At 32.4% G+C, this 70,831-nt stretch overlaps 8 protein-coding genes and 2 pseudogenes across 13 annotated transcripts in view; 6 read left to right on the forward strand and 4 right to left on the reverse strand.

Annotated features, from left to right (window-relative positions):
• Nucleotides 1-3,271: 3,271 nt before the first annotated feature.
• On the reverse strand, nucleotides 3,272-6,182 carry LOC7470907 (disease resistance RPP13-like protein 4). The gene is given in 5 exon segments (XM_052445208.1): nucleotides 3,272-4,036; nucleotides 4,683-5,012; nucleotides 5,014-5,038; nucleotides 5,167-5,434; nucleotides 5,437-6,182. Coding segments are annotated over 5 exon segments (1,785 nt in total). The 5' UTR covers nucleotides 6,014-6,182; the 3' UTR covers nucleotides 3,272-3,451.
• A 6,427-nt stretch (nucleotides 6,183-12,609) lies between these two features.
• On the forward strand, nucleotides 12,610-13,810 carry LOC7454393 (uncharacterized). 4 transcript variants are annotated; one of them, XM_052445153.1, is made up of 2 exons: nucleotides 12,610-13,129; nucleotides 13,267-13,499. In XM_052445153.1, exons 1-2 carry the CDS (start codon nucleotides 12,700-12,702, stop codon nucleotides 13,287-13,289), a joined length of 453 nt encoding a protein of 150 aa, XP_052301113.1. In that variant the 5' UTR covers nucleotides 12,610-12,699; the 3' UTR covers nucleotides 13,290-13,499. The 4 variants fall into 4 exon arrangements, with proteins under 4 accessions (XP_052301113.1, XP_024436727.2, XP_052301112.1 ...); XM_024580959.2 differs by lacking the exon at nucleotides 13,267-13,499 and adding an exon at nucleotides 13,577-13,810 and having other exon boundaries at nucleotides 12,611-13,129; XM_052445152.1 differs by having other exon boundaries at nucleotides 12,613-13,141.
• A 7,797-nt stretch (nucleotides 13,811-21,607) lies between these two features.
• On the forward strand, nucleotides 21,608-25,028 carry LOC7470908 (uncharacterized). The gene is made up of 4 exons (XM_002316920.4): nucleotides 21,608-22,140; nucleotides 23,567-23,756; nucleotides 24,267-24,360; nucleotides 24,472-25,028. Exons 1-4 carry the CDS (start codon nucleotides 21,788-21,790, stop codon nucleotides 24,813-24,815), a joined length of 981 nt encoding a protein of 326 aa, XP_002316956.1. The 5' UTR covers nucleotides 21,608-21,787; the 3' UTR covers nucleotides 24,816-25,028.
• Nucleotides 25,029-25,687: 659 nt separating this feature from the next.
• Nucleotides 25,688-30,304, reverse strand: LOC7470909 (mRNA cap guanine-N7 methyltransferase 1). 3 transcript variants are annotated; one of them, XM_024581121.2, is made up of 13 exons: nucleotides 30,075-30,303; nucleotides 29,332-29,456; nucleotides 29,185-29,253; nucleotides 28,990-29,061; nucleotides 28,584-28,685; nucleotides 28,310-28,366; nucleotides 27,672-27,810; nucleotides 27,248-27,282; nucleotides 27,091-27,141; nucleotides 26,720-26,782; nucleotides 26,435-26,558; nucleotides 26,267-26,328; nucleotides 25,688-26,168 (listed from the first exon to the last, which is right to left on the reverse strand). In XM_024581121.2, the coding sequence occupies exons 1-13, from the start codon at nucleotides 30,154-30,156 to the stop codon at nucleotides 26,070-26,072; spliced, it is 1,080 nt and encodes a 359-aa protein (XP_024436889.1). In that variant the 5' UTR covers nucleotides 30,157-30,303; the 3' UTR covers nucleotides 25,688-26,069. The 3 variants fall into 3 exon arrangements, with proteins under 3 accessions (XP_024436889.1, XP_024436888.1, XP_024436890.1); XM_024581120.2 differs by having other exon boundaries at nucleotides 27,218-27,282; nucleotides 30,075-30,302; XM_024581122.2 differs by having other exon boundaries at nucleotides 26,104-26,168; nucleotides 26,267-26,351; nucleotides 27,218-27,282; nucleotides 30,075-30,304.
• An 817-nt stretch (nucleotides 30,305-31,121) lies between these two features.
• Nucleotides 31,122-33,443, reverse strand: LOC18103415 (putative beta-glucosidase 41; annotated as a pseudogene).
• A 3,829-nt stretch (nucleotides 33,444-37,272) lies between these two features.
• Nucleotides 37,273-40,800, forward strand: LOC7454395 (organelle RRM domain-containing protein 2, mitochondrial). Its single transcript, XM_002316921.4, has 4 exons — nucleotides 37,273-37,518; nucleotides 38,955-39,023; nucleotides 39,104-39,210; nucleotides 40,383-40,800. The coding sequence occupies exons 1-4, from the start codon at nucleotides 37,338-37,340 to the stop codon at nucleotides 40,485-40,487; spliced, it is 462 nt and encodes a 153-aa protein (XP_002316957.1). The 5' UTR covers nucleotides 37,273-37,337; the 3' UTR covers nucleotides 40,488-40,800.
• Nucleotides 40,801-49,731: 8,931 nt separating this feature from the next.
• On the forward strand, nucleotides 49,732-51,748 carry LOC7470910 (uncharacterized). The gene is made up of 2 exons (XM_052445157.1): nucleotides 49,732-50,324; nucleotides 51,337-51,748. Exons 1-2 carry the CDS (start codon nucleotides 49,963-49,965, stop codon nucleotides 51,395-51,397), a joined length of 423 nt encoding a protein of 140 aa, XP_052301117.1. The 5' UTR covers nucleotides 49,732-49,962; the 3' UTR covers nucleotides 51,398-51,748.
• Nucleotides 51,749-55,824: 4,076 nt separating this feature from the next.
• LOC112325921 (organic cation/carnitine transporter 4) lies at nucleotides 55,825-60,363 on the reverse strand. The gene is made up of 2 exons (XM_024593077.2): nucleotides 59,748-60,363; nucleotides 55,825-57,340 (listed from the first exon to the last, which is right to left on the reverse strand). Exons 1-2 carry the CDS (start codon nucleotides 60,169-60,171, stop codon nucleotides 56,163-56,165), a joined length of 1,602 nt encoding a protein of 533 aa, XP_024448845.1. The 5' UTR covers nucleotides 60,172-60,363; the 3' UTR covers nucleotides 55,825-56,162.
• Nucleotides 60,364-62,075: 1,712 nt separating this feature from the next.
• LOC18103417 (probable terpene synthase 3) lies at nucleotides 62,076-63,997 on the forward strand (annotated as a pseudogene).
• A 5,887-nt stretch (nucleotides 63,998-69,884) lies between these two features.
• The window catches only part of LOC18103418 (cytochrome P450 726A27), a 1,856-nt gene continuing 909 nt past the window's right edge, over nucleotides 69,885-70,831 (forward strand). The window contains exon 1 of the mRNA XM_006377757.3: nucleotides 69,885-70,819. Within this exon, the coding sequence (XP_006377819.1) occupies nucleotides 69,926-70,819 (894 nt within the window). The 5' untranslated portion in view covers nucleotides 69,885-69,925. The remainder of the gene's footprint in view (nucleotides 70,820-70,831) is intronic.

A 70,831-nucleotide genomic window follows, 5' to 3' on the forward strand; every position in this document is an offset into this window, starting at 1 on the left:
AAAGTGGGTCCAAGATGATAATAATAATAATAATAATAATAATAAGGCAAACCAGCCCCCCAAGAACAAAAAAAAGAAAAAAAAAAGGGAAATAATTTGCCAAAATTAGCATCATTTAGAGCCACACCACCCAAAATAAAGCCTCTCTCTGTCGGGCCAAGTCCACGTGAATCGTTGCATTTCACCAAACCCTAAAGCCGAAGGTGACGGCCCAACTACAGTTTACGACACGTACATCGGCAGACACGAGCACGTGTGATCATGAATGCTCACCTTGACCGGCCCTTAGAGAAAACCCCACCCACACGTGGGGGAGAACTTCCATTGTTTTCTTGTCGGGCCTTTTCTACAAGGCCTCTCAGCCCGTTCTGGGCCCAATATGTAGACATTAACAGCAGTGTTGTAACTGTCGGTCGTGGGGTGATGTAGATGTTTTTCTAGAAGAATAATTTGTTATATTTATGCGATCCCATGTAATGGCTACCTAGAGACTTGTATTGTTCTATGAATCTCAATAATCAATGAGATTATTAGGAGATTGAGCCTTAAAATAAATGATTTTTTTTGTTATATATTTAATTTAATTATTTTTTAATATATATTGATGCCGGGATATTTTTTGGACATAAAAATCTTAAAGATTTAATGAAAATAAATTATTAGGTTCAATTTTTAGTCAATACAAGAAAAAAATTTAAGGATTAAAATAGAAAATACTTCAAAGATTAATAATAATAATAATAATATGACCTTAGGACCAATCATATATCACATTTATTATTTTGTCCTAAAGAATTCTCTTAGGATATTTTTTAGCAACCAAATTAAAGAATTTCAAATATTGTAAGGATGAATAAATCTGTTTATATAAAGAAGACGCTATAAATATCTCAAAAAAAGCTATCTTGACTGAAAAAGTTAAATTTGTTATAAATTCTTTTCAATCTACAGACTTATTTTGATTTTGATATAAAAGATTTAAAAATAGAATTAATAGTTTGGATAATATATTCAAATTCATTTTTTCTTGATTGAATTGAATGAAAGGCATTCCTATAATAATACCAAAACAAGCATCGTAGATAATAATAATAACCAATTAAAATTAACAATATGTGTCATTATATATATTTTAGTAACATAATCTATATATCTGATTAGGGTTATTATAATATGTTCTTCTTTTCTTTTCTTGTTATTTCCTGCTTTTTATGATATGTAGTACTGTGTTGACTGTTGAGGATGTTGAGAAGTTTTGCCTTTCGTCTTAAATAATGAATTATGATATGATAAAGCTCAAGGGATTTTCAAATATTCTGCCTGAGGATAGATGACACAGGCAGGGCTATAAAAAAATGGGCATGCTTAAAATTAAGGAGACAGAAGTGGATAAGTGTAAAGATAAAGCCACCTGAACCACTGCTCATAAACCCTAATTTACTCCTTTTGTCTCTTATAAAAACCTCCTGTTCTTGATCAACCCTACACTTACATCAGTGATTGCTGCTCAAACATTCTTAATACAAATGCAAGAAACATGCCTTACAATATTTTTAATAATTAAGCGACAACACTCTCACCTTGCTGATGTTAGTCTTGCGCTCGAACAGTGGGAAAAGATATCTATAGACTCAATTTCTCTTACATGTTCTTGATGGTTTGTGGAGGTTGCCTTGATCTTTTTCGACATATATATATATTGAGGATTGGTGCCTAATGAAATATCCATGTTTCTAACAATATCTGTCACTGTCAACTTCGTGTAATAAATCTTCTCTAAGACACCAAAATAATTGATAGAGAAAGTAGCTACCGAACCCACTCTTGATTACTAATACCTAATTAGGTGTTGCTTATCGTATTATATATGATATTCCAATCTATTGTGACCACTTGGCTTGAAAATTTATGAGGATAACAACTTGTCGCTGTGAATATTACTGCAGTTTCCATCACTGAAAACTACTTGGAACAAAGTTGCAGGCACCAAGATATTCCCTATCGTTTTCCATGTTATTGTTTAGTGCTTTCGGAAGCAATTGTCTCTGTCATTTGGTTATATTATGGCTACCAGCTCCGAAAAGGATAACATGTGGACGTACGTACGTGGAAGCTTGCCCTAATTTCGTATGATAATAACCCTGTTTCGTTCATAATGGAGGAAGGAAAATGAAATATCAAATGCTTTTTCAACAAATAAACAATTATTCGAGGTCTATTCTAGTTGTTCTGACGAATGGAACATCATTCAAGTCCACTCTAGTGAGAAGTTTTGTGCATTAATTTCCTATATCATGTACAATTCGAATTTAAAAAACTTGTAAGGAAAATTATTTTTTACTAATACACCAGTATACAGCTTGATTAAGAAAAAATAATCATTTTTAATAGATGAAAAGTGGCTTAATGATAACTTTATTATTAATATCTAAAATCTGGCAAGGTTGGGTCGATCTAAATTCTAGTTTGAGTTGAGTTTTTTTTTCCAAACAATTTAAATATTAATTTAATTAAACTTTGCTAACCTAGCAGGTCAACCCACATGCCGGTTGAGTCGACCAAACTTGAATGAAATCCAGTTGGGTCAATTTTAAGGATTTTTTTTTTTAAATCCAAAACAACATTTTAGTTTTTTTCAAGAAAATTTTTATTCTGATGACAATATTATCTTATCAGACATAACTCTTATATACTTTAATTTAGAAATATATTAAGCTTAAAACAGTATGAATCTGACATGTTGTTAAGAACTAATACACTTGGTTCAACCTTATACATCGGAATAAAATCTTGTTGGTATGACTTTCACTTGAGGCATGTAATTGTTCAAGGATGGATAATTAGAATTTGTATACATCCTCTATTATTGACTGCAATTTTCTTTGGTGGGCTATCTTTGTTTTAATGTAAAGGGAAGGCCCTCTTCTCTAGATGGGTTTTATTGACATGAAACTAGACTGGTAGTTATGGCCTGCCGCAGTCCTTGACGGCAAGAAGGCCTATGAAGCTCTCCGGCCTAATATGTAGTAGATCTATTTTATGACATTCCTCTACAGGTTCATTAGTTTCACTATTTCTCTCCAAGTGCAAGGCAGGTGAGATTGGCAAGTGATGATTTTGTCAACCTTATGATTTTTCGTTGGTGAACTATGCTGAATGATTTTGATGCCCGATTGTTTTTTCTTTGAATTATCCAATAGCAAAGCTTCCTTAAGGGGTGGAAACTTTATATTGTATGCATGGAATTGCAACTAAAATATACTTGCCAAAGAGAGAAACTAGAAATATTTGACAGACAGTTTAGGACTGTGATATATGCAGTGGACATCTTATCTTAGATACAAGAATGTCAAGAAAAACATTATCTTGGAGTCTTGGCTTCTGCTGATTATTTGATGCTGAAGCTCTGCTCCTTCTAGCTTCAATCTTACAATCACCAAGTTTTTCTTCCTCATTTTCTCCACACCCCTAGTTTGTCTATGTTACAAGGGAATGATTTCAACATGTAACAGTGGCTAACCTCCACATACCTTATCCGTGGCATCACTCGCTGCACCATTTCCCACTCCATGTGCAACCTTGGAAGGAACTTCAAACATAAACCCACAACCTTCCAAGTGGTGCCATTAGTGCCCTCAAAGACAGGACTTGTGGACTTGATGTCTCCATTTTCCATGCAAAGATATTGCAAATGACAGAGTGATGTGGGGTTTATCCATTGTGGGGTAAGTACTCCTCGGTAATGCCTGAGGTACAACTCTTCCAGATGTGGAGGAGGGGAAAGTCTCTCCAGATTCTGAAAGATCTCTTCTTTATCACATCCTTCGGAATTGATAGATAAAACCTTAAGTTGCTTAAGATGTGTTAGGACTGTTAGTTCCTCCTCTGCAATTTCACTCTCTTCACTTATATTTACTCTTAGTACCCTAAGTTGTAACAGATTTTGGAGCTCGGCTAGTCGACAACCATCCTTGTTATCGGCACCCACTAGCTTGAATCCAGATAGCTCTTGAAGATTCGAGAGCCTTCCTATTCCCTGTGGAAGGTATTGAATAGGACAATGCCCTATATCCAACAGAATGAGCTTCTGCAGGGCTGTGATGGATAAGGGCAATTTTTGTAGGTTGTTGCATCCTGACAGAACAAGAAGCTGGAGGTTGCGGAGCTTTCCGATTGAAAATGGCAGCTCTTTTAGTGCAGAACCCCTCTTAGGTTCAGACTTGCTAGGCGTTCGATGGAACTGATCCAATTCAATAGGTCTTCAATGCAATGTTCTCTAGTTTATTTTTTGAGAAATCAAGCACCCTTAGGGATTTTATCGTAAACATTACGATGTTCCTATTAAATTGGACTGGGGAACTTGTCATCATCAGCAATGCACGGATCCTTGACTTTTTGTTCATTGATCTTACATCTGCTTCATTTGTAAAACTCAGACGCCGAGATCTTGCTGTGGTTCTTTGCCTGCCTTGATCATCTAAGCTGCAAAAACCCTCCTCTCTAGCAATTTTGATGGTTAAATCCCTCACCAAATCATGCATCCGGCAACTGTAGACTCTTCCATCATAACCTCTATGCTGCACAACTTCAACTAGGCATCTGCTAATTAGTTCTGATAGATAGTCAAAGGCCAGTTCCATCGTGGTTGATGTGTTTCTGCCCTCGATGAAACCCTCTCCAACCCACCAATGAACTAGTTGCTCAGCGCCTATCTCAGAGTCCTCCGGATATAGGGAAAAGCACAACAGACATTGCTTCATACGAATGGGAAGCTCATCATAGCTCAACTGCAAAGAAGCCATGACCGAATTTTCGCTTTCTTTTGCGGTTAATGCATCATGGAAATTGTGACAAATCCTTCTCCAAACTTCAGTAGATTGAGCTTTCGATTTCAGTAAGCCTCCGATGGTCTTAACAGCCAGAGGAAGTCCATGGCATTTCTTCACAATAACTTTCCCAACTTCTTCCAACTCAGGATGCTGTTTTGCTTCCTCTTTTGATGAAAATGCAATTTTGCAGAACAACGCGTAGCTTTCTTCTTCGTTGAGAATTCTCCGCTGATGAATCCGTGCTTTCTCAACGCCCATTTCTATCGCTACACTTTCTATTCGTGTTCTGATTATTATGCAACTACTCCATCCCTCCCTCTTGGGTAGCCCAGCACACATTCTGTCCCACCAGCCTTCGGCACTTCAAACATCATCCATTACAATCAGGTAGTTTTTATTCTCAAGCAGTTGCTTAATCTTTGGCAGCATTTGAGCCATATCCAGCCCATTTACATCCTCTCCCAATTGTTTCAACAAAGTTTTCATGATCTCTTCTTCATTGATAGTTTGAGATATAGATACCCAAATCCTCTTCTCAAAGCGATCAACTACTTGTTTACTGTAAAAAATCTTCTGTGATACGGTGGTTTTTCCTAAACCCCCATTCCAACAATCCCAACTTGGTGCAACATCCTGTTTTCAGGAAGAATCCAGCCTATTATCTTTTCTGTATCTTCTATCAAACCAACTATGGCAGATTCATCATAAACTGGTGATGTCCACCTCTTTCCTATGCTGCCGCGGTCATCATGAATGCTTTGCTGTCCAATTGTCTTGAAATAGGCTTTCAAGATCTTCTGCATCTTCTTAATTCTTTCATTGATATCTTTCAACTTCTTTCCTGTCCGATACTGGAAGATCAGTTCACGTGGGGTGAAGTTGCTGCAGCACTGAAAACCCTCTTTCCGATATTCAGCTCTGAGCAGGCAATCTGTCAATATTTCCTCCGCATCATAAACCAGTTCTCGCAGCATGCTTAAGGTTGTCTTGACAGTTTCCTCCTTTCTTTTGAGCTTGTAAGCATCAGCAAGAAAGGATTTCATCAGATCAAGCTGCGTCTTCATATCATTGAACTCACTTTGAAATTCAAGCACATATTCTCCTGGCTTCTTGAGAACTTGAACCAACTGCTCTGCAAGAGCCTCAATCATAGCCTCTGCCATGTTTTCAACCTGCAATGCCATTGTTAGCTTGTGGCATGCTGGATTTTTTCATGACACTAACGTTATATAAATGTTTGGTGCTGGACCAATACAGTTGTAACATATGATACGTTGCTCATACTGCTGACGCCAATTTTCTTTCAGTTTTCGCAGAGTGAATCAGACCTAATTTGTTCATGTTTTATGCCTAATCTTACTTCAAGAACAACGAGACAAAAAAAAAAGAGTTAATTTCCCCGACTCTGATTAAAGATTAAATACCAAGGACTAGAAATGATCTCAGGTAAGGTACTTTTTGAATCTCAATATCATGCTTATCGTCACCAAACTACTACTCCTGCTCGAAGTCTCAAACAGGAGAGAAAAAAAGACTAATAACAAAAATAATAAAGAAAGGAAAGAACATACTCAAAAGCTGCTCTTGGTTCTTGTTGTGATTCCAAGCCTTATGACCTTTAATCCTGTAAAGTTAAACGATATAAATCAATTTTCTGAAAGCAAACTTGATCATTAACAACGTTACTGAAAATCCAACACAATCTTCGACATGATCATTGACATAGAAAGATTATCGTAGTGAATATCAAACCTCTGGAATATGCCTAGGTTCTTGCAACCGTTGGTCCCAAACATTCGAAGAGTGTTATGCCTATGTATCTTCTTCCTTGAATATCTTTTTTTTCCAAACTATGTGGATCATGACGTGCAATGCTAATGATCATATTTAAGACTTCCAATAGTTTGACAATGGTGTCTATCCTAAGAATGACCTTCATGGTGCTTGCCTGCTCTAGTGGAAACAAAAACAAATGATGACATCCCACCCGCAAAAACAAGTGGATTTTCTTTTCCATCCTCTCATTTGCTCTGGTTTATTCCAAAGATCAAAGGCAAATGCTTAGGGTCCAACCGCTAGTGGACTCCTGGGTTGTTGTTTGAGATATATGATGTTTTTTATTTGAATATATATTAAAATTATATTTTATAATTATATTTTAGAATAATTTAAAAACACATAAAAAAAATATTAAAATTTAACGAAACGGTGGTGACACCGCTGCGTGAAACAGACTTAAAGTGTGTTTGGCAGTGTGGTAGCGGTTGCTTTTTAAATAACTTTTCGTGCCGAAATACATGTCAATGATGTTTTTTTATTTTTTAAAAATCATTTTTGACATCAGTACATCAAAACGATCCAAAAAATACAAACCGCACTTAATTTTAATAAAAAAAAATTCAAAATTTGATGAAAAACAATTACAAACGTAATGCCAAACGGTATTTTATTATTGTGTTGTGGAATCTCTTCTGTCGGGAGCCATCTTACAAAAAAGAAAATATCTTCCATGCATCCCCTTACAGAATATGGCTTCCGGTATGCTCACCATTTCTTCAACGGAGCACAACATTCATTCAGACTGAGAATATTGCAAAATCTACTGAATGAGAAACTCACATGCCCAGAATTTATTTCTACTGATATCTACTATATATTATAAGGGCCAATCTTGTTTTTCTTTTTTTGGGAATTTTTCAGTTAATAGTTTTGGAAATATAATTTAGGTCCTTTGACAGCATATTGTACAGAAAGAACAAGATAGTACGTATAAATGGTTTATCAGCCACTAAGATCCGCCTTTTAGATTACTGGAATATGTACAGCTAATATTTTTGACTTTTCAGACACTAAAATAATCTAATAAAAAAATATATCTAAATAAATTATCATGCATAATCTTCAGGCTACATGATATTTCTCAATAATAATGTCACACCTGATATGTTTTGTTTGGTTCAGTTTTATAAAAAAAATAACTAAATAAAAAAAAATTAAAAAAAAACCAAACCGAAACCGGTTCAAACCGACCGGTTTCGGTTCGGTTCGGTTCAGTTTTTAGGACAAAAACCGGTTCAAACCGGTTTGGCTCTGTTTTTCCGGTTTGGCTCGGTTTTTTTGGTTTGACTCTGTTTTGGCTCGGTTTTTTGCTGGTTTAGCTCGGTTTTTTTCAGTTTCGGTTCGGTTCGGTTTTTTTGGTTTTAGGCTTATAAAACGGAACCGAACCGGCCGGTTTTTTTAAAATTTTAATCGGTTTTTTTTATGGTTCGATTTTTTTAATTATTTTTTTTAAAATTTTCTTGATTTTTCAGTTTTTTTCCTCGCAATTATCTATTAGCTTTCTTTTAATTTAATGTGAGGCAAACAAATTTAAGATGGGGGGACTTTGATAGAAACAAAATCATATTAGTAGATGGGTTTTATTTTTTTCTGTTTTTGATAGGCACGTCATCATTACAGAAGAGGTACAGCCAAAAAAATTAATCATAAAAAAGGTCCCGTGGACAATGTAAAAAAAAAGGGCTCAATTTTTATCTCATTATAAATGTTCATCCCTTCATTTTTATTTTTTTCAAGCAATAAACTGAATTTTTTATATATATAATCAAGCATTAAATCAATATCTTTGACTTTTCAGACGCTAAAATAATCTAATAAAAAATATATCTAAATAAATTATCATGCATAATTTTCAGTCTACACAATATTTCTCAATAAGAATGCCACCCCAATTAGCTTTCTTTTAATTTAATGTGATGTGGGGACTTTGATAGAAACAAAATCATATTAGTAGATGGGTTTTATTTTTTTCTGTTTTTTATAGGCACGTCATCATTACAGAAGAGGTACAGCCAAAAAAATTAATCATAAAAGAGGTCGCACAGAAATCACGATTGTGGACCACACACGTGGGCCAACTCTAGCAGGCTACCTGCTTTAAAAGGTCTGGTCCTCTAAAATATCCAGCGAACAACACCCCGTAAAGCGACACGTACACCAAGTCACCGGTTCAGTCTTTGATCCACGTGTGTCAAATCATATAGCTGGGTCACCTACTAAGGTACCCCATGCGTAACCTAGTCATTATCTCTAGAAAACTATGTCCCAGAACCAGTGTCACAATGGACAGAAGAAACTGCAAAGGATCGCCCTCCAGTCCTCACTCCTCGGTCTTAAGTGGCAAAATGGAAAATAATACTAACTTTCATATCTTCTGTCATAAAAATTATATAAACTATAACTTAGGTTCTGCTTCTTCGTGTAAATTAAAAGTATATATTTTTTAGATTTTTTTGTGATTAATATTTTTTATAAAAAAAATTTACATCTTTATTTTTAGTAAAATATTTTACGTGAAAACTGGTTAATAAAAAATATTTTATAATCAATCTCCAAATTTAGTTTATTTACTGAAAAATAGTTTTAACTCATGGAATTTCTTAAAATATTTTATGAATAGTAATTCATTTGTAATATCATCTAATGTAGTTGCCGCCCTATCTTTTTGGGCGGTTTGTTTCGTGTCTTCTAGAGCCAAAAAAGATCAACAGTCATGTCTTTTTTAGGATCAAGTGGTGGCGCAGCTGATGAGGCAGCATGTATAGTGTAATTCTAGGCAGTTTTAAGGTGATTAGATTTTTTTCTCCTCCCCATCTTTTTTGTCTTCTCCTCTTGAAATTCAAGTTAAACCCATTAAAATTCAGAGTTGTTTTTTTATTTATTTTTTCTTTTAATTGTGGTTCTCTATTTTTTAAGTGGTCTTTAATTTTTTTAGATTTTTTTTTTAATTTCATCCATTTTCATTTGGTTTTATTTAACTTTTGTATCAAGTATAGTACTTATTCTTTTGATTGTTATTTCTTTAATTATTTTTTTATTTTTTTTTTAATTTTATCCCTTAATATTTTATTTTCTTTTTTATCTAAGTTTAATCATCATCCTTTTAATTGCTATTTTTTTTTATCATTTTCTTATTTTGTGAGGTTATCCTAGGTCACATATTAGCCAAGTTAACTAGGATTGTTTCAAAAACAATTTTGATTTTTTTTTAATTTCATCATTTGACATTAAATTATTGGGTCTTGAGCTTTTTGATTTTTTATGTTCTTCCTTTCTATAAGGTTATCCTAGTTTGCATGTTAGTCAGGTTATCTCCGGTTGCGGGTTAGTAAGGTTATCCCAGGTTGCGGGTTAGTCAATTCGGAGTGACTCAAGTTTTTTTTCAATATTTTTTTATTTATTTAAATCCAATCATTTTTTCTATGTCATTTTTAGAAATTTTAATTTTCTAATCTTGATCTTATATCATGGGTGGCGGACGGATTAGTATAGTGAACCCTGGTTGAATTAGGTTTTGTTTTAGATATTATTTTTTAAATTGATTTTTTTTTAATTTTATCATTTGAGACCCGATCTCATGTTATTGGGCCTTGAATTTTGTGATACTTTTTGTTTTTTATTTTACGGAATATCTCGATCTCATGTCTTATGTGTTTATCAAGTTAATACAGGTAAATTCAGTTATCATTGCCTTGATATTTTTTTAATGTTAGAAAAGATTTGGCCTCCGGCAAAAAAAAACATCTAGTAGTAGGCAAAACGTACAAGAAAAAAAGTGTAAAGAATCATACCTGAGGACTGAAGTGAAAATTTAACCTTTTTTACCCTTCATTGAGCTGAAGAACGGGCATGAAGGGGTCCTTCAAGGTCCAGTCTTTTTTACTGCAAGTGTATCCGTTTCATTCTTCCTGTACCATACCACATTGTCATTGTAATCGACCAAAATGGTCTTTTACTAGTTAACTGTGGTTAATTTTCATTCTAGAAATTTATTTAGTTATTAATTTTAGAGTTTTAAAAAATTAATCAAAATACATGTAAATTGACCGAATATTCATAATTACTAAAAAGAAATAAAATTCTTTTATATATTTAGAAGTCACAGATGGAAGACTCGAACTCCAAAATTCCTAGATTTGGTATAATTGTGATACGGAAGAAAACAAAATTCTCCTCGGTGATTAGTATAATTGTGATGTAATGATTCTTCAGCAAAGAGAAATGAAAACAAAGAAAAAAATGTACTTCGACAAGTCTGCTCTGTTTGCCCGAATTGTTTTTCAGGGGACCCAAGATTTTAGCTAAATTATTGAAAGTTTGCTTGCGATGAGGGGAAAGCAAATTTGCTTCTGGCATTTTCATCATTGAACCACTTTTTATTTTTTGGACAGGCAACAACTTTTTAATCTCATAATTATACTACCATGGCAGCCAGGCATGCATGGTATTTACTATTTTATATATATATATAAAAAAACAACCTTTTTAAAACGGTAGATCTCCAATAAGATCCGAGTTTCACATAGAAGGTTGGTTAAATTGATTTAATTATTATTTTTTAAAATGAAAGTATTTTAATAAAAAAAATTTAGTGAATTTTGATCGGGTTTTATTCAATTTACAGGTAAACTCAGGTTTTCTACGAGTCAAGTTGGATCAATTCATTTCCTTTCTGTTTTCAACTTAAATTAATTTAAATTATATATCAACTAGGTTCAAATTAACCTATCATGTTTAAATTAACCTGTCGGGTTAGTCCGGTGTGATAGATATAGAAGATAAGTTTATTGTTTTGATTTTTTCAATGCAAAAACTATACTTGGACCCCATGTTTTTTTATGGTGCACGACATATGGGAGGTAGTTACCTCACTTGACTGTAATCCAAGTCACAATGAAACACCAGTTCTCGGAGGCCATTGATTTTATGGTCATTCTGCAAGGTCAGTGATTTCATTCAAAGCTTATTATGAAAAATAGGTTGCAACATAGACCAATATTTATTCCTAGATCGAGACTTATATATATATATATATAAACTCTAGAAATCGAGCCATTAATAGATAGAATTCTAGTTAATTGTTTCTTATTTTTTAATGACTTGTTAAATCATGAATTAAATGTAGAGTATTTGAAGACAAGGAATTGAAGTACATGTTAAAACTTTGTTTACAATACTACCTATCATGATTATTCCTTCGCGTGATGGAAGAAAACAAGGGTGCATCTTAAAATTGCTATATATATATATATATGTCTTAATTTTACCTCAAACAAATCTTTGAATCAATTTCATCCTCCAAGTTTCAAAATTCTTAATTAAATCTTTTCCATCGTATTTGATCATGAATTCCATCTAAAATATGCTCTTTATCATAAAAAAAAAAGTTGTTTTTTTATAGAAAACATAGCAATTTATGTTAGAAAAATTCTAATAAAAAGCCGAAATAAGAAATACAAATTCTTCAAGGGACTAAATAGATATATCTCAAGAAATTGATTTTGACGAATTGATTACTAATATAATAAATACTTACCAACAAGTTGCTCTCGCAATTATGCAAATTATTTATAGGTGCGTTACCTAACGAGACAATATTGTTTAAAAGTGTTATAGCGGTTATTTTTTAAAGTGTATTTTGCTTAGAAATATATCAAAATAATATATTTTTTATTTTTTAAAAATTATTTTAATATCAACACATCAAAATAATATTAAAATATTAAAAATATTAATTTGAAGTAATAAACCAATGCAATGAAAACATCAAGCAAGGCACCAAATGGCATTCATAAACTATAACATCAAACCCAACATCTATGATTAAGGCTCATGAGGTGATACATTACAGAACAATACAAGATCCAAATCAAACACACTTTGGTCCCATTTCACCAACAACCAAGGCCAATTCAGTCATTCCACCTCTCTAACCCTCCCTTTTTTTAAAACAGTCTACTGACTCTCTAGCCCAAAACCATCCCCCTCGATCCTCTCCCTCCCTCTCTTCACTCTCTCTAAACAAACTACCATGGCCATCATTAACACCAAGACCATAATAGTCTCTCTTTGCACACTGAGCTTGGTGTTCATCTTCTCTCCACAACTCTCTTTCTCCTCCTCAATCCACGACCTGCTTATCTCAAAAGGGTTACCAGCTGGTCTACTCCCAAAGGAAGTGAAGTCCTACACTGTGTCTGAAGATGGCTACTTGGAGGTGTTTCTTGATGGTCCATGCTTGACCAGATATGAGAACAGGGTCTTGTTTGAAAGTGTAGTGAGGGCTAATCTCACTTATCTTAGTCTTTCTGGAGTTGTTGGCTTGTCTCAAGAAGAACTCTTTCTTTGGCTACCAGTGAAAGACATCACAGTTGATGACCCAAGATCAGGACTTATTTTGTTTGACATTGGGGTTGCTCATAAGCAACTGTCCTTATCACTCTTTGAAGATCCACCTAACTGTAAGCCTCAAGGTATCGCATTTGTTTAATCTTTACTTCTTTTTTCCATCAAGTCTTGAATCTTTATTAATTAATCTCCTACTGCAAGGATTTGATTTAATCGTTCTTGGTATTAGTATGCATATTTCCTTCGTAAGTTATGGAATGGCTAAGGAAATAGCAGTTTTGCTGTGGACATGGTTAGGAAGATGAAGCTGCCTTGAATTTTATTATCTGCCATGCCTGTTGCTTTCACTGGCTTGTGTTTCAGTCCCAGAAACTGATCACAGAGTACTGCGTTTCACCTTTTCCCTTGTTCTGTTACCTTTCACAAATAATCAGAAGAAATTTCCTAAAAGAACAGGCACAGCATTTTAACCGCAAGGCATAACTGTACAACATTGTTTGATTTATTACATTTATATTTTTCATGATTGGGGGTACTGTTAATCATGTGAATGCGTGCAGGTGAGTCGAAGAATCATGCGAGGGAGGAGAGAGGGTTTGAGGCTGTGAGATAGAAGATGCATGCCATGCTGTTCCAACTTTGTCATTTTCCATGGAATGTTTTGTTTAATGATTCCATAATATAATCTTAGATTAGATTAGAGGTTTTGTTAGTTATATGAAGTATAAAAATGGCAATCTGGAATCTGGTGTCCTTGTCAAATTACAGGCTCTAATCTTCTAACTTTTTGTTAATTAATTGCCTTTTGTTGCCACCCTAACCAATTGATCTAATGTTTACAGTAAAAAAATAAAATCAAATAAAATCAAAGCAAGGAATCTAATACAATACAATTATTCTAATAAATCACCATCTCTCCATTTACCCACTTCTACGAATCTTAATAGCCGGCTACATATAGAGCACTTTTTAATAAAAAAAAAAATCTTCACGGGTAAGAAATTTTGTGGTGTTCATGTATTATTATATTAATTATTTTCTGAATTATATATTTTTTTTAGAAATACTAAATAAAAATATTCTTATAACTTTTGATTTTGATGTACTATAATTTTTTTTATGTTTGTTTTTTTTTATTTAAAGTTGAGTTTATAAAATAATTAGCAGGATACAATTAATCACTCATGAAGTAGAGTAAAATTCTCCAAAGTTTGGTGCTTCTTTGCAAGAAAAAAAAAACTTTTTTTTTATGAATTATTATTGGATGATGAAAAATATTTAGTTATATTTGTTTTTGCGTTTCAAAAATATATATATTTTTTTTTTGTTTTAAATTAATATTTTTTAGTATTTTCGGATCATTTCGATGGGTTTATATTAAAAATAATTTTTTAAAAATAAATATTTTTTATCTTAATATATTTTTAAATAAAAAATATTTTAAAAACCACTGTAATCTCGAATACTCATTTAATTTCTCTTTATTTTCTAGACACGTCATTGTAATCTTTTTTAAGTGAAAGTCCCTATTGTTTAGGGAACTAAAATATACGCCGAAATTGGAGGGATCTTAGGTTGGGTCATATATCTTTGTTTTGGTGGACCCACAAGCACCTAAACGTAGGGTTCCCCCCATCAATAATTGCACTTTATTTTTTGTGATTGTGCCCTTGGCACTTTCGTGGACCTTCACCTCCTTATTCGATGGTTGGGTCATATATCTTTTATTTTATATGTTCATATTTTAATAATGGTTTTTATAAAATTTTATTTCTTCAAATATCGATATTAAATAAATTATGACACCGGGTAGTTTCTTTAATTTCTCCCCTTTATAAATAAATGGATTCTATCACCATTCTAAAGCTATTTGAAATACCTTGGCGCAATTTAATTTACAAAATAAATTAATTAAAAACTAAGATTTATTTACATAAATTAGTTTATGTACTAATTTCTCTTTAAAATGAGCATTTGAAATTGCCAAGGTACCGCCATGTTTTTGTCTTATGAGATATTTATAATGTGTTAGATAATATAGTTTTGATTATTTTTTAAAGTGTTTTTTATTTATAAAAGTATTAACAAATAATTTTTTTTTAATTTTTGATATTAATAAAAAAAAATAATTTTTTTAAAAAACACGATTTTACTGTAAAAACAAGCATTCTTCATCTTGACGCTAAATACGTGAGATATTCCAGGGAGGAGACCTGCTAAAAATCTTGAAATGTCTCATCTTGACTGTAACTCTTTTGTTTTCATCAAACTTCTCCTCCTCCTTTTCAAATTGGAATCTGATTGTGGCTCGTTACTTTGTCCTCTCATATTTCTTTCCGTTCCGTGATGAAAGGTCATCTTCTCAGCTTTCTTCGAAAATATTTTTAGTGTTTTTAGATCATTTTTATATATTAATATCAAAAAAAAATTAAAAAAATAAAATAATATATTTTAATATATTTATGAATAAAAAACACTTTAAAAAACAATCACAACCACACTCTCGAACAACTTTTTTATTGCCTTTTGCATTTGGCGTTACATTAGAACCATCCAAGATTTAACCTGCATCATTATAGTATATTCAATAATAAAAATAATAATTATAGTATTAAAAGGGTGAGTTGACATTTAATCAACTTGGAAAATCATGCGAGTAAAACTATATATTGCAATGGGATGCTGATGGCTCTCATGCTCGAGATACATGTAATGTAAGTTTTCCACCTATGAGATTGTATGCATTAATGTTCTTACTAATAAAATTATACATGGATCAGTTTAATATCTGCTTTTGAATATGTTGATCAAAATATAAATAAAAAATAACATTGTTTTGAAATAAAATAAATCCAATCAAGTTTTGATTGAATTACGAGTTATTTTACTTGATTAAATTAGATTAACTCTGTGTTATTTTATTTGATTTGTTCGTAAAAAAATATAATTTCTATACGAGAACAGTATCGAACTGTATGGTACTACTTGTCATTCCTTAGTTTTTCTTATGCCCCCCAAAAAAAACTTGTTTGTTGTTTGTTTTAAGAAACATAAAATTGGATTGCTTGTCCAAATCTGTGGAAGCTAAACAAGAATAATTTTTAAAAAAAATTGAGAAAAAATTGAAATTAAATTCTGCAAATGATCAGTCAATCAATAATGTTATGTCACCCTCACCCCCCTTTAAAATACATCAACCTGCTTGAGCTTTTGAATGCAAGAAAAGGATCCGCGGGCTGATGATCAGCCAATACTCACATATTGTGGTTATCATAGAAATCATGCATAAAAGACTTGGAAAATAAAACTGATCATGACTCTGGTTGGGGACGCGGTGCCTCAGGTGACCAAGCCACTTCTTTTGTGCCCTTGGCAGCTAGCCGCGACAAGCTTGCTGGGGAGCTCACCCTTGACAAGACCTCTCCGTAGGCCTGCACCTCGGATGGTGAATGATGACTGTCCCTCGGATGCCCTCCTCCATGCATTGGTTCTGCCATCACTTCTTGCGGAGATCTGTATTGGAAAGTCAATTGGGCCCTTATCTACAAGGTCAGACATCACTTTAACACGAAAACCTACATTATTGGTTTTATATTATTTTATGAGACTTTCCTCTGTTTTCTGTATTTTTCCATTACCGTTGTAATTTATATATGGAAGTATAGTTGTATTTATTTTTTATTTGAAAAAGTATTAAAAATTATATTATTTTATTTTTAAAAAATTATTTTTGACATCGGAACATTAAAATGATTAAAAAACACTAAAAAAAATATTAATTTAAAATAAAAAAAATAAAATAAATTTAAAATTTTTCAAAAATATTTTTAAAACATAAAAATAATCAGGAAAGTCCTTTTACCGTGAATTGTACGTGACAATGCACAGTAAAAGGTTGATATGCTTTTAGTTATAGGTGTTTTTTATTTTGCTCTTTTACTTTTTTTCTTTGTTTTTTTATATTAAATTAGTCTTATCAAGATTCTTATGATGATGATATTGATATTAATATTATTATAATTAAAATTTCAGTGTGCTTTTCTTTATTTGTTTGTTTTTTTTCTCTTTTTCATCTCTCATCTCCCTTTATATGCACCCTATTTCACCATCTTTTAAAATGCCATGATTTTAAATAACGACAAGATTTAGGGAACGTTTGGGAACGCGGCTGCGCCTGCGTTCCCAAAAAATTTTAATTTTTTTTTTATTAAAATTTAATATGGTTTGTACGTTTTGGATCGTTTTGATGTGCTGATGTCAAAAATAATTTTTAAAAAATGAAAAAATATCATTGACATGCATTTTGGCACGAAAAGTTATTTGAAAAGCACCCGCAACCACACTGCCAAACACGCTCTTAGTGATGGTGTTTCTCAACCAATAAACTATGCTATTTTAGGAATTATTATTTTTTTACTAATTTACTAATTTCTTCTTAAACTGAGTTGTTTTGCCACTATTTTTAAAATAACATGCTAATAAGAAAAAATAATCATCAAATAAAGTACTCCGAATTGTAAGAAGGTGATCTCCATGACCGATCAGAGCTTTCGGGGTTATATGTTTCGTTACTCCGACGTCGTATTCTGTGGAATCCATGTGCAAATCTCATGCCCAGCGACTGCGAGTAAGTTCTCCAATTACTAGGTGTCCAAATTCTAGCAGGCATATCTAGATTCTATCCTCCGCTCTCGGTCTTGTCATTCCTGCGAACCTCACCACGTAGGTGCTCTGTATCTTGCCGGACTGCAGCAGCTACACTCGGGTTGTGGTATGGAATATAGATAATTTAAAAAAATCTTATGTTTCCAATCAAGTATAATATATGACTAGAAACGTGGCCCGTGCTATGCTGTGGGTTAATTTTTTTTGTATAAAAAATATCAAAAAAAATTAAAATTTAAGAGTGTTGGGTCTTTCTACAAAGTTATACCTAAGAGCATTGGGTCTGTTTGCTAGTCCTGACCCACAAGTTATATTTATAATATTAATAATAATATTAAACTTGCATGATCCAAGTGTAAGCGAGTTTGGTTGCAACTTCAAACTCGGGAGCCTTGGATATGAGTCTGGTTGCAAGATCTTGTTATAAAAGTGTGATAATTAAAAAGAAAAAAATTTTAATATTACAGAATGAAATTAAAAAAAAAAGATTAATTGAAAAGAAAAAAACAATAAAGCAAAGCATTATTTCGATGAATAGTGCTTTGCAAGGAGGGGTACAATAAAATCCCCTTATGAGATCACAATAATCTAATGAACAGTAAACAAAACAAATCATAAAGTTTAATTCTTAATCAAATCGATATTAAAAGATGAAATTGAAAGAAAAAAACTACTTAAGAAAAAGAAATTTTTTTTGAATCAACTGGTTTAACCCGTCAAACCTGGAATTCGTGTCATGAAATTGGAAGAAAAAAGATTGATGTCTTTTAGTTATAGTTAATTACAATATTTAAAGAAGAAATTGGAAGAAAAAAACTAATAAAAAAACAAAAAAAAATCTGAATCAACTGGGTTAGCCCACCAAATCAGGTTAACCCGTCAAACCTGGGATTCGTATCATGAGAGTGTGATAACTAAACAGGAAAAAATTAACATTAATAAACTAAAGTGAACAAAAAAAAGATTAATTAAAAAGAAAAAAAAGGGAAAAAAACCTACAGCAAGAAAAAAACTAATGAAGAAAAAGAAAAAAAATCTGAATTAACTATGTTAACCCGTCAAACTAGGTTAATCCGTCAAATCTGGGATCCGTGTCATGAAAGTTTAATAACTAAATAGAAAAAAACTTAATATTATAAATTTTTAAAAAATAATAATTAAAAAGCAAAAAAAACAAAAAGCAAAAAAAACAAAGAAAAAAAAACCTACATGAAGAAAAAAACTAATGAAGAAAAAGAAAAAAAAATCTGAATTAACTGGGTTAACCCGTCAAATCTGGGATTCATGTCATGAAAATTTGATAACTGAATAGGAAAAAAAATTTACGGGTTAACCTAGAATTAGCTGGGTTAACCCGTCAAACCCGAAATCCGTGTCATGAAAGTTTGATAACTAAATAGAAAAAATTTAACATTAACAAACTAAATTAAACGAAAAAATTAATTAAAAAGAAAAACCAGAAAAAAAATCTGGGTTAACCTGTCAAATCCGGAACCCGTGTCATGAAAGTTTAATAACTAAATAAAAAAAAATTTAACATTAACAAAAAAAATTAAACAAAAAAAAATATTCATTAAAAAAACAAAGAAAAAAAAACAGCTTAAAAAAACAAAGAAAAAAGAAAAAAAAACTGTTTAAAAAAACAAAGCAAAACGCAAAAAAAAAAAAAAAAAAAACAGCTCAGCGTTTCACTGTGGACTGCACTCGAAAAAATTAATTAAAAAAGAAACCAAAAACAAATCCGGGTTAACCCGTCAAACTCGGAACCTGTGTCATGAAAGTTTGATAACTAAATAGAAAAAAAATTAACATTAAACAAAAATTAAACAAAAAAATATTCATTAAAAAAAATCTTAAAAAAAAACAAAGAAAAAGGCAAAAAAGAAAAAAAAAAGAAAGAGAAAACTGCTCAGCGTTTTACTAAAAAAACAAAGAAAGAAAAAGCCTACATGAAGAAAAAAACTAAGGAAGAAAAACAAAAAAAAATCTGAATTAACTGGGTTAACCAGTCAAATCTGGGATTCGTGTCATGAAAGTTTGATAACTGAATAGGAAAAAAAAAATTTACAGGTTAACCCAGAATTAGCTGGGTTAACCCGTCAAACCCGAAATCTGTGTCATGAAAGTTTGATAATTAAATAGAAAACATTTAACATTAACAAACTAAATTAAACGAAAAAATTAATTAAAAAGAAAAACCAGAAAAAAAATCTGGGTTAACCCGTCAAACCCGGAACCGGTGTCATGAAAGTTTGATAACTAAATAGAAAAAAATTTAACATTAACAAAAAAAAATTAAACAAAAAAAATGTTCATTAAAAAAAACAAAGAAAAAAAACAGTTTAAAAAAACAAAGAAAAAAGCAAAAAAAAGAAAAACAAAATATGCTTAAAAACAAACAAAGCAAAAAAGAAAAAAACAGCTCAGCGTTTTACTGCGGACTGCACTCGAAAAAATTAATTAAAAAGAAAAACCAGAAAAAAAATCCGGTTTAACCCGTCAAACCCGGAACCTGTGTCATGAAAGTTTGATAACTAAATAGAAAAAAATTTAACATCAACAAAAAAAAATTAAACAAAAAAATATTCATTAAAAAAAACAGCTTAAAAAAAAGCAAAAAAAAAAGTGCTCAGCATTTTATTGTTGACTGTACTGTGCAGTTTACGATAAAACACTGAGCAGTTTTAACTATTGTTATAATATAATTATAATAATAATAATTATAATGTTCTCTATGCATTTTTACCCTCTTCTCTTATCAACTGCGCGACAAAAACCACCAATTATTTTCTTCTTTAAAAGAATGAAATTGTTTATCAAGTTCCGAAAAGTCAGTCAATATCTTGTCAAATCTATTTTACGTAATATTTTATATTTGTGCCAGAAAAAAGAAAGAGATGGAAAGCTATAACCTGTTAAAAAAACATAAAAATATATGGCAGGGTTGCTGCCATGTACCCAACAAATGAAAGAAAACTGGCCAAAATTATAAGAACGAATTTTAAACGTAAACAGTGCAATCCACAGTGATTTTAGACACAATCTACGGTGATTCACTGATCTCTTTTAGTTTTTTTTAATTCCTAAAGTAAATTACCACATTTATCCTTTTTTAACTTTCCAACCAAAAAAAAATTCGTAAATAACAAATGAAGAAGCTAAAGTAATATTATTATTTTAATTGATATGAAAAGATAATTATAAGATAATTTAGTTTTTTACTTCATTTTTTCCCCGAGATTCTTCACTGATGGCTAAAAATTTGTGCTCAATACTCTATTATAATTAAATTTAATTATAATATTAAATTTAAATTCAATAAATAAATAAATAAATTAAATTTAAAAGTAAATTGAATTCACTTATTTAAAAAAAATTGAATTGAGTTCATTTATTAATCTCGTCATTTTCATTACATTTCTTTAAATATCTATTAAAAAATAGATAAATAAATATTTTTAAAAATTAGTTTTAACATAAAATTTCTATTTTTTAAAAGTATAAATTAGTACTAATTTTAAAGACTAAATTATATTTTAAATTTAATTCTTACCTATAAAGTAATCTTAATTATGAGATTTCATTAAATTACACCTATGCTGTAACTGGAATTCAAAGAATTACAATAAAATTAAATAAAAAACATTTAATGATAATTTGAAAGCAACAATTAATAAATGCAAATTCTTTCGATGTTAATCATCTAGGTGGTGGTACAGTGGTAAAAGTTTGGAATCAAGAGGTTTGCTCCCTTTGTGGTCTTAGGTTCGAGCCCTGTGATTGCACGTATGATGGTCACTGGAAACTTATATAATTGTTAATTTTATGGCCCATAAAATTAATTAAGATATGTGAAAGCTGACCCGAACACTTACATTAAACTAAAAAAAAATCGTTTTATGTTCCTTTAAAAAAGATAAACTCCTTAATAAAGTCATAAATCGAAAAGCTTCCACTCCAAGGCACCACCACAAGAAAGAACCCGATAGATCCCTCACTCCTCTCTCTCATATCTCCTCTTCTAATAATAAATAAAGAAATCGTTTCGCTAAATAAAAACCCAGGAACGTCGCAGCGTTTTCAATTTTCATAATCAAACACCAACTATGGGAGGAGGAGGAGTCATGAGAGCAGCGGTCAAGGTGGTCGGAACTGGAGTGGCCAACGCAGGAATCCGCCGGGGAATCTCTGGCGGAACACCGCCGGTGGAGCAGTCGATGCGCAACGCATCCAGTCCAGTTTCGGCGATCATGTCGTCGAAGGCGAGTGGAGGTGAGGTCGCGGCGGGGATGCAGAGGCCTGCATGGGAGGTGGATGAGTGGGAGTTAGCTGGTGGCGTTGAGGAGGAGATGGTTGTGGATTCGGCTGAGCCGGTGGCTAGAGTTGTTTTCTGGGGTTCCCCGCCGAGTTTGCAGGAGGCTAAGGCGGCTACTTGTGAATTGAAAGATGCTTTGCAAAAGTAAAGTTTTGATCTTTATTCAAAATTTCTCTTTTTATTTACTTGTTTCTAATTTTACGTGATATTATTGGGTTTTTCTTTTCTGTGTATAAATTTTATTTGAAATTATTTACAATTATTGGGATTATTGAAATTCTTGTTTGAAAAATTGAAAGTTTGAGACTTTGATTTGTCTCCCATCTGGTTTTAGTTTGTAGAAACTGTGATTGATATAATAGAAGAAATGAAAAGAATGGAACTTTAAATCATACTTTGTTTGTTGAATGTATAGAGGAAATGAAGCTTTACCTTTGTAATTATAGTGTCTATTGAAGAAATTGGTAGAAGTTCTTAGAGATTTTTCAACACTTTCTTGTTTCTTATTGAAAAAAACAGAACAAAAATTTGCATGATATTTCAGAGTTTTGGATAATTTATTGTTTCTTGCATCTTCGAAATTCAGGAATTGACGAAATAATTTATTTTTTGCATTAAATTCTGGTTTTTATGTTTCTACTTAGGTTTATTTGGTGTCTTCATTTAGTTTAGGTTTAAATGGTTGATTGAACTTTGCATTCTATGTATGATTGGTTTGGGCGGAGATTTTTAGATGGACCTCGTACTGATTGTGCTGTATATCTTTCATAGTTTTTGAGTAATGCGGTGTGATCAGTTCCCATATCAATTCTTTTTATTTTTATTGAATATTCTCTCATCTACTTTTGAGATGTGCGAGTCAAGGTAGACAGCGTAAGAGGAGGTTAATATATAGCAACTTGAGTTTGATGTAACTTCTTAGGGCATGTGGCCAAAATGCATGGTAATCAGAAAGTTCCAGTACACATGCTGACAAAAAGCTGTGGCTTTTCTCTTCCTTTTGGGAAGCTTCCAGGCATATAAATACTCTCAAGAGTGTGTGTGTGTTTGTGTCTGTGTATCTTTAATCTCATTCTCCACTATCATTGCACTTTCATGGCAAGTGTAGCTGCTGAAGGAGTAAATATTATGAACTGGGGATGCATTTCTTAGAGGGTTGCTGGGATTATATCAAATACCATCCTTGAGGAATGTATGTTCCTTGATGTTTTCTCATTTCTTTTGTGTTTGAATAGTTTTGCCTCTGTAAGATTTCAGAGATCTTATTCTTATTTTTCTGAAAATTGAGGCTTATTTGTCTCTGCGGATCATTTCATTTATTACTTTTCTAGATGAGCTTAGTTGTTAAACTTGGCACTTGCAGTCTTATACAAAATTGGCTTAAAAATGAATGTGTGATGTTTTGTTTAAGTTATGGAACATCAGTGTTGCCAATTTTTTTTTTTTTATTAGCCATGCCATTAATTTACTTTTTTGCCTTTTGTTCCTTATATTGATTCTCGTGGCCTGAAATTGTATTTTACCTTTTCTTGACTTTATCATCTTTCTATGCTGAACTTTTTATGCACAGAGTATATCTGTCGTCTCCTAACTTGGGAACTGGCAGTTCACTTGGAGGTAGTCAGCTGTCTGGCCACCCGCTTACAAACTCTGACTTTTTAGAGACTAATGGTTGTATTAGCTGTGATCCAAATCGAGCTCCTGTGCCAAAATATGCTATGCAGGCATTTTCATTGCTTAATGAAAGTCCTAAAATTCAGGTTCTGATATATCTCTCTCCCCCTTCAAGTTGTTCTTTCCTTTTCTTTCCTCCTATTGCTTAGACTATTTTGTATTCATGGTGAATTAATTTGACAATAGAGTTGTAGTTGCACAAATATGTGTAAATGTTTTTTGCTCATACAGAATTAAAATTAAGCTTCAATTATGTTTTTGTTGTGGTTGATGATGCTTGGTATTGTTAGTTGCAATTATTTTCCTAGCTTAACTTTAAGAACACTAAGCTGTCAATGCATTTCAAAAACCCCTGTGATTTCTCAGGGCCTGGACCATGCCGAGAATATATAACTGATGTACCGCTTTGTTTTATAAATTATAAGCCCCCAAATATAATACCTGAGGGCTTCTAATTTGATTGGATCTTCAAGGCCTCTTGAACATTTTGAAGTGTATTTTCACATGTTCTATCATTGCATCCAACATACCCTGTCTTTTGATTGATGAAATCAGCCTATGGGACTGTAGTTCACTGATTTTAGCATTATGCCCAGACCGTGGTTGCTGCCCTTGCCTCTGATCCAAATGTCTGGAATGCAGTTTGGGAAAACGAAGCCCTTCAGGAATTGCTCCAGTCACAGAATACAAGTAAGTGTACCCTTTTGTCTTTCAATCCACTGTCTTTCTTCTTATTATTTTTTATATTCCTGTTTTCTATGTCCTTCTGTTTTGCCTCTGAAGCCTAGGAATCTGTTGCAGATAAGGAATATGTTGCAGATAATGAGTCTGTTGGAGATACTGACTCTCAGGATGCAGCAGTATCTTCTAAGAAGCTCACAGAATTATCTGATGATGAAAGTGAAACTGGAAACTCTCAAACTAGGCTCATGGATGTCATCAATAACATTAAGCTTACTGTGGTTGACATGGTGACAAATGTATCTGCTTACTTCCAGAAGATTTTTAGCTTTTCATCCGCAGAGCACACACCCGATGCCGCTGATGAAAATGCTGGATTATCTACCACTGAGAAGACCCTGGGAGCCTCTCTCATGGCTTTGGCAGTGATGGTCATAATGGTGGTTGTGCTGAGGCGCCCTTAAAACTCTATTCACTGGCAAGCCAACCTGTAAATTTGCCGAGTCTACATGCAACTTTATGTGTTTTTGGATGGTTGAATGGATGATGGGATTGATGCCGAGAAAAGTTTAAAGCTGTAACATTTTAACTTGACTCCTTACCTAAGTAATGATCTATGTGCAGTTTTTAATTTGTTTTAATTATCCATCTATGAGAGTAACTCCATTATTTTTCCAGGTCTCATCTAATTCTGATTGAGCCCTAATGTCCTGGCAAGCCATCTATGAGATTCGATTTCTTATTTTCGAGTGTTCTACAGTTTTTCTCTGTATATTCAAATAATTGAATTGTTGAAAAATATAAATATTAGAGGAGGTTTGATAGAGCACTGAGAGCCACACCACTTAATTATGATGAAATTGCGCAAGGAATTCAAGGGTTTGAGAACAGAATAAATTCTACTTTTAGATTATTTTTTCCCTTAGTCTTAGATCTCTGTTCAGGGACACAATTTTTTGACAATTAATATGTTTATTTCCTTTTCTTTTCTTGAATTTGGTGAATCTAAATTTATTATTTTATATTTTTAGTACTCGTCATTAAAGACATTTTGTAGATCCAAGTGCTTTTATTGCACGCATCAAGTAAAACGAGATGCATGGCTAGCCAGCAACATTCCAATGATATATACAAACAATTGTTTTCAATTAAAATTGCTTAGGACACGACGACGATGCTTCTACCATCCATTACATATGATGATGCTTGGTATACAAGAGGAATCGCATATTGCCACCAATCCCAAGCGTAAATCTGAAAAACCAGCTTTATTCTTCTAGGGCAACCACTTCTTGTGCAATCTCTCTCCTGGATGAACAGATAAAAGAGAAGAACATTGACAAGAATATATCCTACTCTTATTTATATTTCTTGAACAATTGAGTTGCTGTATCTCAATATAATTCCACTTCAATTCATGGAGTTATAGTCAAGGTGTTTATGCTATCAATGCACCACTTCGGTGCTATCAATGCACCACTTCGGTGCCATCAGTATATTTTACTTTGCTCGACTATTTATATTCCTCGTCCTGAGAATGCAGAGATCAAGAACCATAAAATTGGCACTTGAAATGTCTTATTTCAATCTACAAAATTGTGCAGGTTACATGAATACACTGGAAGCTCGTGAAACAAGCACAGGCAGATGGCCATCTTCATTTTCAGGGCAGGGGGGAAACACCCATTGAAGCGCAACCATCCTGCATGGTTCTCTGATTATACCTCGCTACTAATGTACAAAATGTCCTCCTTTTCCAGATGCATCTTTCCTTTGTCTCTTTTACTTTTGACTGGCGTCCGATCTGGTTGACCTCGCTGGAAGAACAAATTTTACTTTAGCCTTTTGTAATTGAGGAAACAAGTGTATCGTGACTACTCAATCAAGGAATAAACATGTATACTGATATGCTTGCCTTTTTCAAGACAAAGGCCAAGTATAGATAAGCTACTTCCCATTCATCTGGTGATAGCGTGCCTGGATGCCAAAGGGCACAGAGACTCAAAAATCAGCATGAAAAATAGCTATTTCATCATGCACCAAATTCAAAGAAAAAGCAAAAAGATACATAACAAAGACTTACTAAGGTCTTGGTTCCCATCACCCAAAGCACCGAGTCTTCGCATTAACTCAACATTTTCTGGTTTCTTCATATTCTCATGCACGAACTCATGATTATTCTTAGCAAAAATCAGCTCAAAGTCATACTGCCAAAGTTGAAAGCAAGCGTGCAAAATAAGTGTATCTAGGTAAATGCTTAAAAAACTTCAAGTGCAACCAGCTTTTAACACCAGCAAAACACATTGACAGGCTTCATTTCCTGCACCGAGATTTTTTTTTTAAAATAAAAATACTTCAATATTTTTACCTCTTCTGCCAAAGCTTTGAAGACATGGAAGGGCACAATCCATTCAGGACAATCAACAGCATCCTGCAACAGAAACGTGGGTATTAACATCATCAGGAGTTTAGAATGAAAGTCGTCACCTAAAGCATATAAATTGAACTAAATGACAAAGTAAACAAAGAATTGGAGTTGGTATTTTCTGATGGATAGAAGGGAAGAGAATAATCAGGTTACATTCTTGGCATGTGGTAACTATCGGGTGTCACATAAAAGCACAACTTCAATTGATGCAAATACACGATGAAATATCAAGTACAAGCTATTCTACAGAACATCTACTTCTAGAAAAACTAGACTTAAGTAAAGGAGAAGAGAAGATAATGCATAAATACCTCTAAATGGAAGTAGTACTTGATACCAAATGGGCTAGAAGATCTGAATTTCTGAACCAGAGAATAATGAACTTATCAGATTATAGGGGAAACAAACAAAATGCCTGCAATATTGAAAAGAACTAACCTTCTGAGAAAACTCTTCATCAAATCTTACCCAGTACACACTATTACCAAAGGCCAGTCCTTCAGCTGCATATTCACATGAAAAAGAATCCTCTGTCATGAATGGCAAAAATAGTCTTCCATGCACATTAATCTTAATTCTTATATTGGAGAAGTGTGAAAAAGAACATTTTACGAGAATACTTCAAATAGATTGACTCTGAAAGATCTTAATCAATCATCATCATCCCATGAATTCTTTATAAGACTCCTCATTGTTTCATACAGCGTAAACAGACATGCAAGGTATCACATTAATAGCAAATTTCATGTTCCAATGAAGGTGCCTCCAGACTGGGCTTTTATATTTGTAGAGTCAGAAAAAAACACTGTTTTTTTGGTTAAGATTCATAAATCTGATCATTTGAAGTTTTTTCCCATATAAAGAAAATATTTGAAAGGAACAAAACAAAAACCTTCTCTAAGTTTTTTTATGATAACATTGGCATCCGGCATTGTTCCAATGAAGGTTCCTCCTGGCCGAAGTAAGGCTGATATATTGGCCAATGCTCTCCGTGCACGTGCCTCTGTTGACCATGAATAGTGCAAGGCAAACTGCAAAGCATGTTGATGCTTCAGAATTAAGTAAAACCACACTCACACACAAAGTTGAAGAATCCTATGGATCCATATCATGATTTGCATAACTACAGCACAGACAAATGGAAAGGGCAAGAACTTGGGATCTTAAGATTGAAGCATAGGCTAGTTCCTAGGTCTCTGCGGCCATGTTGTGCCCTTTTAGAGAGAAAGATATGCCAAAAAGAGCATGAAACTTGGTGATTTTAGCATTCTCAAGATTCTAGAAAAAAAAATGTTGAGAGGACGTTGTGTCCATATATTGCAATAATATCCATTATCAAGCAAAGTAGTTAAGAATCCTGTGACATAGCTCCAAAAGTCCCTAGGTCGGCATTGTTGAGTCATGAATAGCTCTAGGTTCAGTGAAAAAATGAATGTTGGGCAGCTGCTTCAACAGATGCTGATTCCAGCACCACGCTACAACACAAGATCTCATTAAATTTTGAAAATTGAGATGGTAATCATAATTCACCTGACAACTGACAATATCAAAAGGAGCATCATCCACCAGGACTTCATCCAACTGAAGCTGAAACAAGTAAACCAAGATTCAGTTACTTCTACAAATATGTCTATAACATAAATGAAACCAAAATTGTTCACCAATTTAACTTCTGGACGGCACATTCAAGTTTCAACCTACTTGTTAGATCCAAATAGAGGGTAGCATACATATAATTAAAATTAACAAATCACACTTAATGTAATGAATTTGCCGATGCACCAGCTGTTATAGCTGAACTTACCTCAAAACAATCCCCACATATAAGGCGGGCAGGGAAAGTGAACTTTTTGCGACGTTGATGGTGGTCTGCATCACCATTGTAACGCGTCCGGCAATCTTCCATCTGCATCGACAGTTGAATACATATAGACAATGACCATTGACAGCATATATATTTTAAGCATAAAAGTAGATATAACAGGAGATTGAAGGCACCACTTTTTAGTATTAAAGATTTAGGCACTAAACAGTATAAATAATCGTATTCATGGTATCTCATATTGCATAACATATACTTGGAGATCCAAACTTAAGCATTTACATACATACAAAGTGTAGCCAGGCATTTAAAAATCAAAGCACCAATTACAAGGACTTTTGATCAGTTCATTTTGAAAGAGAAGTAAATCTCTAGGTAGTATGTTTACCGAGCCTTCAGCTATGTCAATGCCAACATAATATCCAGCCTTTGCTTTATCCCATTTGATGAGATCACCACCCTGGAGAACAAAAATGACAACAGAAGATAATTCCTAACGAAAATGACATCATAAACTAATTCCTAACAAAATAAGGAGCTGTGAACCTTCCAATCTAACTGATTAAAGGGATGTATACTTTACCTTCCCGCAAGCAAGATCAAGAACAGCATCTCCTTTACCAGTATATTGTTGAACTAAGACACTTTTTATCTGTTCACAGATATGATTATGTTATTTAGACACATTATCAGCTTAAGATATTACTAAGCACTGGAATATGCTACATACCCAATTGTTAAGTTTCTTTAAATGGATAATTGGGCTCGCTTCTCGTTCTTCCAGAGTCTGATTCGTTCTGGCACTATAATGGTCAGCCACTCTCTGAACAAAATCATTAGAAAAATCCGCCTCACCTGCAATCACAAAATTTAGCCCTCAACTTTCAGAATCCTAAACAAAGCAGGAAAGTAAAAGGAAGTTTATTAAGAAACCATTACAATCCTAGATTCTTACTCTCTTAAACCAGACACAACCACGAATGACATTAGAATTTTTTTTAAAAAAATTAAAAAATCTCTCCGGTTTTCTATACCAAAAGAACACAGAACCAAAAACCCAATCCCAGTTCCCAAAATCAATACCTTAACTGAAACAGCGAAGAATTTACAAATCAAACCCATAAAAAATATAACACAATCAAAAGTCGAACCCCATAAAGCAATTGCATTCTCATTTTTGCTCTGACTCTAACAGAAAAACAAAATACTAGCATAGAACTAAAATTCAATATTTAATCATCTCCATTTCCAAGAAAATAAAAGTAAAAGCTAGTGGCATACAAAACCCAAGTCCCAAAACAACAACAAGAACCAAATGACTAGCAATTAAATCCACTGTAACTGAAAATTAGCAAAAACTTAAAATTTTAAAGTTTCTAAACAACGAAAACCCATGTCAAAGAAACAAAAACAAATCCAAAAAAGACAAGAAATAAAAAAAAGGCATTTAAGCTTGTGTGAAAATAGAATCACCTTCAGGGGTGTATTTCAATCTGGATTTCGGTGGGCCAGAAGCAGAAGAGTTGGATGGTGAAGTTGGGTATCCTCGTTTCATGGCAAATTATTGAATCGTTAGTAGTTATTGTAGGTTGTATAAATAAAAATTTTTAGGGTTCTAAAAAAGAGAGAATTAATGAAGGAGGAGAGAGGATTTAGTCTGTTTATATTAATGGAGTTGCTTTCTTTCTAGGAGAGATTAAAAATAGAGACCTTAAACTAAGGGTGTGTGCGTGTTTTTTTTTTTTTTGAAAAACAAGGTCACAAATAAAGGTAGGTATCAATTTGGTCCCTGTACTATTTAACTGTGTCAATATTATCCTTTCTCTATCAAAATTTTGCAATCTTTTACTTTGTTGGCTCTATTAATTTTTATTATTAAACAATCTTTCAAATGCATACTTATAAGTCAATTCTCTTCCAATTCATAATCATAAATCTTTAGGTTTTGATTTTAGCTTGTGTTGAAAAAGTTAACTTTTTATTTGAGATTTGCTTAAACATAAAATTGGATTGTAGAGAGGTGGAAACAGGGGCGGAGTAAGACAAAAAAATTAGGAAAGGTCAAATTATAAATTAAAGGGATCAAATTTTTTTTATATTATTTGTATTAAATATTTACAAGGAAGGGGCATTTCTTTGCAGGAGCAGGAGCCGGGGCCCTGCCACCCCCCCCTCCCCCCGCCACTAGTGCAAATTCACTAGGTTGTTAAGGTTCCATATTCTAGTAAGGTTGTAAATTCTTGGAGTAAATTACCATTTGTTTTCACCTTAGCATACTCATCCTCTTCCTGACACTTCCTAGCTTGTGCAGGTATGCTAAACTTAGATGTCCTGAGATCTTCTGTTTTAATGTTTATGAATCAGGAAGCCAAAAGGTGTGCATTAACGCTTTAACTAGCTGCGTGTGGGGACATTCACTGTGTCAATATTCTCACCTTCGATTTTTGAAGGGTAAAGAAAAGACTGAAATGAAACCAGGAAAAACAGAGAAAGAAAGAGTTATTTACGTATAAATGGTGACTAAAAGTATACATTTTGCAGGTTATCTTTTAATTCGAGTCTACTTTTGAACCATTCAGCAGAAGCTTTCGGTATCCTTGTAAGGTTGTTTCTGTAGCCTGAGTTCCATTCCCGTTTGTCCGGACCACCCAGAATAGCCTCGAACATCACAATTGTCTTGCCTGTGTTGATTTAGTTTTCTGTCAGATTGCCCAAATGCGCAATGTCTCAAACGGAAGAATCCAATTCTGAAGCCAAAGATGTATGAACCTAACACAATTTCCATTACCTTGTAGCTGCAGAAATGCTGGAGAGATGGTCCCTGTGGTATTCATTCTCTTGTCGTCCTGTACGGCCCTGTTTAAAGATATAAACGGTGTATTCAGATCATCCATTCCTGCAACCATGAAGTCAGTTTTATGCAACAACTCTTAGTTTTAGCCTAATGACATTTAATTAAAGAGTAAACACTTGCCATTTTCTGCTGTAATCACTGGTGAGTTCCCATACTTTCCTTTCACACATTTGAGCAATTTATGGATGCCCCATGGGACAATGTGTATCCAGAGGGAAGCTGCCTGGAGGAGGAAGTACATGTAAGCTGACTCACTTTAGTTTGAAATCTATAACAAAATCTTAGGGGCCAGTAAGTTGTTGGGACACACTAGTTCTCCGATTGCAACCCCACGACGATAAGCTGCAGTTGAGGACATGAACAAAGATGGTCAAGTCATTGCCTGATTATGCACTCTTCTCAAACATACAGAACAGTACTTCATTATCTTACAAGCAGCATTCACAGCAGCGTAGGATGATGCATCCAGCAATATTAGTTTCTGAATCCATGTCCTGTCATTCCGAATATATAATATTGTGTAATGATTTATGCCAACAAATTCCGAAGAACCAACTAAGAGTTTCGACATCTCTAGAGAGGTCAAAGGTAGTCGTTCGCCCTCGAGCTTTTTCATTGAGTGAGGATATTTTCCAGAGAAAAGTGGATCCAGGAATCTGATACGCTTTTGATTTGTTATATGAGGCCCGTAAGAACCAACTGATTCCTTCCCAAATATTATGAACACAACAAAGCTTCCATCCAATTCCAAAATCCACTGCTCTTTGTGCCGCATCTTTGTCCTCATCAACATCAGATAGCGGTTTCGTACTACTTGGAATCCAATGCTGTTCGGATTAGACCTCCTTGCTTTCCCTGGAAGAGAATATTTTCTATCAGCTGTTTTTTTTTTATATATAAAAAAGAAATTGATAGGGCCACCATTTTTATATGCAAGAGTACCTTGAAATGTAGCTGATAACACCAAAAAGCAGCGGCATGCGACAAGAGGATGTTGTGAGCTACAATGTATGGCTCAGTGGACGAATTCCCCCTCTTAGAATGTAAATGAGCAATGATAGTGTTATTGGTTCCCTGCACGGATATACACTGAGAAAATAATAAATTTTAAAAAAATATTAAAAGCCCAAGATTCCATTAGATAATCTAGGATTGTTATGAATTTATACGAAGATTATCTGAATATCAAATTTTTAATTTAAGGTTCAATCAATTTTTTCAAAGTTAAGTTATCGCAAATCACAAGTCGTCTAAGTATCTGGCTTCTAATAATAAGTAATTTATACGAACTAATAGTGAGAAATCTTTTAAAACTTTTTTTGTAGGATAGAGAGATTATCATGCCTATGAGTGATAGCTCTTTTTGTTTTCTAAAGTAATTTTTTTCTATATAAAAAAAAGACATATATTCTTATTATAGAAAAAACTTAATAACCCTATAAATAGTAAAATATCACTTTTTTCCCTGAATAATACCACATACATTATTTCATGATAATTTTAAAACTTTATGCAATCAAGTCCCTAACTTGATTTTTTTAGGTCTATAATTGTAATTTCTTATATAAATTACATTATATCCCTCAATTTCTAAAACTTATTTACAATCAAGTCACACTTGATTAATTATTTCAGTTTAGTTTCTAAACAATAATTCTTATTTTATACGACCCATTAGATTCCTAATATGTTGGCACAAATATAAATTATAATTCTAAATTAAATAAGATTAAATAAATTAAATAATTTAATTTATTATCAATTCAATAAATGATTGATCTTTATATGAAGATCAAGTGCATTATCTAGTAATGTGTCATGATCCTTTAAATATTAGAAAAGTCATAAGTGATTTGATTTAACCTTTCAGTAAATAGTTTCTCAATGTAACTATTATATCTTCATCAAGAATGTTAAATTTAACATACCTTCATCACTTTGTACCCAAAAGCTTGGAAATAAGTGTAGACATAATGCTCAAAGTCCATTGTGCAAGTGATTCATTTGCTTTTTGTAAAGCTTGAGTGTATTCTTTAAAAAAAAAAATGCTACATTCAATTGTAGATTTATAGTGTATAGAGCATTACTTGCACAATTTGTTTGCTCAACCATCCTTCATATATTTTCAAGCATTTGTGGAAGATCCTAATGGTATAGAGTTACAAAAAGCTAGATTCCTATTGGAAAAAAAAAAAGGCTAAAAACTTCATTACTACTTTTACTTTAATGAGAATTCCAAATGACTTTTTATTTATGAGCAACCTTTCTCTTATAAAACATCTATAAGGTAGTTGTAGCAATTTTTTCCTTCTTGATTTGGCATCACAATCTCATTTGTTAATGATAAAATCTAAGGCATTCAATAATAAATAGATGGCTCTGAAGAATGTAAAGCAAGATTTATGGTCTCGATTGCCTCATAATTGGAAAGACTAGTGGCAAAGATATAAAAAATATAAGGATTTATTACTAAATCCTTCACCAAATTTAATCACCCTTTTTGCTTTTTTATTTATTTTATAATATCTTCTAACAAAAACATAAAATATTCATTAAGCCTTATGCTAGCATTACAGAAAGAAACAAGCCTCAATTTTCTATAGCTTATTGATGTTTTTTTTTCCTCAACTTAAAACCACTTATCTTCTTACAATTTCTTAACCTATTTTAGGTTTTCATTAGGTTGTTGACATAGTATCATCATCATCATCTCACTATCCTTATATATATATATATATAAAAGAAGATTTTATTGAAGATTCTTATCCCTAAGAATTCCATATTCTCAACTATTGATCATGTGCTAATTTGTTATCCCACTATTATTCAATGAACAAATTCATCAATATAATGAAGTATATGTGTTTTAAACTTCCTTATCAAAGATAAACTAAAAAAAATATTAAATGACTTTCTCAATCAAGCAAAATAAATAAAACAAAAAAAGATTAAAAAAAGTGTAAAATTAATGACCTAAAGGTTAGTTGCTACAACATTTGGAAGTTACTAATCAATGTAAGCATGTAATTTACCTTAAACCAGTGATATTGATCAACAACTTTATTTGTATCCAGTCATTTAGACTAGCTAAATGACGAGGTTCTCCCTCTCCCTCTCCTCTCTCCCTTTTCTACTTTTCCCTTTTCTTTTTTCCCTTCTCCCTTTCCATCTTTTCTCTCTTTTTGATCATTTTTTTTCTTTAAGTCTAGTTATCCATGCCTCAACACACGCTTTTATGTAATTTTAGTTTTCAAGATCGTGTAACATAAATTCTTTGTATGTGTCACATTTTCTATATAGAACATGAACCACAATTCTATACCAATAATGTTTTGTTTTTGGCAATGACAATCACCAACTTCTTCACAAAGCATAATATGCACCATAATCTCCTCTAATGGTACAACTTTATTCTTCACGCAAGTACCTATAACTACAACACTACTCTCTACTCTCCACGAGGCAAGCTAACGTGATTAAAGTCTATAAATACCTCAGTCACTAGATTAAAAAAAAAGAAGACAATTAGACATCATCCCAAAGAATTCAACAAGCTTCATACATAAGACACTTCCTACAACTTCATATATTTTTTCTCCTTATATGTTTACTAATTTAAGTATCAAAGTGTCTTATGTTCTCTTATAAGACTTATTTTACAGGAGTCACTCAGGCTAGAGAAAAAAATCTATATTTCAAATCAATCACAACCTAGAATGTAGACATGAAAATCCCAATACCCCAAACACATTATTAAATATTAATTCCCTTCAAACTTAAGCTTTGTTCACCTAGTTGCCTAATAAAAGTATCTCATTTGCTATCTCTCTTGTTTTATTTATAGCTTCTCAAACTCCTACAAAACACAATATAACATCATTAAATTATGTTGTACATACATTTATATTACAGTAATTCATGCATTGAGTATGAAAGACAACAATACATGAAAACATAAGAGATAGTCCCAAATGTTAACCCATTAGGAAAATCTGCTCTCCTAATAGATTTTAAGTTTATAAAAGGCATATTTCTAAAAAGATTATGATAAGGACCAATATGATGTTACACATGGTGATCAAATTTTTTTGAATAATTAAGAATTGGAAGTTTTTAAGTAAAAATATTAGATACAATTAAGTAAATGGAGATTTTATTTTATAATACAAACAGGGAAATAAGTGATTAGTAATAACTAATTACTTGGTTGTAAAGTTGAATAATAAATAGTTGCATAAGAAATGCGTGTTAAGGATGGACATCTAGGTTACTCTTGAATTGAAAGGTATTAGTAGGATATGTTTGGATGACTTTGGTATGTTGGTTTAGAAACTGTCTTTGCATCATTTGGGTGCAAATTAGTATAATAGAAAGAATAACACAAGGATATATAAACAGGGATTGATTTTGAAGAATTTGCTGAAAAAGAAAACAAGGAATGTGAGTTTGACACATAAGATGATCAATAGGGCTTTGCTTCATCATTTTATTTTTATTTTTTAAAGTGGGTATTGAAGGATGATTCAAGTTTGGAGAGATTAGTTTTAGCTTTATCATAATTCTTGTGACTATGATGATTTTTTTTTATTTTGAAAATTCTACTAGGATTGAAACCATTAGACTAAAAGCATTCTATATGGAAAAACTATGAAATTCAATTTCTAATTAATCAAATGTCGAATGATAAAATTACAAAAATAAATTCAATTATACAAAAGGATTTAAAACAAAAAATAACAATTAAAAGAACGATGATCAACATTAAAATACATAATGAATTTAATATTTGATTGAAGAGTGAAATTGAAAAGAAAAATAAATTTAATAAAATGATAAAAAAATAATCAAAAGAATGAGGATCAAAATTGAAATAAAAAATACAAATAAGTTTTTAATTGAAAGGTGAAATTGAAAAGAAAAATTAATTTAATAAAAATCTAAAAAAACAAACAATAAAAAAAAACAAGAATCAAATTAGAAAAAATAACATTTGACAAATTGAGATTGAAGGATAGAATCGAAAACAAATAAGACTTCTATAAAAGGGTTAAGAACAAAAATTATAAATTTAAAGAATGAGAACTGAAGTTGAAATATTAATAACAAAGTGGATCAAGCCGTGATTTTTAGAAAGAAGAGATAAAAGAAGAAGAAAAAAACCCACCAACAACAAATCACCATACCAACGCCAACACATGCCACATCAATAGAAAAAGGACACGACAATGTTTCCAACGACATGACGAGAACATTTTTTGCTACCAGGAGTAACTGCACATGCCTATACCTTTTCCCATTAAAATAATATTTAATTTATGCAAAAACCCTTTATTAAACCGGTAATAACAAAAAATCATAATGAAAAGACCAAAATATCCTTGTATAAAAGTCTTGATTTTAAGGATAAAATTGTTATTCTACTGTGTTTGAAAACCCGCTCCCTGTTTGTTTTAAAAAAATTTATACTTTCAATCAATTATTTAATCAATAATAAGTTTTTTAAAAAATCTAAATAAATATATTTAATTTTTTATATTATTTAATGAATAATTAGTTTTGAAAAAAATCTAAATACTGCTAACATCAAGATATTTAATATTTTTAAGAGAAGAACAAAAACATCGTTCTATATCTAGTGTTTTTCAATGTTGAATTAGTTTTTGTTAATAAAATAAAACATTCAATCTTAATCTATTGGGCCTAAAAGATCAATTTACAAAAACGTAGCCCAGCCCACTTTTCCAAAGTTTGGCATTTGATATGATTTGTAATTACAATTTAGCCCCCAGACATAAACCCGCTCTTTAAACCATCATTCCCTTCGTCCCCTCTCCCTCTCAATCTATTGCTAGCTAAAACCCTTAACAAGCAAACAAGCCACAATGGCCATGAGAGCAACGACGGCGGCTTTGGCTGCGGCAGCAGCAGCAGCTCCTCGTGGCGGCTTTTTGCGTCTGTTTTCAACAACTTCCACTTCATCCTCCTCCTTCCCTTTTCCTCAGACCACGCAGCAAACTCCTGCACGTGAACAGGCTGAGCCAAACACCAATCTCTTTGTATCTGGTATGTGTCTCTTTCTTTACATTTCCATAATTACTTTCATTCCTTTGTTCTTTTCCTCGATTCCCATCTGGGTTCTGTTAGTCACTTTGCTTGCAATCTTTACAGGGTTGATATTGTCAATATAATGCTAGAAATGAAAGGAAAGACTTAAACTTTATGAGATCTGATTGACTATTTTTTTCTAAATTAAGAATTATTAGTAAGATTTTTGTGTTGTTTATTTGGTTATGAGCCCTGTGATTTTGATTGCGAGTATATTGATAGGATGTTTTATTTGCTACCTTATGTACCGAAAGAAGTTGTTTTTAGTTTTTGTCTTTGCCTATTAGTACGTCCAATTTTGTGGCGATTTCTGTGTTGGTGATTCGAAAATAGCCCATAAATGCATGGAAGGTTGAAAAAAATGTGTGTTTTTTAGCTGGTTATATGTTAATTATTTGCAAAATAAAAGTAACTGGTACTTGCAATTTAGGTGTTGAAAACCTACGAAAGGTAGATTTGGATATGATCATAATCACACATTTGAGAAACTAGTATATGATATAATATGCTGATATGCGTGTTATGTTGTTTAGCTATGTTAATGATGGGTTTTAGTTCAAGAGTTGGACATGCTCTAGAATTTATTGGAAAGTAGTCGTGAATTGTGATGTACGCACATCTGTGTCTTTCTTCGGAGTCATTGGTCACAATCTTGTATTTCTTGTGTTGTTATAAATTTTTAGTTTGAAAGGATATCGGAATTATTCATGATGATGGGAGTTGAAGAGGATAGAGATTCTTATAGCAGTGTGAATGGATGGACTCTAGAAAGCTTAGATGGAGAGAGGTCTTTGTGAGAGTAGTCATTGCTCTTGATGTGGAGGAGGTATGGAGAATAAATTGCATGTCTTTTGGACCTGTACCAAGGGGGTGGAAGTTTGGAAGGGCATTCTGAATACAGTCTGCATAATTTCTTCAGTGGTGACCTTCAAGTGGTTGGATAGAAAGGAGGTGCTAAGACTAAAATGAGAATCGGAAGACAATGTTCTTGTGCTGGCATAGCTGGCACTCAATAATGCTTAATTACTTTTGGGACACAATTATAATCTGTATGTAATACTCAATATCCTGGCTAAAAGATTGTACAGAAATTTCCCCTAGAGTACTGGTTAAAAATAATAGAACAGGAGCATGTCTTAGTGAGCAGGAGCTTCTTGGAAGAATTAAATAGTTATTTTGGACTATCCTCCTGGGATTCATGAGCTGCGGGATAATGATATAGGCATCCATTAAAGTTGTGTAGTCTAGTTTTTTTGTCCTTTCATATTGTAAACCAAAGAAATATTTCTTTCTTGTCCTTTGATGGTTATGAAAACCCAGTGAATGTAAAACATCAAGTCAACTTCTTAACGTGTCAGAAGTTTTATTTGATGCTTCTATGATTTTGGTTTCAGGGCTAAGTAAAAGAACAACTTCAGAGGGACTACAAGAGGCCTTTTCTAAATTTGGTGAAGTGGTTCAAGGTTAGTCTCTTCTTTTCATAAATGTTTTTCAAAAATTTCTTTTTTGGATTGCTAATGATTGCCTTTCTAGCTTTTTACAGCTAGAGTTGTAACTGACAGGGTCTCAGGCTATTCTAAGGGGTTCGGTTTTGTCAAATATGCTACCTTAGAAGATGCTGCTGAAGGAATAAAAGGCATGGATGGACAGGTGAGTTTTACCTGGCTCCTTACTTTTGTCCTTTGAGAGAAGATTGTGGATTTATTATTGTAATGACTTCAAAGTGGTTAGGATAAAATGATGTGTAGTTGTTAGTATAGCTCATAGCATGATCAGTAACTCTAGGAAATTCAGTATGGGTTCTGTGCAGCTTCTTAAGTCATGGAACAAGCTATGAAATGGTCAAATCTTTGGAGGAAAATCCAAAACCTAAAGTTCAATATGAATTCAAAAGGATTCACTAAAGAAAGCTTGATGCTTCTCAAGTTAAACAATGGTCACGTGGATATCTAAGAAAACTACGACAGACATGAGATTGGTGGTTCCATATGTTGAAGCCTCATAAAAACCGAAGCACCTTTCTCAATGTTTCCTAGGTTAGCTATGATAACTCATAACAGTGGCATACATCGAGATTTGTCAATGGGGTTAGGGGCTTGCACTTTTGCACATGGGAACATGTATATGAAATTGATTGTTCTTCCGCCACTGTATCTGTTATTGTTATCTGCACTTGGAAGATGCTTAATTTTTTAGTATCCCTTGAATCCTGTTCAGTATGTTTCAGCAAGTCTTCTAACTAGCAATCCAGCTCATCAGCTTACATTCATGCTCATGCATGTTCCTTCCATACTTTTGTCCTTTGGTGCTCACCAAGCAACCTAAGGATACCCATCTGCCTTATGTTAGTGCAACTTCTCTCATTAGCTCACCAATCTTATTGATGCAATTGAACCTGAGCAAAAAGGAAGCAAAGTACAAAGAAAACCGAGATTTAAAAAAAAGGGTCTCAATAACAAAAAGCCCTAATTGTATTTTTATTACTGAATTTATTTTTTTCAATAATTAAGTGTTAAGGGACCAAAAGTTATTCTTTATCACCTTTTCTTTTAAAATTCCTTGTTTTTTCTATCATATAATTAAAAGAAACTATCTTATTGGACATAGTAAGGTCTAGGACTCAAGTCGTGGATCTTTTTCCTTCTTTAAAACACATTAGCAGCGCCTGAACATCATTTATTTACGTTATAAAAAATTCAGTCCGGCCCGCAGCGAACTTGAGCCACCTATTTAGTATGATTATTGTGAAACTTGTTTTCTCCTTTTTTTTTTTTTTTGGTTGTCTACTTTTAATTTCTCTTTCTGATATCTGTGTATTGTAGTTTCTGGATGGATGGGTTATATTTGCAGAGTATGCTAGACCCAGACAACCACCTTCTGAACCTCAAAACAACACAGGCATGGGATTATGGAAACAACGCTACTGATAGCCGCTGGCAGTGACTCCTATAGTCAAGGGATCAAGTTTGTCATTATCCAAACTAGCACGGCCAGCGCCGCTGGCAGTGACTCCTATAGTCAAGTGATCAAGTTTGTCATTATTCAAACTAGCATGGCCAGCAAGTACCATTTATGAATCCTTCACATTATTGTGGTTTCTCTTTCACAGCTTGGAACGATCAATATTTTTTATATTAACTAACTGTGAGCAGCTTGAAATTATAAATTATGTGGATAACAAACTGTTCCATGCGTGAGCATGCATATCTAGCAAGTACAATTTATGAATTCTTGACACTATATTCGTCCTCCATGAGCATCTTACAAATCTTGTGCTCCATGAACTCACGTTAAATATATCTGAATGTTGCATCATTGAAAAACTTGTTAGAGTGCCTCTGAATTTGTTCATAATTTTTATTTTGGGAACAGAAGTTACTGTCAGGTGTCCAAAATCAGTATATTTTCTGCAATTTATGCGGGAAGTTCAATTGGGTATCCTGGAGCACTGAAAATCCGGTGTTCTTTAGTGTTCTTCAGAGGTGTGCACAAGCAGGATGGAACTGGTTATTGTGATCCGTCTTTGTTTAGGGTGTCTTCAGTATTGTTACGTAGTAGGAAAAGGGATTTATAACGAATTGTCTGGTCTATTTACTTACAGTACCTTTGTTTTTGCTGCTTTTGAAATTATGTTTGATTGTTTTTCTTAAGTATGTGTGGCTTGAAAAAACATTAAATAAATTTTTCTTTTTAGTGTTTTCTCCGATTGCTTGTTATTCTGTAGGAAACTTGCGAAACATTCTGCATCATAATATTATATACATCAAATTAATGGTTTTTTTATTATATATTTTCTAATAGTTCTGATATCAAAATAAAAAAATCTAAAAAAATTAATTTAATGTATTTTCAAGTAAAAAGTATTTTTATAAAATATTTTGCATCAAATTATTTTTAACATCAGTGATCTAAAAATACTAAAAAAAAAGATTAATAAGAAGCAAAGAAAAAAATATAAACTTTATAAAAATAAAGCAAAGAAATAAAAAATGGAGAAAAACATGTCAAATAAAAAAAATTAATATCAAGCAAAGAAAAAAAATTTAATTTTTATTTTAAATATTTTTGAAACGAAAAAAAAGGGGTTATTAATAAAAAATAATAAAAAATATAAGACAAAGTAAGACAATAAAAATAATTGATTTATTCACCTAAATAAACTTCCACACTCAACACAAGAAGAAAAACATGTCCAATTGATGTCTACTTTGCTTGCTACCCTTGAAAATCTATTTTCTCATATAAAAACTTAATTACAATACTTTGAACCTACAAGTTAGGGTTGCTAAAGATTCAAGTAAATCTTGCAGGTCCACCATCTCCACTTGCCACCATCTCAGCTTCTTCTTCTAATAGGATTCTTTCTCTTTCTACTGTACCAATTTGCTACGACTCTTTCCATTGTAATTTTGTGCACGACATCAAACATTGGCAATTGACAACCTTGTCCAGGTTTAGATGAATGCAAGAGAACAACAACTCGAATTATTACAATGAGATATCTGTTTAATTTCTGACTGCAATGTACAGTTGACCTAGAAAAGGAATGAATGCTATGCGACATTATTTTTCCAAGTAGGACAATGGGCCTAAAGAATTCGCCTTCCCGTCGACGCAACACAACAATTTGGATTAGCTTCGAAAGGAACTCCACAGAGGGCTTCTCAATACATCAAAATCATCCCTTCAAAACAAACAAAATATAGCTACAGTTGGAGGAAATTTGATGGAAGAGAACCAAATAGAAGATGGGACAAATTAAATGCGTCTTGATTTCCTGACCCTGTTTCTATCATCTTCACAAATATAGGGTCTTGTCAGTTTTTGTAGGGTTCGTAGTTTCTTGATTGGTTGTTTTCCTTTAAAGTTTTGGTGTCTAGCTAAAGAGAAATCTCCAGAGAGAAAGAGAAACTGAAGACAATATTCAAGAAGTATCCTTTACAAGTAGACAGGTGAACGTTCTTGAAGATCCTACAATATTGTCAGTGATATTATTTGTGGTGCAAATAAGAGTTCGCAGTTTGTCTCTCTCCCGATACATCAATTTCTATGTTGGCACCTGTTTTTTTGGAAATAACAACGCCTTGAAGTACCGTTGCTTCTTCTTCTTCTTCTGGGATCGGCTAGCTTAATTGAAAAAATCATACAGGGATTAGTCTGAGGTATCTGGCTTCAAGTTTCGCTCATACAGGGATTTATAGATTGAAAGGGATGCTAGATGTAGCTAAAACATTAATGGACCGAGGGAAAAAAATGAAACCAATTTGAAAAACAAATTAAACTAAACTACCAATCAATTAAGTTAGTAAAAAATCTGAACCTTTTAATATTGGACATGAAAATAAACCTTGACGTTGAACTTGGTGTGCCGCCAATCCTAGATATATTGAGTTATTACTTTACTTTTAATCTTTAACTTTCAAGCAAATATATATAAAAAATACTTATCCATCGCTAGTTGTATTAGGTTAAAATGAAGTTATATATATATATATATATATACAATCTAATTGTGCAAGCCAGCGTATTATTTTTTTATTAATTAATGTGATTGTCTAAACCATTTTATATATATTTTAACTAATTTCATGAATTTTAAAATTAATAATTATGTATATTTTCAGTGATCCTAATAAGACTCAAACTTATAATTATTAAAAAATAAATTTAAAATCTAATCAGTTAAATTTACCAATAAAATTAAAACCACCATATCAATACAAAGATATATGATGGTGATGTGAGTATTAGATAATCCATAAATCATAACTTCGTTTTAATTAAGTGAATTTATTATTCATACTGTGCAAGTCAAAGTCCACCTGGGAGTATTCTATAGGCTGCACATGGCGAACCTGAAGCAAGAATACGTGTTAAAAAAATATTTTTTAATTAAATTGTTGCTAAGAAGTTATTTTTATCAAGAAGGTACACTTTCTTAAAAAAATATATATATTTAAATGTTGTTGTCAATAAATTATTTTTCTCAAGTAAACGCACCTAATTAGATGATTATTCTAAGAACAAATAGACAACGCGAAAAATATATTATACGTTTCTTGCAGTCAATTAGTTAAGAGTACCTTCTTATATAAACTATGGAAATTGAGATATATATATTTTCTTAATCCTAAGACATCATTCAATAATTTAAAGCTTGAATTGAGGATTTAATCTTATATATACTCCTCATTTACTCTAATTAAATTAATTATTTAAATGGATTCCCTTAAGAGAAATAAATCTAGAAAAGATGACTTTCTTTACGGATCATCAATCTTGAGTGATCTCTCTCTTTCACTCCAACTTCACCCGCCATGATGAGCTATAAATTGAAATCATTCATCAAAAGGTGTTAGTGTTCATTAATTCAGCAATACAGAAGTGATTTTCTTTTTCTATGTGAAATTGAATCTCACCACTAAACGGCTGTGTTCATTCGGCAATGGCCATGATAAGAGACCGATAATTATAATACAAGTAACTTTCTCTTCAACATATGAGGTCACTACAGTCTTACCATTTTGTTTTTTAGATTAACTTGGTTGTTCGGACCAACTTGCGCGTACTTCAACTAATCTCATGGGCCCTGAAGTTAACGACCATGTAAATTTCCAGTGACCCAGAGATTTGTAAGATTCAAACCGGTGACCTTTAGAAAATAAACTTAAGACCTGACCAGTTAAGTTACACCCCTCAAGATTGTCTTACCATTTGTTTTTTAGATTAATTAAGGTGTTCGAGTTAGTTTGCGTGTACCTCGACTAATTAATCTCACGGGTTCTAAAGTTAATGACTATGTAATCTTCTAATGGTTCAGAGATTTGCGGGATTCAAATTGATGATCTTTAGAAAATAAACTAAGAAATCTGACCAATTAAGTTACACTCTCTCTCCTGAATATTGTCTTACCATTTTTTTTAATGCAGCAGCCAGCAGCCAGCAGTGGTTGGACCACCAGCTTGATGCCTCCATCTTTCATTAAAAAAATGGTCCAACGTTGCATTCGTCTGTCAATAAGAAAAGAAAATGGCATCATCGTCTGATAACATTTACAATTATATTATCCTATTTGACAAATGGGTTTTCCTTTTTTTGGGGCAAAATCTATCATATGGGATAATATTTACAATTATAATATTTGATTAAAAGCTGTAAACCCGCATGGTTTTGCAAGCAAATGGATTTGGAGATATGATCATAGGCACGAATTGAATTAGGATATGTAAGGGGCGTCCAAGTGATCATTTCGAGATAGAGATATTATTAAACGATAAGGTGGGTGCTTGAGTGAGTAGATAACCCATGAAGCCAGGAAAATGAGTCAGCTTGAATATTCAATATGATCAATTTAACTTCATTTGGTGGCGACCCCTTAATTATGATCAATTTAATCTTCTATCCAACTTTTGAAATGAAACTTTCAAGACTATTTCGAGAAGAAAAAGAGAAACTTTTAATCTTATTGGGGTGTGAGGTTAGTGCAATGATCATGGCTTCCAGGATAACAAGTCCACCTTGTTCCCCCCCCCCCCCCCCACCTCAATGTTATCGTATGTTATTTTATATAATTAGTCGATTCACTATGTATTTCTTGGCTTATTATTCATATTTTTCTTATTATTATTAGAATTAAATAAAATATAAATAAAAATACTATTTTGATGTATTTTCAAATAAAAACTATTTTGAAAAACAATTATAACCACAGTCCCAAACACACAATTAATCTAGGGCTGTCAATGGTAAGTCTCAGTTTGTTACTTATCAAGTTAAGAAAGATAGTACATATGATTTTATTTAATAAATAAATTATTCTTAGATAAATTATTTAAATTTAAAAAAGCCAAACACCTCAGATGTACACATAGACTCAACAAGTGTTTTGAATTCATATATAAATGTTTGTTTTTAATTTTTTTGTCCCAAGTGTTGATACACATAGCTGATCAGTACCAATTGCCAATCTATTGAAAAGAAGTAATAAAAGCAAGTTTTGAGAATTTAAAAAAGGAGTTGAAAATTCAAAATTTCACCTGAAAATTTACCATGCTGTTTACATCCCAATTGCAATGCTATTAAATTTGATCTTCCACTTACCAAAAAGGAAGAAAAAGAAGAATATATATTTATAAGAGACTGATTATAAATTAACATCATATATTATGTTATTGTTGTTGGAAATTTGTTTAAAACAATGTTAAAGAGTATATTTGAGATCAAATTAAGGTTAAAATCTTATTAGAATTTAACCTCTAACATGAGCTCTTTAACATGTAACATTAATATGATTTAAATAAATTATAAAGGAATGAAAAATTAATTTAAAAAAATCTTAAATTTGATCTTTTTTGTTTTTCTAGAACTAATTCTTCATAAATCTAGACAATTTTAAATAGTTTTTGCAGCTCTGTTAAACCAAAATTGTTAGCATTAGTTCTAGTATTATGACAGGTAAACAAAATTGATTATGGAGAGAATTTAATTATTTTTGTATTAATTAAAACTAATTCTTATCATTTTAAATTTTAAAATTCATTATAAAAAAGAGGGAGTGCAAAAAGAGTTTTCTACGCTGTCTTCCTAGATTTTACATACTCTTCCTCACCTCAATTTTAAGTATTTTCTCCTATATTTCGAGCTATAGTTTTCTTAAAAATTTAGAGTTTAGATTTTGTATTGTTAAGTTCTTAGTTTATAAATCTTGTTTAAAAATGCATCTAAATAAGATGGTGATTTTAAAATTTTAGAAAATTTATTGCAAATATTCTTTACACCAAGTAAAAAACAATAAAGTCTTAATAATGAATGATTTATGTTTTACAACAATAAAACTTGATTTATTTTGTTTCAATAATTAAGTATCCCTTTTTATTTTAATTAAAACATATTAGTATTTATGTTATGATTGTGTTTACATGTCTTATGTTTCTTTGAATATATATTTTGCATGTATTTACATGTCTTATGTTTCTTTGAATATATATTTATAGTAGGCATGATGGAATCTTTATATGCATGGTTTTAGTTTTTTATTGCATGCTTACACATGACATATATGTTTCACCTGCTTCTATATAGCTAATACTTTTTGTATTACACATGTTTTATGTATTTCATTTCTTACTTTCCATTCATTAATAGTTTCGAGAACTCCAATATTGGGTTGTCATCGTGATTTGAAAGCATATATTATAGAATCATCATGCAGGCAATTGGCAAATGAGTTTTCTTATTATACAATTAAGCAATTAAATTAATGAAACGGACGTCGATGGAATGAGATTAGTTATGCCTACGGCCTGTTTGATGCTTTTGATGAGCTATGGCCAGCAAGTTACTGAGAAGTAGAAGTATAATCGATAAATAAACATCAAATTTACACACACTTTTTGGTTAACGCTCGCAATTCGCACGACAAGTTTAGTTGTTAATTAATTTGATTCATTAATGAACAATTTATAACCACTTCTTTATGAGGTTAATTTGGAGGTCAACACGATCGATGTTTAAAAAATCATAACCATCTAGGTGGTGGCCTAATAGTAAGAGCTTGAAACCAAGAGGTTTGCTCCCTCTGTGGTCTCAGGTTCGAGCCCTGTGGTTGCTCATATGATGGCCATTGGAGGCTTACATGGTCGTTAACTTCAGGGCCCGTGGGATTAGTCGAGGTGCGCGCAAGTTGGACCGGACACCCACGTTAAACTAAAAAAAATAAAAATAAAAAAAATAATGCAAGGTCCCAAATTGTATGTTTGTTTTGCACGATACTTCTTGGTGACCGTGTTTTACCGCAGAGTCAAACTAATTTATTTTTTAAATATTCAGATGTCAAAATGAAATAATAATAAAAAAACACAAAAAACTAATTATGACAAACCAATAAACATGGTAATCAGGCTTGATATAATTCGAGATATCCTGTCAATTCAAGATATCCTGTCAAACATGCGTTCTAAATTATAAGATTAGAAAAATTTGATAAAAAAATAAAAAGAATTATAAGGCTATTTAAAAAAGAAAAAACAAATCCGCACTAACTTTTCAAATCCGTAACTCAGGTCATTAGACTCAAAGCACTCAATTTGAAAAAAACTATGAAGTTTAGTTCTTAATCATTCAAATATTGAAGGAAGAAATTGAAAACATAATTTCTATTATACAAAATAATTTTAAAAAAGCAATTAAAAGATTAAGGATCAAAACTAAAATAAAAATATATTTTATATTTGATTGAAATGTGAAATTGAAAAGAAAAATCAATATAGTAAAAGGGAAAAAAAATCCAAAAAATGAGGGTCAAAATTGACATAGAAAACAAATTTTTTGATTGAAGGGTGAAATTGAAAGGAATAATAAATTTTATAAAAGGGCCAATAAAAAAAATAAAAAAAAATCAAAATAATGATAACCAAATCGGAAAACATAATACCTTCAACTTGAATTGAATGATGAAATTGAAAATCAATAAAACATTTACAAAAGTGCAAAAGTAAAAAATTAGAAATCCAAAGAATGATGATCAAATTAGAGAATATAATATTTCATAAATTATAATTGAATGATAAAATTGAAAACAAATAAAAATTTTACAAGAGAACCAAGACCGAAAATGAGAAATTAAAAGAATAATAACTGAAGTTGAAATACCAATAATCAAAAGGATCAAGCTATAATTTTTTAGGGTGGGGAGAGAAAATAAAAAAAACAAAAGGTCCACTAGTGCTAAACCGGACCACCACCGAAGACACATGTCACACAAATAAAAAGAGGACACTAAAACGTTTCAACAAACACGATAAAATAGCATTTTTCGATGCCGGGAGATGCAGTATGAGCCGCCAAAATAGTGCGGGTGCCTCCCATGTGCTCCTAGATACACAACATGCACACGTCTTTTTTTTATATTTAGCCAAACATGTGCTCCTAGACTGACTTTCTAGTTATAAAAAAACCATTGTGAAAAGACCAAGAAGTCCCTTGATCTCAAGCTTAAACGTTTTGCATTTAAGGATATTTTTATTGTTTCATTGTGCATTTTAATTTTTATTATTTTTTATATTTGATCAAATACTAAATTATTCCTTAGCTCAACTTATAATAACCAAAAAACCATTGTAAAAATACTAAAATATCATTTGATGCCAATTTTTTTTTTATGCTTTTAAGGATATTTGAGTTGTTTTATTGTGCAATTAGGATAAAAAAAAATACTTATGCATCCCTATTTTATTTGATAATAACAAATGGGCTATGTAAAAATATTTCAATTCTCTTAGAAACCAATGTTAAGTTTTCTGGTTGGAGAGGTAAAAAAATCATTATACTATTCCAGTAAATATTATTATTGAGCGTAGAGTTACAGTATATTTTCATATTACCCTTAGTAAGGGCATTTTGGATTCGAAAGATGGTTTCTGCCAAATTTTAAAGATTTTTATATTTTCATATTACCCTAAGAAGGTCATGTTAATTTATCCAAAAATTTAAGTCTAAAGTGAAAGTCTTTATTCGGTATAATAAAAATAGGGCTAAACTTGCTAGTTAAATCATAAATTGATGAACTGATGTTTAAAATAGTTTTTTTTTAAATTTTTTTAAATATAAAAAATAAATAAATTAAATTATTAAATTGATGAACTAGTCAATCCAACAATGAAAATATTATGGTAGTAGTTGTTTTTTAAAGTATATTTTTACTTAGAATTATATTAAAATGATATTTTTTTAATTTATTTTTAATATTAATACATTAAAATAATTTAAAAATATAAAAAAATAATTTAAAATAAAAAAAATATTATTTTAATATATTTTTAAATAAAATATAGTTCAAAAAATAATTATTTTTATACTCCTAAACGGCGGAACCTCTTGTTCAAACACATACCACTCAACTACAAAACCGTTGGTTGGAGGTGACTAAAAGTTGATAGGAGTGACACGTAGGATCATTGAACCGATTCCCATAGCCTTCTTGATCAAGCTCACCAGTCCAAAATGCTATTAATGCAATGTTTCTGACTTTAACCTCTCCACAACATGTGGAGTGGAGAACACAGTTAAAATTATCCAAAACAAATCTCACTCTTCCACGGTAAACACGGCGGGCCCGCCGCCAGATCCACTCATAGTCTCATATATTAACTTGAAGGGACTTTCTCGTAAATGGTCTCAAAATCCATGCCCAATTTCTGTTAATGGCCGCATAAGGCCAAAAATGCTTTCAGTTTCACTCTTCTTCTATAAAAGAAGGAGCCAAACCCAAAAAAACTTCACAACCATCACCATGAAAACTCCCTCTTCTTAGATTTCTAATGAAAACTTTGTTTTCTTCAACTTGAATAATCAAAATAACATATTTTTATTGATTTTGAGGTTATTTATTTCTTATATTACTACATGAACATGAAGTTTTTGTTGGAATTCGTGTCTTGTTGTGGTGTCTCAAGTGGTGGGGCACTGGAGGTTCCTGAAAGTGTGGGGAGGCAGTCGGAGGAGGAGACACGTGAGTTGATGACGGTGAGGAACGATCATAGGAGGAAGAAGAGAGGAAGAGGGTCTTCGACTGCTGGAAATAATGATTCAGGGGTAGAGTGGAAGCCATCATTGAGTGCGATATCGGAGAATAACGTAGTGGTGGCGGGGGAGAGAGGAGTTGAAAGGGTGCTTAATAGGAAAGGTAGTGTTGCTGCTGGTGGTGGCGGTGGGGGCGGCAGGGTCCGTGAAATTTCTAGCCTTTCCGGTTACGTTGACAATTACAGGTAATTATCTACTAGTTGATCATGTTTCGTGTTGTAACCACTAAGATCTCCTGCTTTTTCCACCATTTCTTTCCTAAATCATCACACGAAAAGTTTCATCCCTTTCAACTATTGAATGAACGAGTTGTATCAATTCACAGAATTAAACTTTCAGAAAGTGATTCGGAAAAGATTTTCGGCAAGTTAAAATTCCTTATACAAGATTAATTAGTTTTGTACATGTAGCAGTAGGATTCTTGAATGGAGAATCCATCATTGATTCCTGTACATCAATGGACAAAGAATGTACCAAACTGATACAGATGACCATAACGTATACCTTCTGTATATGATCATGTATATATGTTTATACTTTATACTGTATGTATGTATGTGCGTCTGATCACTAATTCTATTTCTTTATTTGTAAGTGGAGCAATTCTTGGTGTTGATTGGCTCTCTGGTTTTCGTAATAAGAAAGTCTAACATATAAACCAATGATATAAGACTATCCCTTTTTTTAATAATGATAGTAGCTCATAAAGAAATAAAATTTGGCGTGGTGGGTTCAGGATTGGTGGTCACTATATATTTAAAAACCTCAATTTTAAACAGGCAGACAAATAAACAAAGAAAAAGAAGGCTTAAAATTTTTCACAACATTCAATTTTAGAGTACTGATTGCTATATAGCCAGAAATGGATTTAGATAATGTGTTTTGTTTTTTTTTATAACTCGGGGTGTCCGAATCAGCTTATATGTACCACAACTAATATGCTGTTGATTACTTCTTAGATGGTCTTATAGTGTTGAGAAGAAAAGGAAAGAGCAGTTTAAGGTTTTTATTTCACTAAATTTATAGGTCCTCTAAATCAAACTTCGTTGATGATTGACCAAGTAGTAGAATTATGAAGTTTCTGCTTTAATTCATGTTCTTATGAAATAAAAAAAAGAAGACAAACTTGATTTATTTTGTGTGAGATATTTTTTTTTCTTCCATTTAATTGGATATATATTTCTCATGACTTTTCAGGCGAAATGGGGTTTCGATTGTTATTCCAGCATTCTCTCCGACTCCATTCATGATGATTTAGTGGCCTTGCTATTCAATTAAGAATTTGTGATTGGCTTTATGTGTAATAAGTAGGGAAGTAAATATTCTTGTAAGAGAATCGACAAGAGGTTGTTCTTGCAAGTGGAAGTTCTCCTGAAGTTGTCATCTCCACTCACAGAGGTTGCAAAGTTTCATCTTTTGTAATATAAAACCAGTGATGTTCCATTTGAATTGCAGGGTCTGTGGAGGGTTTTTTTGTTTTTTTTTTCCCTTCCTAATTAGGTTTAGTTTTATTGTCTGTAATTCTGAGTAGATTTTCCCATCTCTAAGCAAATGGGTGTGAAACATTTTCTTTACGCTTTTGATTTCACAGCAGTTTTCTTTTTGTGGATACCGCGTTGTGAATAAATTAGTATCGCATGGAAGAAAAAATTAAAAAATTAACGGGAATAAGAATTTTTAAGTTCAAACTCCATAATGTTTATTATATATATAAAAATAATAGATATAAAAAAAATTCAAGTCTAAAATTATTAGTTAAAGTGACAATTTAAATAGTATGAAAAAAAAACACAACAATAAATAAATTGACAAAAAATAATAAGAAAAAGATTGAAAGAACAATGGCTCCAAGCCTATCTGGATTATCAAACAACCTGATGCTAACCAAACTAAAAAAAAATCAGAACAAAAAGAAAATCAGAACAAAAAGAGTTAATCTTAAAAAAAAAAAACATCAACTTTAAGAAAAATGAGAAAAAACAAAGCAATCTCAAGGCAAACCTTATAAACCTCATCTAATCTAAAAAACCTGTAACTTGTTAGATTATGGACCTGAGTTCAATTAAAAAACTTAAATGTCATTCAATTTAATTTTAAATGATGAAAACGTTGAAAAAACTACTAAAAACAAAACTTGCAAAAGAAAAAGAAAAAAAAGGCTTAAAATCTGACAGGAAAAACCAAATAAAGATAAAATTTGGAAAAAAATCAAAATTATCCCAAACAAAATTGGGACTAAATTCGACATAAAAATCAAATGAAATTAAATATTCAGGGATGGAATTGTAAAAAACCAATCCATCAAGAAAATGATTTAAAAATAGCAACTAAAAGAAACATGACCATATTTGACACAAAAATTAAATGAAAAATATGTCTGGGGTGAAATTGTAAAAAAAAAATCAATCAAAAAAACAATTCAAAACAAAATAAATAGCAATTCAAAAAATAAACACCAAATTTGAAAAACAATTTCAAAAATTAAATGACCAGGTATGAAATAAAAAATAAAATCCAATTAAAAACAACCAATGTAAATAAAAGAAATTGAAAATAAGATAAGAGGGGCTAAATCGAAAGAACAAAACAATTGAAGGTCTGATTTTGATTTTCGGCATGGCCTGCACGCAAATCCATGAAGAAAGAGAAGGAAAAAAAAAGTCATTTCCTGCCATACCGCGCCGGACCACCACACACGGTCTCCACATGGAGGAAGAGGACACTGAGAAGAATCCAATGATGCAACAGAAGCGCCAGAACAACCATCAAATTCAGCCGCAAACACCGCTCGAAGTTGGTGGAGCGGTTGACGTGTTGGCAAGTGCTTTGCATGTGCCAACAACTTTTTTATTGTTTTTTTATTACACAAAACTAAAAATTCCCCCAAGACCAATCAACAATCACAAACAGACCATGAAGAAATTACCACAAAGCCCCTGAATGCAAGGCTAACAAATTGGAATGGCATGGATAATGTCGTAATTGCACTGTTTGACCAATCATGAAAATACAAAATTACCCTTGTGCAGAAAGCATCAAAGTATTTTATTCTAGGGTTAAATTTTTTATTTTATTATGCATTTATAAATGTAATTACTAAAATAACCCCACTTAATTCCTAAAAGATATTCATGTCCTGTAGCAAAGACCATCCTACCCTTGAAGCAAAGGTAAAAAAAAAAAAAAAAAAACTAAGAGATAAGACAGTAACTAGAGCATTGAAATGAATAGAAAATATATCTTGGAGCACCGTAAAATAAGATCACCACCAGCGTTAGTTTTGTTTTTGGTTAATATCTGCATAGAACGATGGGTGGATGATGGGGGCCATATTAATAATAATGGATGGTGTTAGTATGACAGTTACATAGTGTTGTGGTCTCTCCTTTTTGTGATCCAATCTCAGCTTTCAATACTCTTGAAAACACAAGGCCAAATCGAGTTGAAGACTCGATTTTTGAAAAATTGTCTTAGTATGTGCATGCATATGTGACATATTACTTTATATACCACCCTATTCTAGAATAATTTAATTTCTATTTACTTATTTTTCAAATTTCTCCTTTTATCTTTTTACAAAAGCATTAACATGTTTTTTGAAAAATTGTTTTTTATCTTTTATCTCAGTTTTTTGTTTCAAATTTCTCCTTTTAGAAGATCCTGGTCGGTTAATATGCAATAAATCAAATGCGCGATTCTTATTAACATGTTTTTTGATATAAAAAAAATTAATTGCGAATAAAAAAAACAAATGCATACATTTAATAAAATAAAACTAGAATCATATGCGTTAATAAATATGAGGGATAAAATTAAAAAACAAATCAAGAAAATGATAAAAAATAAAATACAACGGCAATCAAAAGAATGAAAACCAAATTAGATAAAAAGTTAAATGAAATAAAATGTTGATGGATGAAATTAAAAAAAAAATCAACCTAAAAAAGCATTAAAAACAAAACAAATATCAATTAAAAGAATAAAAATGCAAATTGATTTGAATAAAAACTGACAAAACACATTTAATTTTTGGAATTGTTGGTGTGAAATCTAAGGAGAAGAGAGAGAGAAAAAAAGGAGAAAAAGAAAAAATTCACTATAGCCTAACCATTGCAATATCGTGCACACAAGCCAGACCATCGGGAAGAGAACAACTCGAAACATCTAACACCATTACAGAAGGCGACATTTGATCATTTGGAGATGTTGCACGCGCCACCTAAAGAGCGTGTGCGTCTCCCACTCGCTAGTGCCCGCAACATAGTCATTCACATAGACTATATATATGAATTGGCCTTGCCACTTTTTGTTTTTTTAATTATATTTTTATATTTGTTAAAAGACTAAATTGCTCATCATTCACATTGTTTATAACTAAAAAACTATAATAAAAATATGAAAACACCCTTGTACATTAGTTTTAATTTTTTTGCTTTAAGTGAAATGTAGTCATTTCATTGTGCTAGCAATACATAGAAAGATCGAAACACCCTTAGACACTAGTTTTAAAAACTTTGCTTTTAAGGATATTTAAGTCATTTCACTATGCATCTGCTATATCAAAAAACATATTTGTCCTTGATCAATATGAGAATGATAAGTGGACTATATGCATGGAAATGATGCTGACGAAAGCTAAAGATAACAAAAAAACACAAGACACAAAAGTTTGATGAGCAAAAGGAGTTGCAGATGTAAACTCTAAATTTATAGTTTTATTCTTTTTAAAAACAATACTCAAGAAGTCTACCTTCTTAGGAGGTTTACAAAACCTTAAATGGGCCTGAAACCTTACATCAACTAGGAAACAAAATAAAAAAAAATATAAAATTACAAAGGCAATAATCATAAAATCCAAAATTAACAGAGAAAATAACAAACTTAGCCCACACTGAGGTCTTAGATGAAATTTTTGATATATAAAGATCTGACGATCTGCATAGTGATGTAGTGGCTACTATATGAAAAATGACTTTCAGAAACTCATGTAAAAATTTGAGTCTGATCCAATTGTCAAATTAAAAGTTATAGTATTTTTAAATCATCATTTTGGTTTAAAGCGATCATACCTCATCTTGGTTCTAAATCTGTCTCACTGGTTCATAAATACATATGTTAAGTCATCCACATAATCTATCTAGGGCAAATCGCTGTCTAATTGTGACAAATATTTACTTGACTACTCAAAATCACTTGTTATCACAAGCTCGATTATATAAGAAAAATACCAAATTGGCCCCGATAATTAGTTAAATGGTTTGGTTTGAGAAAAACTAAACGATCATTATATTATTCCAATGACTATATAGGCTTTTATCTTCTTTTTTTTTTAATTCATTGTTCCAACTAGCTTAATTGTTAAAGGAAGACATTAGCAACTTTAATTTGAAGTTAAAGTTTAACTTTTATCTAAATTGCTATATTCATGTTATTTATCTCAATCATATTGAATTGATGCATGTCATATATTTTTTTAACTAAACAATTAAAACTATGTTTAAATCTACTATATAATATTTATTTAGTTTTACATGTAATTTTGCAATCTTGTTTGGTAAAGCTTCTTGAAGCAGCTAAAGCTACCCATGGAACTTTCGAAACCAGGCTCTGTATTGTTAGCTCTATCCTGTTCTTGCTATTTTAAAACGGGGAGAGGATTTTTGACTGAGATAAGCTTCCAAGATATTTGCTTCTCCTTGAAGAATTGTTTCTGGAGAAATGGTATGATGTCTCGCGATTTTCAGTTACATTATTTTTAGATTTAGACTCATTTACATCTCTCTCTCTCTCTCTCTCTCTCTCTCTCTCTCTATCTATCTATATTAGTGGAGCTTCAAATTTATGCAATTACTGTATGATGACCAGATAAGCATGCTGTTTCATAACATGGACACATTGCTTTCTGCACCGATGAAGGTCGGGAATCAGGAGAGAGGGGGCAGCAGGAGATCTTAGAAGCAAAACCTCACAAAAGCTTATCTAATGAATCTAAGGAAACAAAATTGCAAAACATACAAACACGTTCACACACCTGACAAACCACCTTCTCCTTCCTTCATTCCAGTGATCGTGTCATACAATGGCCGATTTAGCGTCTCTGGCAGGTAAAATGCAAGCAATCCTCCTACAAAACCACAACTTGCGAAAACTGCAAATGGTAATGCACCACCCATAACTACGATGAAGGGTGCCAATATTGCCCCCATTTGTGCTGATTGCGTTGCACAACCAAGGGCTACATTTCTAACAACTGTAGGAAACAACTCCGCTGTGTATATAAACAGCAAATTATATGTCCCAGCCATACCAAAAATACCCAAAATCCCACAAATCATCCTCACCACTTTCCATATCCCAACACCTCCCATCAAACTCCCTGCAAAGCAGAAAAAGCCGCTGAACCATAGAGTCCCGATTGTCAATGGTTTCCTTCCAAACTTGTCCAACAAAAGTGCTGTTATAGTGAATGCTGGCATTTCAGCCACTGCATTAAGCACCACATTGAGGTGAAGGTTGGTATCAAGGTTGACAACATTCAGGCTAAGGCCATAGTAGACAACTGAGCACATGAAGTTGATTGCTACTGCTAAAAACAGGCGAACACGGGTGACTGGTGAGCGAATTACGTCAATTACAGAACCAGTTATTGCTTCTTTTGTAGCAAAACCTTGCTTGTCACTTTGGTCATTGACATAACTTTCATTTACATCTTCATCAAGGGCCAAGACAACTCCATCAGGAAGATGTTTTCCATTAGATTTAGCAATGGTCCTCATTAATGTCATTGCTTCATTGATCCTCCCACGAACAAGGTACCAACGCGGGGACTCAGAGATAAAAGGAAGAACAATGACAAGGAAAAGGATAGAGGGGATAGACGAGGCAATGTACAGCTCCCGCCAAGAGGGGAAAATGTAAGCTATACCTGACAGCATTGCTATTCCAGTTGAGAAAAAATAGAATGTGGACATGCCAGCCGCACCACGTTTCGAGGATCCTACAGGCTCGGTAGCAAGAACAAAGGCGCAGAGGCCAACGCCACCAGTGCTGAAACCGGTGAGGAGACGAAGTAGGAGATAGGTCCAGTAGTCTGGGGCTAATGCTGTTAAGCAACCAAACACAGCATTTAGTAAGCAAACTACTGTCAAGGAGCCTTTTCTTCCTAGCGTAGAGTCCGAGAGATGACCAAATGTTCCAGCACCTGAAAAAAATTAAGATAACATTCATCAATCACAATCTTAATTCAAACTTCACATTATAATTGAAAAGTTGGGATCCTTGACCTAACATTTAAGGTATTTTCGTGACACACCCTCAGTACAAAATTTCCAGCAATGTCCTGTGAACTTGGGATTTCATTCTAGTACATACACATAAATTTTGTAGGCTCAGATTCAATAGTTCAGTTCTACCATAACAAGGTTCTCTATTCCTTGAATATTTTACATTGACACTCCATCTTGAACTCGTTGTAAAAATCCAGTTCTGTTTGTCGAACAAAAAAGAAAACTTATTATAAAATAAGTTAATTTACAGCCATGCACGCCCAACTTCAGTACTAGATATATTGACAAAGAAGTTAGATGCGTAGGCTCCATTGTTTCCTTGTGAATTGCCACAATATTTTATAAATTGATTATTTCGTGATAGCAAATGGCAGAGACTTTATTGTAATGCATGCATGCCAAGTGATGCGTGACCCCCCCATTGATAACAAAAAAGAAAGTGGGGTTGATCACAGCATTTATTGTAGAGAAAGTGCCTCAAGAAATTCATAAAGTAGGGAAGAAGAAGCATGCTAAAGATGCTTCCGAGAACGAGGAAAAGAAATAAAGGGTTCGGGGACCCGAACTCCTGAGAGGCATCCGAAGAAAAGGAAGTAAAAGGTGCTTGGTTCAGCATCATTGCAGCTTATAATGTGATTTTCATATGACCACATTAAGTAGAAAGTCCGAGCAATCATCATAGCCATCAATCATGTCATATGACCCACTTGTGTGAATTCTTCTAGTAAAGCAATAAAGGATCCCGGACACCATTCGAAAAGTTTACGGGGGTTTATCGGAATCCTTCCCTTTTTAAGGTTACTTTCTGCCGCAAAATGCCTTACATTTTATGATCAAATGTAGAGAAACCCATTTGACAGCTTATGGTTTATGTAGTTTTTTTTGGAAATTTTAAACAGAAAAAACTAATAAAAAAGTATTCGGTGTGGTATTTCAAAATCTGTTTCCAAAGCTATGTAAAAATCACAATTCCGAAGCCACAAGATGAAGTCATTGTGATTTTAAATATGTTATAATATTAAAAACATTTTAAAAATACATATACTAAACAATTTTCTTACAATAACAAAACAACAACCACAAACAATATTAAATAAGAAAGGCTATGTTTGGTTTTCCTCCACTTAAATCCCACGTGATCTCCATAAACGACAGATACAATGAGCACAGAAATCTACAACAAGACTTTTTGTGACAAGAGAGAGCCTCGAGTCTATAAGAAACACAAATAGTGGAACGAAAAGTCTTCTAGTAGTATCTTTATATTTATCTTTATCAAAAAGCATCGAGGATTTTTTATTTTTTGTTAGTCACGAGTGTCTCAATCCCTATTCTCTCCTCCAAACCGTCCTTCGATTGTTTGTTTTTATATTTTAAAACTGTTTTTAATATAAAAAAAATTTAAACTGTTTTAAATTTATTTTTTTAGATTTATTTTGATATAATAATATTAAAAAAAATATATATATTATTTTAATATAAAATACTTTAAAAAATAATCACTACTTTACCTTCAAAGACTTCAGACTTGTTGGATCTCAGTTTCATTAATTTATAACCCTACAAATTCTATCCAACTTACAAAGTTGTGGGAAACAAGAGTGTTGAATCTTCTTGAGATAGTAAGATGTATCCTCATGTGATTAGTACACTATTAAAAAAGAGAGATTATGATAAGCTTGCCAACCTAATCTCGATATAGAATATTGTCGTATTCCATAATTTTTTATTATTATTTCCACATGCAAGATTAATTTAGTAGTCCTTTCAGCATTAAATAACCAGCGACAAACTCTACTATTTAATTCCAATCTGTTGGTACAAAAGAGGTGTCTGCCTTATCAAATACCATTCCCTAGAATGAGAAACACAAATAAAATAATAAATCTAAAAATATATTGTTTTTAGTATTGATAATTTCCTAGAATGAGAATCACAAACTCAACCCATGACTTCTTTCTCCAAGAATTAAAAATTAAATAAAAGAATCTCATTGCTCCTATCTAAATTTCAGAATCTTTCCAAGCGATCAGAGTTCAAAATCCAAATAATTAGAAATAGTTTTAGTTGATTTGATTGAAATTTTCTTCTTAATTAGAGTCCAATAAAATTTAATTCTTATTTCAACTAAAATTTTAACATGAATGTTATTTGAACTCTATCACCGTTCCAATTATAATTCTGCATTTTTTTTAATAGAAAAGGAAAGGGGAAAAAAAAACAAATACTAAGGTGAAAAAAAAAAACCAAATACTAAGAGATCGAGATATATCGCACTTAAAAAAGAAAAAAAAACAAAGAGAGACAACTGATCATACTCACCAATCATGCAGCCACCAAAGAAAACAGCTTGAACCAACCCAACCTTGTACTTTTCTCCACAAACCAACCCCCACTGAGCCACCGTTGAGCTCCCCGCACCACCAACCCAATCCCACGAACCAGGTTCGAACCCACAAACACTCTTAGCCATCTCATCACAACCCGAACCAAGACACCTAAACTCCGGCTCGCGGTCAGCAAATATCATCACCATAGTATGGAAGCCCTCAAGCGCCCAAGCCAAGCATGTTAACACAAAGTGACGTAATTGCCATGTCCCAAATTCACCACAATGTTTCTGTAACATGTCATCTATTGTTAGCTTTTGAACGTCTGGTCCCTTCTCGGGTTTCCTTGCCGGTTCTTCTAAAGAAGATAGCAAGGGTGACCGGAGGTCCGGGTCCGATGAGGGTATGACAGACATGTATAATATATCTATCGGTGTCGCAGGAACAAGGTGGATATTTTCAAGTGTGGTGAGTAATATATGAGCAAGACCACCATATATAGGCCGGCAAAAATAAATAATAACAAAAAAGGAGAAGGAATGTTGATGTTAAAAATAAAATAACACTATATATAAAGAAAGTATAAATATAGAAGCAGAGTTGTATGGGGATATGCATCTCACACGTTTTGGCCGTCTCCGGAGGAATTTAGGAAAAAAAAACTAGAGTTGTGGTGTTGTGTGGTCGGGAAGACACTTGGAAGGAAATCAAGCCCTTTATTTTTAAATTGACACGTGGAGAGATGAATGGTCATTGGATTTGGGTAGGGTGCCATCCGAGATGATAAAGGGTAAAAAAAGTTCGAGGAATACTGCAGCACCGTTGAATTGTGAGTGCCGAGGCCATGAGGGGCTGCTGGATCACTTTAGTCAATTGGGATCTAATAGCACATTCGTATATACGATTGCTTGGCTTTGTAATTAATCTCCTGTCAACTCGAACACTTGTGGTCTTATTACATGAAACTTTGTTTTGCACACATTTCAAGGGTGTTTAGTGTTGCGATTCAATCGTAATTTTACAAATTTTTTAAAATTTTTTTTGCTTTAATTTATTTTTTATATTTTTACATTGTTTTTTATATTAATATCAAAAATAAATTTTAAAAAATAAAAAATTATTATAATATATTTTTAAATAAAAAATCACTTTTAAAAACAATCTCTACCACTATTCTAAACACCCCCTTCACTTAAGATACCATATGAAGAATTAGTGGTATCCTAGTAAGTTTTGTCTCGGGCTAGTACTCATGAAATCTAAATTCTAATAGAAAATTCATGAAGTGTGATTGGTAGTTGATCCTTTTCTAATTAAAAGACAGCCAATTATTTTTAAAATAATTTATGAAATTTGAATTTTTTTCTATTTTATTATTTTTCAATTTTTTTATATGTCAGGTTTGATTATTATTATTTTGATTGCGGTTTATTTTATTTAAAATAATTTATGAAATTAGATTTTTTTTTATCAATTTTATTCTCCTTTAACTTTTTCATCTATCATATCTGGTCTTTATTTACTTAATAAACTTGAAAAATAAATTATAATATTATTAAGTTATTTTTGATAGTATAGCAAAATATTAGAAAGTATTTTTTAATTAATTTTTCATGATGATGTCAAATATAAAAAATAGAGTTTTAATAAAAACAACTTTCTAACAAAAATTACTTTTCGGGACATAATTTCATGGTACTTTCCAAGCATAGACAAGGAGCTTTCATATTAATTCGCCGTTTTCTTGTAAATGACTAGCCCTAAGCCTACATTTTAAGTAAGCCCAGTCCAACATTATAAAGGCTAAGGCCACAATAAATAAACCCATATATTCTGAAACTAAGGCAGCCCAAACACAGACTTTGAGAGTCCATTTAACACAGCATTGTCAGTGTGGCATAGGATGAGAGGATACTACTTTACAGAGCAAGATAAACGTATAGAGAGTTTTATAGATTCTCCATTGAGCAATACAAAAATGTTGATACAGTATATGAAATAAACATTCAATACATGGAATGTTGCTGGTGATTCTTTTTACCCAGCAGGTGTAGTATGTGGTAAGGAATGGGAATCAAGCACATATTGTTTTTTCTTCTAAATGCAATACCAAAGGCTTCATCCATGTCTAGATTTTCTGGCACCATTCCACTAGAGAGTTCCCATTCAAAAAGGTAGAGAAAACTTGCTAGGGTAACCTCAACAATGGCCACACCATATGGACATACCCTCCTTCCAGAACCAAAAGGGATATATTCGAAATGATCATTTTCAAATTTACTCAACTCTTATTTTATTGTAGATTCATTGCTATCTTCTAATGTGTTTATCAACCGGTGAAGCAGATGTATTCAACAAGTACAAGGATGACAAAGGCAACCTCAAGGAAAATCTTACAAAAGATGTGAAAGGGTTATTAAGTTTGTATGAGGCTTCGTACCTCAGTGCTCACGGAGAAATTATACTGGATGAAGCTCTTGTGTTTACTGAAACTCACCTCAAGTCCATGGTAGCTCGATTGGTTTCTCCTCTTGCTGACCAAGTAACTCATGCCTTAAATCGACCCGCACACGGGGGCATAGTAAAGTATGAACAATGGTATTCCATCTCTTTCTACGAGCAAGACGAGCTGCATATCGAACCTGTACTAAAGCCTGCAAATTCGAATTTCAATACGCTGCAAAAGTTGTACCAGGAGGAGCTGAGAAATCTCTCCAAGTAATTATTATAAGCAGGATTATTAGAGGAGAATAAGAATTATTTAACCAGATGGAAAATATTAATTACATTTGTGCACTGTAGGTGGTGGAAAGAGTTGGAATTTACGACAAAGCTACCTTTCGCTCGAGACAGATTGATCGAGTGTTACATTGTGGTGTTAGGCCTGTTTATCCAGCCACAGTACGCTCTTGCCCGACAGATACTAACCAAATCTACTATGCTTTATCCATATTGGATGACATATATGATGTACATGGTACTATTGAAGAACTTGAGCAGTTCACCAAAATGATTGAGAGATACTAACCAAATCTACTATGCTTGTATCCATATTGGATGACATATATGATGTACATGGTACTATTGAAGAACTTGAGCAGTTCACCAAAATGATTGAGAGGTATCCTAGATTAAATCCTGGTTCTGTAATTGCAACTCTAAACACAGATTTGGTGGCGTGATTAACTGAGTGGTGATTAATGAATTTATTTCAGATGGGATACAAGCATGGAAGATCTCCCTGATTACACGAAAGTTTGGTTTGAGGCACTATTTGTTTCCTTGAGTTAAATTGAGGAAGAAACAACCAAGGAAGGGAGATCTTACTGTGTGTCTTATGCAAAAGAAGCGGTAAATTTGATTCTTTTGTTAACTTAATCGGCATATTTTACTTCATTGGTTTTAACTGTAGTTCATTTACATCACAGGAAAATAATCAAGTTAGGTCCTACATCATTGAAGCATGATGTTTTAACGAAGATCATGTGCCAACATTAGAAGAATACAGGAAAAATGGGGTGTTTAGCTGTACTTACCCTTTGCTCACAGTTTCATCCTTGTGTGGGATGGGCAAAATCGCTTCAAAGGAGGTGTTCGATTGGTTGTTCACTCATCCTAAAATTCTAGCATCTACATCTGATCTATTGAGGCTCATCGACGATGTGGCATCTCATGAGGTTTGAAATAAACTTAAAAAACCTGTCCAAATTGTAAAACGGACTAAACTCCTATCTAACTTGTGCAACATTCGTTTCTACATTGCAGTTTGAACAAGAAAGAGGCCATGTGTTGAATGCTGTATGAAGCAGCATGGAGTATCGAAGCAAGATGCACATGATGAGTTGACAAAACTTGTCGAGAGAACCCTAAAGGGTGTAGCTCAATTGGCCAGGACTAGGTTTGCTCTCTAAAAATCACCAGTTCAAGTCTCACAAACCTCAGGGCCACTGGAGGCTTGCATAGTCGTTAACTTCAGGATCCATGAGATTAGTCGTGGTGCATGCAAGCTGACCCGAAGATCCACATTAATAATAATAATAAAAAAAAAACTTGTCAGAGAGTGACTGGAAAGACATAAATGAGGAACCACTTGGTGTTCCCAAGAAGGTTCTCCAAGTTTTTCTCAATTTTGCTCGTGTGGCCGATGTCTTCTACAGTGATTATGATGCTTTTACAGAGTCTATAACCATGGCAAAAGATATGCTGGCTGCTTTTCTCATCAATCCAATGCCCATTGAATAATTCCTTCTGTGGTTCTGTTGCTTCACAATGGATTGTACAATAGACAAGGATAAGAAAATGTAAGTTGTCTTTGTGTTGCGCGGATATGTAACTTCTTTCTATCTATCTGTATGGCTCTTTAGAACCTGGAATTTCTGTTTTGTGTGATTTTGACTAAATGCAATTCCTTCGCATATCCATTACAAAATTATCTAAAGATCAAAAGATTTCCATGGATAGTTGGGAAACCTCTGAATTTTTATCATTCATTGTAATAACCACTCTATATAAATCAAGAAAACTGATCTAAAAAACCATCTAATAGGTGGTCTAATAGTAAGAGTTTGGGACTAAAGGGTTTGCTTCCCCTGTGGTCTTAGGTTCGAGCCCTGTGGTTGCTAATATGATGGTCATTGGAGGCTTACATGGTCGTTAATTTCAGGGCCCGTGGGATTAGTCGAGGTACACGCAAGCTGACCATGACACCCACGTTAATAAAAAAAAAACTGATGTAAAAGAAGAAGAAGAACCTTTCGGAGTATAAATCAAGTTTCAAAGTACCAAAAAGAGTTTTTTATTTCTCTCATGTTGAATGAAGAATATATGCAAATATATATACTACTGGATCAACAAATCAGATCCTATAATCAAGCTATTCTGCCTATAATATTACTTTTATAATTAGAAAAGAAATAATATTATTCCTATAATTTCCATATATATTAATACTAATACTAAAAAAAAAAGAATTATGCAGAACAAGAAACCTATAGAAAAGAAAAGAATCATAAAAAAGAGGAAAGAATGATAATATTTCAACAATATAATCTATGGCGAGGATAACACATGCAGATATAAAAAAATATCGTAATAAATAAATACACAACGATCTTACAAGATTTGACTATGTTTACTTAAGAGAAAGAGTGAGAATTTACTATAATAGAAATCAATACAGTTTTGGTGAAGTGTTACTTTAAGAGTGTGGTTGCAATTGTTTTTCAAAATATTTTTCACTTAGAAATATATCAAAATAATTTTTTTTAAAAAAATTATTTTTGACATCAACGCATCAAAATGATCTAAAAATACCAAAAAATATTAATTTAAAGCAAAAAAAATTCAAATTTCTTCAAAATTTCTTTTGAAATGCAAAAATAAATAAGGCCGCATATGCTGGATCCTTACAGCACACAATAATTTGCTATTTCTAGCACAAAAGAGCATTTAAGTGCATATATATATATAGCTAGGATCATATATAGAGAAATATATCTGAATTAATTAAAAAGGAGTCGTTTTTTTAAATGAAAATGGTAACTACATTATTCAAAAAGTCACCTTTTTATATGCATATGTTTATAGGCGTGAGGTTGCATCAACTGGCTAGTTAACAACTAATTTAATAACATTTCATTCTTAACACGTGCTAAGACTCTTTCTAAAAAAATTATAAGTCATAAAGTAACTTCTACAGCTTTATTGGTATGTTATTATTCCTAACTCTATCCATATTATTTTAAATTGAGTTATCATAATTCATTTTGGACTACTAATCCCATTTAGATTTGACATATGAGCATATCATTCTCTCATTTTCTATATAGATTTTGCTCAAGCATATGATATTTATTTTTAAAAATAAATATGCACATATCCGTGATGCATAAATTTTGTTGACAAAGTTACTAACGATATGGGCTAAGACACATTTAGGACACAAAAGAGTGTTTTTTTTTATATTATTATTAACATAGGTGTCTGGGTTAGTTTGCACGCACCGTGACTAATCTCACATGCTCTGAAATTGACGACCATGTAAATCTCTAGTGGCCTTGAGGGGACTCGAACTTGTGACTATTGGGCAGCAAACTCAATGCCTGACCAATTGAGTTATCCCTCAGGGTTACAAAAGAGCGTTCTTATATATTGGCACAGGCAGGCGACTTAAGAGTTCTTTGTACTTTTTAAAAAATTATTTTGATGTATTAATGTTAAAAATAAATTAAAATAAATTAAAAAATATTATTTTAATAATTTTTCAAACAAAAAATATTTAAAAAAACAACTTTTACTCTAACACTACCTTACTCTCAAAACAAAGAAATAAATGTGCCGTTTTAAAGGAATACGAATATTCATGCCCACCTCTTTACCAAATATTGTGATATTTTTTCTTGTCTAATGGGTAATCGGTCCTTAACGGTATTAGGGCGAAAGAGATATTTTTCTCGGAGTAATCGTTCAAAAGTCCTTGATAAATAATTAAGTATTGGGACAAAAGAATTGAGTTCTCCATACGAGACAAATGAAACAAAAAAGGTACTTCTTCGTTGCCCTTTTCTCGTTCTCCATCACGTGTTTTCTGGATTTTTTTCATATATACTAGTGTTTTTTTATTCAAGTGAATGTCTGAATCAGTTTATGCATATTTTAATTAATTTCACAAGCCCTGAAGTTAACGATAATATAAACCTCCAGTGACCATCATATTAGCAACCACATGACTCTAACTTGAGACTATAGAAGAAGCAAACTTCTTGGTCTCAAGCTCTTACCACCAGGCCACCTATTAGATGATTTATATACTAGTTTTATTCCGACGCAATCTTGCATGATGAATAATTTTTTTCTGAATACAAAAAAAAAATTAAAAAAAATACTAATATTGTTAACGTTTTGTTTACTATTAAGAAAAAATTTAATTGCAAACTTAAAAATTTATACATGTATTAAATACAATAAACTTGAATTTTATACACCAATAAATAATAAAAAGTTTGTTGATTTTAACCGTATATAAAAGTTAAAAAGCTAAAATAAAGATTTTTCTGTTTAGAAAAGAAAATATTAAATATTTGTTTCAGTTTTTAATATTTTAATTAGTTTGAATCAATAATATTTTTTATTACCAAATTAAGCATTAACTCAATATTAAAATTTATTTTTAACATAATGAGAGCCCATATAAAATTAACCAAAATAAAACATCAAAATGAATCTCAAGTAAACTTAATGTGCAAGGATTTAATTAGAAATAAAAAAGTCAAGTGATAAATTTTCTTAAAAAAAATATATTGTGGTTAAATATATATTGCAACCCATAATGGATTGTATGTTTCTTCTATATTGTATTTTTATTGTTTTTTTTTAATATTTCACCCACGTCACACTACCCCGCATCTTTATGTCGACTTTGATGTTGTCTCAAATATCCAAGTAGTCTAAAACTAAGGTTATCGGGTTCTATAATTGATTAATCAATTGATTTTATCAATTTCATCCATTCCCTGTAGTTAAGATAGTTGATAGCTTATACTTAATGCTTGGTAAGCTAATATGGCTTATGACTAGTACCTACAAAAAATCTTTTTTGATAAAATGTTTAAATAAATATTTATTTAGAGAAAAAAATACAATAATATTTTAAAGAGACATGCTCCGAAAATATATATGCAGTAGAGAATGAAAATTATGAATTTTTATTTTAAAGATTTTATTATATATTTATAATTTATGAGTCTTATTATTTTATAAAAAAAAGATGTAAAATAATTTTACCCTAATAATATTTAATAAGAGTTAAATACCTATCTTTGATAATATGATATTGCACTGTTTTTCATTGTATAATTGGTACTGAGTCGTCAATCATGAAACCACAGTTAGAAAACTGAAAGTTGATTTTTCAAGGATGAATGAAGTCATCAATGCTAGGGAAAGCACCCTTTTCTACACCGGTTTTGACGAGAGCCCAAAAAGGGATATTTTGGTGACATGAACAAGAGATGTAGTCTTCGCATTTAATTTAATATATTGTATTAGAAAATAATATAAAATTATTTTTGATATTTTATTTAATAATTTTAAATTTAATTTATTGTTACAATTAATTGCATTGCTACAATGCTCGCCTCTCTCTCTCTCTCTCTCTCTCTCTCTCTGTGTAACAACAGCAGTTTTATTTACATGAGAATTCTACTAACCATGCCGCTCCTGAACCTTACGGATAGACTTTTATTATTACGGATGGATTCTAAGAAACTAATACAACTTGATTTAACAACCAAGAAGGAATATACGAAAGAAAGTAGAATTAGTCTTGGTGTTGGCAACTGCCCGCCTCTCAGCTGGGTAAGAAAGCACAGCTTTAATATTAAAAGGAGCGGGTATGCATCATACTAAGAACTTCCAGTTCCAAGGCTAGCTAGTGACCTCACATGAACAGCGTTGTTCGGGAAAAACACACACACACTTCGACTATCTAACTTTACGCCAACGCCCATGTCAATAATTCAGTATTAGGTCAAAAGAGTTGAGTTTTCTTTGTATAAATGGTAATAAGTCCTCTGATGACAAGAGAGTTGAGTTTTCTTATGAGACAAATGAAACAAATGAAAAAGAAAAATACTGACTTCTTACATATGCATAAGATTTGCCGAGTTTTGTCACGAAAAATACATAATTCTAGTTCTAGTGTTTATATAGTTTGAGCAACAAAACTAAAAAATTGTTATATTAAATGAAAAAATTAATTATACTTGAATGATCTTGGAACTATTCTTGACGAAACAAGCCGAAGAAACTCTTGAAGTTGAAGTTGATTACCGAAGAAACTCTACGATTACATCCTTCTGCACCATTGATTCCAAGAGAGTGGAGGAAGAGATGTCAAGTTAATGGATACGACAATATTCACGTCAAAAGTAAAGTATTGATTAATGCATGGGCATGTTGTTTGCCATAGCCACCATTTTGACTGGAAACCTATTGATGGGTTGAAGCCTGAAAATCTTGACATGACTGAGTCTCTTGGTGGCGCAACTAAAAGAAAACGAGATCTTAAGTTAATTTTCATTTCATATCGTTCACTCGTGGGATAAAAACTGTTAAATTATTTTAGCGCTAAAATATATTATGAAATAAAAACGTTGTGTCAATTATGATTTTTAATATTTATCTTATAATATGTGAGTTGTGATAACTTAATTTTAGTTCCCCAAAAATTATTTGTATATTTTTATTTTTATTCAAAAAATCCAAAAAAAACAGAAATTTAAAATTCAAAAAAATATTTTCGGGATACGCGGAGATAAATATTTGAGTTGCAAAAGATAAAAATACTAGAAAAATAGCCAGATTGAAGTATGCTGATAAGATTGGTTGAAGAAAGACTTAATTTAAAGCAAAATTTAAGGTTGAAATCCAATTCGACCAAAATTAAAAGAATTAATTAGGTTCAATAACTTAATTAAACTTTTCATGTACTGGGAGGATTCAATCAAAGACTCAATTGAAGAAAAATAAAATTTGGGGTATTAATTCAGGCCAATTCGCAAAGATTAGAGATATAATTGGATCTTTAGAAGGTTAAATTGATGCAATCATGGGTGTAATTGCAGGAAAATTAAAGTTTGAATGCTAATTAAGAGTAAATTGAATAATTCTAAAACCAAGGATCAAAGTGAAAGAGACATGCGTATTCAAGGACTGTAATTAATTAAAAATCAAAGGTAAATTTAAAGAAATTAGAGAATTTTAAAGCTTAATCGATAATGAAATTAAAAATATTCAAAACCAAAATAAAAAATAATGCCAAAATTAACATGACCAGGGATTAAATCTTGAATAATCAAAATTCAAATTGTCCGAATTCAATGAAATTAGAAGGAGCCTAGGCACCTTCCCACCTTCTATAAATAGGGGGAGAGGACAGAACTGAAAAACCCACACCCACAAACTGCGTTCGCAATCAGTCCAACCAAAACCAGAGGGAATTCCCTTGTCCCTCTTTTCCTCCCCTGTTCCAGCAAAAAACACCATTTCTCCTCCCCTGCAGCACCTAGTACACCACACGAGAACACCACCAGCATCCTATTCCAGCCAAAAACAACAATCAGAGACCCTGACCCTGTCACTAATTAATATTTGTTTTTCAGAATAGAGCAAATGTTGATCTCCCTCCCCGTTTTTTTAACCATCCTTCTCGTTATCTCCATTTTATGGACATGGACGAAATTTATCAAAAGCAACAAGTCAAGTTCAAATCCACCTCCTGGGCCATGGAAATTACCCTTTATTGGAAACCTTCACCAGCTAGTTCACCCTCTGCCCCATCATCGCATGAGGGACTTGGCCAAGAAATTTGGACCTGTCATGCAACTTCAAGTTGGTGAAGTTTCCACTGTCATTATTTCTTCATCAGAAGCAGCGAAAGAAGTGATGAAAACCCATGAAATCAACTTTGTTGAAAGACCTCATCTCCTAGCTGCAAGCGTCCTGTTCTACAACCGTAAAGACATTGCATTTGCGCCGTATGGCGAATATTGGAGACAACTAAGAAAAATCTCCATATTAGAGCTTCTTTCGGCAAAACGTGTACGATCATTCAAATCTATCAGGGAAGAAGAGGTATCTAATTTTATTGCTTCCATTTATTCAAAAGAGGGGTCTCCAATCAACCTTAGTAGGATGATATTTTCTTTAGAAAATGGCATCACTGCGAGAACAAGCATTGGTAACAAATGCAAAAACCACGAAGGTTTCTTACCAATTGTTGAGGAATTGGCGGAGGCACTTGGAGGTTTGAATATGATAGATATATTCCCTTCCTCCAAATTTCTTTACATGGTCAGTCGGGTCAGGTCTAGACTCGAAAGGATGCACAGAGAAGCAGATGAGATACTTGAAAGCATCATCTCCGAGCGTAGAGCCAACTCCGCTTTAGCGTCAAAGATGGGCAAGAACGAAGAGGATGATCTTCTTGGTGTTCTTTTGAATCTTCAAGACCATGGAAACCTTGAATTCCAATTAACAACAAGCACTATCAAAGCAGTCATCCTGGTTAGTATATAT

This window comes from Populus trichocarpa, chromosome 11, assembly GCF_000002775.5.
Source record: "Populus trichocarpa isolate Nisqually-1 chromosome 11, P.trichocarpa_v4.1, whole genome shotgun sequence".
In the NCBI taxonomy this organism is placed as follows: domain Eukaryota; kingdom Viridiplantae; phylum Streptophyta; class Magnoliopsida; order Malpighiales; family Salicaceae; genus Populus; species Populus trichocarpa.

Excerpts from the sequence above, each read along its gene's own strand:
- LOC112325921 (XM_024593077.2), bottom strand. The coding sequence starts at position 60,171 with ATGTCTGTCATACCCTCATCGGACCCGGACCTCCGGTCACCCTTGCTA. Across the intron at positions 57,341-59,747 it reads CTTTGGTGGCTGCATGATTG|GTGCTGGAACATTTGGTCAT; the intron begins GTGAGTATGATC and ends AATTTTTTTCAG.
- LOC7454395 (XM_002316921.4), top strand. The coding sequence starts at position 37,338 with ATGGCCATGAGAGCAACGACGGCGGCTTTGGCTGCGGCAGCAGCAGCA. Across the intron at positions 37,519-38,954 it reads CACCAATCTCTTTGTATCTG|GGCTAAGTAAAAGAACAACT; the intron begins GTATGTGTCTCT and ends TTTTGGTTTCAG. Across the intron at positions 39,211-40,382 it reads TAAAAGGCATGGATGGACAG|TTTCTGGATGGATGGGTTAT; the intron begins GTGAGTTTTACC and ends TGTGTATTGTAG.
- LOC7454393 (XM_002316919.4), top strand. The coding sequence starts at position 12,700 with ATGGCCATCATTAACACCAAGACCATAATAGTCTCTCTTTGCACACTG. Across the intron at positions 13,142-13,576 it reads ACCTAACTGTAAGCCTCAAG|GTGAGTCGAAGAATCATGCG; the intron begins GTATCGCATTTG and ends GAATGCGTGCAG.
- LOC7470910 (XM_052445157.1), top strand. The coding sequence starts at position 49,963 with ATGAACATGAAGTTTTTGTTGGAATTCGTGTCTTGTTGTGGTGTCTCA. Across the intron at positions 50,325-51,336 it reads GGTTACGTTGACAATTACAG|GCGAAATGGGGTTTCGATTG; the intron begins GTAATTATCTAC and ends ATGACTTTTCAG.
- LOC7470909 (XM_024581120.2), bottom strand. The coding sequence starts at position 30,156 with ATGAAACGAGGATACCCAACTTCACCATCCAACTCTTCTGCTTCTGGC. Across the intron at positions 29,457-30,074 it reads ATTGAAATACACCCCTGAAG|GTGAGGCGGATTTTTCTAAT; the intron begins GTGATTCTATTT and ends TTGTGATTGCAG. Across the intron at positions 26,783-27,090 it reads AGTACTACTTCCATTTAGAG|GATGCTGTTGATTGTCCTGA; the intron begins GTATTTATGCAT and ends TTTCTGTTGCAG.
- LOC7470908 (XM_002316920.4), top strand. The coding sequence starts at position 21,788 with ATGGGAGGAGGAGGAGTCATGAGAGCAGCGGTCAAGGTGGTCGGAACT. Across the intron at positions 23,757-24,266 it reads ATGAAAGTCCTAAAATTCAG|ACCGTGGTTGCTGCCCTTGC; the intron begins GTTCTGATATAT and ends CATTATGCCCAG. Across the intron at positions 24,361-24,471 it reads GCTCCAGTCACAGAATACAA|ATAAGGAATATGTTGCAGAT; the intron begins GTAAGTGTACCC and ends AATCTGTTGCAG.